The 69,818-nt window shown below is 31.0% G+C and overlaps 1 protein-coding gene across 1 annotated transcript; it reads right to left on the reverse strand.

Moving 5' to 3' along the window:
* Positions 1-44,215: 44,215 nt before the first annotated feature.
* Positions 44,216-59,149, reverse strand: laza (lazaro). The gene is made up of 2 exons (XM_065504944.1): positions 58,815-59,149; positions 44,216-46,039 (listed from the first exon to the last, which is right to left on the reverse strand). The coding sequence occupies exon 2, from the start codon at positions 45,574-45,576 to the stop codon at positions 44,575-44,577; it is 1,002 nt and encodes a 333-aa protein (XP_065361016.1). The 5' UTR covers positions 45,577-46,039; positions 58,815-59,149; the 3' UTR covers positions 44,216-44,574.
* Between the last annotated feature and the right edge of the window lie 10,669 nt (positions 59,150-69,818).

Consider the following 69,818-nt stretch of genomic DNA (forward strand, 5'->3'; position numbering starts at 1 on the left):
GGTTGTGGAAAAATCAGAGGGTTCATTGCATTTTAATTTAATTTGCTGTGTTTTAAATGCAGAATATTAATTAAATTAAGCTTAATTTATGTTTTCAGCTTAAAATGTCTATGGTGAAGTGTAGGAATAATGAAGTGGAAAATGTGGGGGAAAAGCGAAATGAATATTAAACAAATTTAAAGCTGAAAGATTATTTTGGGACTAAAATATTATTTTTGGAAATTCAATACATTAAAGGTGTCTGCTTGAGACAGTGACTGAGACAGTTTTCTATAGAAAAGTGTCTGCCTGAGACAGTTTTCTATAGAAAAGTGTCTGCCTGAGACAGTTTTCTATAGAAAAGTGTCTGCGTGAGACAGTTTTCTATAGAAAAGTGTCTGCCTGAGACAGTTTTCTATAGAAAAGTGTCTGCCTGAGACAGTTTTCTATAGAAAAGTGTCTGCCTGAGACAGTTTTCTATAGAAAAGTGTCTGCCTGAGACAGTTTTCTATAGAAAAGTGTCTGCGTGAGACAGTTTTCTATAGAAAAGCGTCTGCGTGAGACAGTTTTCTATAGAAAAGTGTCTGCCTGAGACAGTTTTCTATAGAAAAGTGTCTGCCTGAGACAGTTTTCTATAGAAAATTGTCTGCTTGAGACAGTTTTCTATAGAAAATTGTCTGCTTGAGACAGTTTTCTATAGAAAATTGTCTGCTTGAGACAGTTTTCTATAGAAAATTGTCTGCTTGAGACAGTTTTCTATAGAAAATTGTCAGCTTGAGACAGTTTTCTATAGAAAAGTGTCTGCCTGAGACAGTTTTCTATAGAAAATTGTCTGCTTGAGACAGTTTTCTATAGAAAATTGTCTGCTTGAGACAGTTTTCTATAGAAAATTGTCTGCTTGAGACAGTTTTCTATAGAAAATTGTCTGCTTGAGACAGTTTTCTATAGAAAATTGTCTGCTTGAGACAGTTTTCTATAGAAAATTGTCTGCTTGAGACAGTTTTCTATAGAAAATTGTCTGCTTGAGACAGTTTTCTATAGAAAATTGTCTGCTTGAGACAGTTTTCTATAGAAAATTGTCTGCTTGAGACAGTTTTCTATAGAAAATTGTCTGCTTGAGACAGTTTTCTATAGAAAATTGTCTGCTTGAGACAGTTTTCTATAGAAAAGTGTCTGCCTGAGACAGTTTTCTATAGAAAAGTGTCTGCCTGAGACAGTTTTCTATAGAAAAGTGTCTGCCTGAGACAGTTTTCTATAGAAAAGTGTCTGCCTGAGACAGTTTTCTATAGAAAAGTGTCTGCCTGAGACAGTTTTCTATAGAAAAGTGTCTGCCTGAGACAGTTTTCTATAGAAAAGTGTCTGCCTGAGACAGTTTTCTATAAAAAAGTGTCTGCCTGAGACAGTTTTCTATAGAAAAGTGTCTGCCTGAGACAGTTTTCTATAGAAAAGTGTCTGCTTGAGACAGTTTTCTATAAAAAAGTGTCAGCTTTGCTCCGATTTCTATGAAAAAAGTGTCTCTTTTTTAATTTTTTTGTATAGAAATTTGTTTCCTTAAGGCTGTTTTGTCTATCTGCTTAACACTTGTGTTTAATTATTAGTTTCTTGTCTAGAAAAATATCTACTTCTTATGTATTTCCATGGTATTAACATTGTCATCCCTGTCTATGATTCAATTTCTTATTTATTTGTTTTGTTGAGGCATTAGTCAGTCACATTCTTGCCTGGAGCATTGTAGCTAACTGATGTGACTGGTCACGTTTCTAGAAATCTTTTATACTCAGGCGAGTTTATAAAGAGCAGAGCATTTTTAACACTCCACTACTTTGGTCAAGCCATTAATATTCTGTTTACATCTGGTCAAACTGACAATTAGTTAATTTAAATGTAATGCATGACCAATGAAGTAAATTTATTTTTTTTATAATTTTATTGTATTTGTATGTTATTTATTATTGTTGTTGGTTTCATAGAAATCCTGTAACATCTTTTCAGTTTGCCAATGTTGTTTTTGTTATTATTTGCTGTTTGAAATTGAACAAAATACTGTATGTCTGGTGGACGGACATGCCGTATAGTATTATTATTGTCGTATTATTGTCATTATTATTGTCATGTCATAATTTAATTTATTTTTGTTTTATGGACCAATGAATTCACAATAAAGAATTTTAATATTATTAATTTTAACTGCAAAATTATTATTATTGTTTTTTGTTTTTGGTTTTGTATGATGAGTCTACCAAACAATGATTATGCCCCGTTGATGAAATTGTGGTCGTTTAAGACATATAATGTACGAAAATTAAAAAAAAGAATATTTAAAATAAAAAAATGAGTTTTGTGTTCGTAATTATACACAAAAGAAATTGATTAAAATGTCACGTATTTATCACATACACACATCATTCAAAAACAATGATATGCAAATTGTAAATGTCATATGTGTTTTCAAATATGTAGTCATATATTTGCTGTGTGTATGTCAGCATGAAATGTCTATAGTTCTACGAATTTGGTCAGTCATAACTGGCGCCCAGTATGGTGTAGAGATCATTAAAAACTATTAAAAATTAAGTTTATAGTTGCAACAAAATCCAATTGGTTTTTTTAGTAGCTGGGTACTTTCAGCATATAGTTTCAATAATTTACATGAAAGATAATTCCAAACATTTGGTAAATTTTGAAAATTGTTTCATACTAGTGGGTGACATGGGTGTCCCACTGTGTTTCTCTTAATATTTGAAATAAACGCAGACACTTTTCTATAGAAAACTGTCCAATGCGGACACTTTTCTATAGAAAACTGTCCAATGCAGACACTTTTCTATAGAAAACTGTCCAATGCGGACACCTTTCTATAGAAAACTGTCCAATGCAGACAATTTTCTATAGAAAACTGTCCAATGCAGACACTTTTCTATAGAAAACTGTCCAATGCAGACACTTTTCTATAGAAAACTGTCCAATGCAGACACTTTTCTACAGAAAACTGTCCAATGTAGACACTTTTCTATAGAAAACTGTTCAATGCAGACACTTTTCTATAGAAAACTGTCCAATGCAGACACTTTTCTATAGAAAACTGTCCAATGCAGACACTTTTCTGTAGAAAACTGTCCAATGCAGACACTTTTCTATACAAAACTGTCCAATACAGTCACTTTTCTATAGAAAACTGTCCAATGCAGACACTTTTCTATAGAAAACTGTCTAATGCAGACACTTTTCTATAGAAAACTATCCAATGCAGACACTTTTCTATAGAAAACTGTCCAATGCAGACACTTTTCTATAGAAAATTGTCCAACTCAGACACTTTCCTATAGAAAACTTTCCAATGCAGACACTTTCCTATAGAAAACTTTCCAATGCAGACACTTTTCTATAGAAAACTGTCTCAAGCAGACACTTTTCTATAGAAAACTGTCTCAAGCAGACACTTTTCTATAGAAAACTGTCTCAAGCAGACACTTTTCTATAGAAAACTGTCTCAAGCAGACACTTTTCTATAGAAAACTGTCTCAAGCAGACACTTTTCTATAGAAAACTGTCTCAAGCAGACACTTTTCTATAGAAAACTGTCTCAAGCAGACACTTTTCTATAGAAAACTGTCTCAAGCAGACACTTTTCTATAGAAAACTGTCTCAAGCAGACACTTTTCTATAGAAAACTGTCTCAAGCAGACACTTTTCTATAGAAAAATGTCTCAAGCAGACACTTTTCTATAGAAAACTGTCTCAAGCAGACACTTTTCTATAGAAAAATGTCTCAAGCAGACACTTTTCTATAGAAAACTGTCTCAAGCAGACACTTTTCTATAGAAAACTGTCTCAAGCAGACACTTTTCTATAGAAAACTGTCTCAAGCAGACACTTTTCTATAGAAAACTGTCTCAAGCAGACACTTTTCTATAGAAAACTGTCTCAAGCAGACACTTTTCTATAGAAAACTGTCTCAAGCAGACACTTTTCTATAGAAAACTGTCTCAAGCAGACACTTTTCTATAGAAAACTGTCTCAAGCAGACACTTTTCTATAGAAAACTGTCGCAAGCAGACACTTTTCTATAGAAAACTGTCTCAAGCAGACACTTTTCTATAGAAAACTGTCTCAAGCAGACACTTTTCTATAGAAAACTGTCTCAAGCAGACACTTTTCTATAGAAAACTGTCTCAAGCAGACACTTTTCTATAGAAAACTGTCTCAAGCAGACACTTTTCTATAGAAAACTGTCTCAAGCAGACACTTTTCTATAGAAAACTGTCTCAAGCAGACACTTTTCTATAGAAAACTGTCTCAAGCAGACACTTTTCTATAGAAAACTGTCTCAAGCAGACACTTTTCTATAGAAAACTGTCTCAAGCAGATAATTTTCTATAGAAAACTGTCTCAAGCAGATAATTTTCTATAGAAAACTGTCTCAAGCAGACACTTTTCTATAGAAAACTGTATCAATCAGGCACTTTGCTATAGAAAACTGTCTCAAGCAGACACTTTTCTATAGAAAACTGTCTCAAGCAGACACTTTTCTATAGAAAACTGTCTCAAGCAGACACTTTTCTATAGAAAACTGTCTCAAGCAGACACTTTTCTATAGAAAACTGTCTCAAGCTGACAATTTCCAATAGAAAACTGTCTCAAGCAGATAATTTTCTACAGAAAACTGGCTCAAGCAGACAATTTTCTATAGAAAACTGTCTCAAGCAGACACTTTTCTATAGAAAACTGTATCAAGCAGACACTTTTCTATTGAAAACTGTCTCAAGCAGACAATTTTCTATAGAAAACTGTCTCAAGCAGACACTTTTCTATAGAAAACTGTCTCAAGCAGACACTTTTCTATAGAAAACTGTCTCAAGCAGGCACTTTGCTATAGAAAACTGTCTCAAGCAGACACTTTTCAATAGAAAAGCAGCAGATTTGATGTACTAACATTTACGACTTTTATTTTATCTGCCCCATTCTCTAGTTAAAGTTAAATTTAGCATAACTATATAATATTTTTTGATGAGAATGTGTTTTTTTTACATTTTTGATTAATTATTCCTTCTAAGAATTATAAATTGAAATAATTGCTAAACTATTTTTGCATACAAAATTTATTTTATTGCTGAAAGTTGTTTATTTGTTTTGTTTGAATTTATTAATAAAGCAAATATGTATGTTTGAGTGTCTGAAATGACTCATTCTTCACTTTCATGAGGGCAAAAGAAATTTATCTTTTTTTCCTTGAAATCACCGCTTGTATTCGAAAGTGTGGCAGTTAAATTATTTTACAGTTTTAAAGTTTTATTTCTTTTTTAATTTATTGTTTATCAAATAAGCCTTATATTTTTAGCTAAATTTCTTACTGTTCATATTGTTGCTGTTAATTTTTGGCAGTTTAACACGTGCTTCCTGGTTTTTTACAACGGAAACCTTCCAAAATTCTTCAAAATGACCTGTTACCCGTTGTGTGCCAAAAATACTTAAAGTTAATAATCAAGTGTCTTATAGTTCCTGTTGCCAGAATGCCTATTTTTTGGCTTCTTTCTCTAAATATTAAGGAAACGCAAACTCATGCTGAAAAGCAATTTATTTTTTACCTTTACTGGCTTAAAAAACTGTCTAACATGTGTTTTTAATGTGTTTGCAAAAAGAAGTCATTAAAATTACATCATAAACTGTGTGTTTTATTAGGTTTTCTTTAAATATAAAGTTTATTATACAGCTTAAATCACTTTTATCGAACGAATACAATAACACTTGAGACAGTTTTCTATAGAAAATTGTCTGCTTGAGACAGTTTTCTATAGAAAATTGTCTGCTTGAGACAGTTTTCTATAGAAAATTGTCTGCTTGAGACAGTGTCTGCTTGACACAGTTTTCTATAGAAAAGTGTCTGCTTGACACAGTTTTCTATAGAAAAGTGTCTGCTTGACACAGTTTTCTATAGAAAAGTGTCTGCTTGACACAGTTTTCTATAGAAAAGTGTCTGCTTGACACAGTTTTCTATAGAAAAGTGTCTGCTTGACACAGTTTTCTATAGAAAAGTGTCTGCTTGACACAGTTTTCTATAGAAAAGTGTCTGCTTGACACAGTTTTCTATAGAAAAGTGTCTGCTTGACACAGTTTTCTATAGAAAAGTGTCTGCTTGACACAGTTTTCTATAGAAAATTGTCTGCTTGAGACAGTTTTCTATAGAAAATTGTCTGCTTGAGACAGTTTTCTATAGAAAATTGTCTGCTTGAGACAGGTTTCTATAGAATATTGTCTGCTTGATACAGTTTTCTATAGAAAATTGTCTGCTTGAGATAGTTTTCTATAGAAAATTGTCTGCTTGAGACAGTTTTCTATAGAAAATTGTCTGCTTGAGACAGTTTTCTATAGAAAATTGTCTGCTTGAGACAGTTTTCTATAGAAAATTGTCTGCTTGAGACAGTTTTCTATAGAAAATTGTCTGCTTGAGACAGTTTTCTATAGAAAATTGTCTGCTTGAGACAGTTTTCTATAGAAAATTGTCTGCTTGAGACAGTTTTCTATAGAAAATTGTCTGCTTGAGACAGTTTTCTATAGAAAATTGTCTGCTTGAGACAGTTTTCTATAGAAAATTGTCTGCTTGAGACAGTTTTCTATAGAAAATTGTCTGCTTGAGACAGTTTTCTATAGAAAATTGTCTGCTTGAGACAGTTTTCTATAGAAAATTGTCTGCTTGAGACAGTTTTCTATAGAAAATTGTCTGCTTGAGACAGTTTTCTATAGAAAATTGTCTGCTTGAGACAGTTTTCTATAGAAAATTGTCTGCTTGACACAGTTTTCTATAGAAAATTGTCTGCTTGAGACAGTTTTCTATAGAAAATTGTCTGCTTGACACAGTTTTCTATAGAAAATTGTCTGCTTGACACAGTTTTCTATAGAAAATTGTCTGCTTGACACAGTTTTCTATAGAAAATTGTCTGCTTGACACAGTTTTCTATAGAAAAGTGTCTGCTTGACACAGTTTTTTATAGAAAAGTGTCTGCTTGACACAGTTTTCTATAGAAAAGTGTCTGCTTGAGACAGTTTTCTATAGAAAATTGTCAGCTTGAGACAGTTTTCTATAGAAAATTGTCAGCTTGAGACAGTTTTCTATAGAAAATTGTCAGCTTGAGACAGTTTTCTATAGAAAATTGTCTGCTTGACACAGTTTTCTATAGAAAAGTGTCTGCTTGACACAGTTTTCTATAGAAAAGTGTCTGCTTGACACAGTTTTCTATAGAAAAGTGTCTGCTTGACACAGTTTTCTATAGAAAAGTGTCTGCTTGACACAGTTTTCTATAGAAAAGTGTCTGCTTGACACAGTTTTCTATAGAAAAGTGTCTGCTTGACACAGTTTTCTATAGAAAAGTGTCTGCTTGACACAGTTTTCTATAGAAAAGTGTCTGCTTGACACAGTTTTCTATAGAAAAGTGTCTGCTTGACACAGTTTTCTATAGAAAAGTGTCTGCTTGACACAGTTTTCTATAGAAAAGTGTCTGCTTGACACAGTTTTCTATAGAAAAGTGTCTGCTTGACACAGTTTTCTATAGAAAAGTGTCTGCTTGACACAGTTTTCTATAGAAAAGTGTCTGCTTGACACAGTTTTCTATAGAAAAGTGTCTGCTTGACACAGTTTTCTATAGAAAAGTGTCTGCTTGACACAGTTTTCTATAGAAAAGTGTCTGCTTGACACAGTTTTCTATAGAAAAGTGTCTGCTTGACACAGTTTTCTATAGAAAAGTGTCTGCTTGACAAAGTTTTCTATAGAAAAGTGTCTGCTTGACACAGTTTTCTATAGAAAAGTGTCTGCTTGAAACTGTTTTTTATAGAAAAGTGTCTGCTTGACACAGTTTTCTATAGAAAAGTGTCTGCTTGAGACAGTTTTCTATAGAAAATTGTCAGCTTGAGACAGTTTTCTATAGAAAATTGTCTGCTTGACACAGTTTTCTATAGAAAAGTGTCTGCTTGACACAGTTTTCTATAGAAAAGTGTCTGCTTGACACAGTTTTCTATAGAAAAGTGTCTGCTTGACACAGTTTTCTATAGAAAAGTGTCTGATTGACACAGTTTTCTATAGAAAAGTGTCTGCTTGACACAGTTTTCTATAGAAAAGTGTCTGCTTGACACAGTTTTCTATAGAAAAGTGTCTGCTTGACACAGTTTTCTATAGAAAAGTGTCTGCTTGACACAGTTTTCTATAGAAAAGTGTCTGCTTGACACAGTTTTCTATAGAAAAGTGTCTGCTTGACACAGTTTTCTATAGAAAAGTGTCTGCTTGACACAGTTTTCTATAGAAAAGTGTCTGCTTGACACAGTTTTCTATAGAAAAGTGTCTGCTTGACACAGTTTTCTATAGAAAAGTGTCTGCTTGACACAGTTTTCTATAGAAAAGTGTCTGCTTGACAAAGTTTTCTATAGAAAAGTGTCTGCTTGACACAGTTTTCTATAGAAAAGTGTCTGCTTGAAACAGTTTTTTATAGAAAAGTGTCTGCTTGACACAGTTTTCTATAGAAAAGTGTCTGCTTGAGACAGTTTTCTATAGAAAATTGTCAGCTTGAGACAGTTTTCTATAGAAAATTGTCAGCTTGAGACAGTTTTCTATAGAAAATTGTCAGCTTGAGACAGTTTTCTATAGAAAATTGTCAGCTTGAGACAGTTTTCTATAGAAAATTGTCTGCTTGACACAGTTTTCTATAGAAAATTGTCTGCTTGACACAGTTTTCTATAGAAAAGTGTCTGCTTGAGACAGTTTTCTTTAGAAAAGTGTATGCTTGAGGCAGTTTTCTTTAGAAAAGTGTATGCTTGAGGCAGTTTTCTTTAGAAAAGTGTCTGCTTGAGGCAGTTTTCTATAGAAAATTGTCTGCTTGAGACAGTTTTCTTTAGAAAAGTCAGTTTTCTACAGAAAATTGTCTGCTTGAGACAGTTTTCTATAATTTTAATAATTTATTTTTTTGGAATAAGTGTCTGTCCTACTGCCCAAATTCTTTAAGCATCAATTTAGTTGTGGCATATTTGGTGTATTTGTTTAAATGCAATTCTCAGGGTTTTTATTTCGTTTATTATAAATATGTTGATGTTTTTATTGTTGCTATTTATTATTCTTGTGGTCAAGCTTGTTATTTATGGTTATTGCAAATTAAATTTATTTTTTAGTGAATTATGACTTTTAACAAGGGGTGAGTGAGTAAAAAACAGATCATTCACAGTAACTTGTTTCTGCTTAAATGAAGAAAATAAAGATTAGAACTGGCTACTTTAAAAACACAAAGTGATAAAACCATCAAAACGACCCTATTTAACTACATATATGGTGGTTCTTAAACCAAAGAAAAAAACAAACATTTATTTTCAATAGCTTAACACTGTGAGAAGGTTTACACTGGCAGCGAAATGTTTGGAATATTTATAAACAAAAAACTGTCAAGAAAAAAATTCTCTCAAGTAATGTTTCTATTTATATTATTCAGATTAGCTTGAGTTCAGTTTTCTAAGGAATTCTAATTTTCTTTCTTATTTGACCTACAAATACTTTCTATACTCTATAAATACTACAGATATTTAAAGAACCTCACGATATCACCAGAATTCCAACTATTATTCTGTTTCTGTAAGCATGTTGCTCTCAAGTGATCCTAAAATATACAATTATTTGCTTTTACATTTTATTCAATGTTTATTTTCAGTGCCCTAGTGTGAACACTTGACAACATTTGAATAATTCCAAATCCTTTTATTATGAAATACGTATGTTTGACATCATTTATGTGAGCAAATGAATCTTATAATAATTTGTTCGTTTAAGATTTATAATCAAAACACAAAAACAACGTGAAGCAGAAAAAACAAACCAACAAGAAATTTAACCTCAAGTTTTTTGCACAATGGAGTGAATATAAATAATGTTTCTATAGAAAACTGTGACAAGCAGCAACTTTTCTATAGAAAACTGTGCCAAGCAGCAACTTTTCTATAGAAAATTGTGCCAAGCAGCAACTTTTCTGTAGAAAACTGTGCCAAGCAGCAACTTTTCTGTAGAAAACTGTGCCAAGCAGCAACTTTTCTATAGAAAACTGTGCCAAGCAGCAACTTTTCTATAGAAAACTGTGCCAAGCAGCAACTTTTCTATAGAAAACTGTGCCAAGCAGCAACTTTTCTATAGAAAACTGTGCCAAGCAGCAACTTTTCTATAGAAAACTGTGCCAAGCAGCATCTTTTCTATAGAAAATTGTGCCAAGCAGCAACTTTTCTGTAGAAAACTGTGCCAAGCAGCAACTTTTCTATAGAAAACTGTGCCAAGCAGCAACTTTTCTATAGAAAACTGTGCCAAGCAGCAACTTTTCTATAGAAAACTGTGCCAAGCAGCAACTTTTCTATAGAAAACTGTGCCAAGCAGCAACTTTTCTATAGAAAACTGTGCCAAGCAGCAACTTTTCTATAGAAAACTGTGCCAAGCAGCAACTTTTCTATAGAAAACTGTGCCAAGCAGCAACTTTTCTATAGAAAACTGTGCCAAGCAGCAACTTTTCTATAGAAAACTGTGCCAAGCAGCAACTTTTCTATAGAAAACTGTGCCAAGCAGCAACTTTTCTATAGAAAACTGTGCCAAGCAGCATCTTTTCTATAGAAAATTGTGCCAAGCAGCAACTTTTCTGTAGAAAACTGTGCCAAGCAGCAACTTTTCTGTAGAAAACTGTGCCAAGCAGCAACTTTTCTATAGAAAACTGTGCCAAGTAGCAACTTTTCTATAGAAAACTGTGCCAAGCAGCAACTTTTCTATAGAAAACTGTGCCAAGCAGCAACTTTTCTATAGAAAACTGTGCCAAGCAGCAACTTTTCTATAGAAAACTGTGCCAAGCAGCAACTTTTCTATAGAAAACTGTGCCAAGCAGCAACTTTTCTATAGAAAACTGTGCCAAGCAGCAACTTTTCTATAGAAAACTGTGCCAAGCAGCAACTTTTCTATAGAAAACTGTGCCAAGCAGCAACTTTTCTATAGAAAACTGTGCCAAGCAGCATCTTTTCTATAGAAAATTGTGCCAAGCAGCAACTTTTCTGTAGAAAACTGTGCCAAGCAGCAACTTTTCTATAGAAAACTGTGCCAAGCAGCAACTTTTCTATAGAAAACTGTGCCAAGCAGCAACTTTTCTATAGAAAACTGTGCCAAGCAGCAACTTTTCTATAGAAAACTGTGCCAAGCAGCAACTTTTCTATAGAAAACTGTGCCAAGCAGCAACTTTTCTATAGAAAACTGTGCCAAGCAGCAACTTTTCTATAGAAAACTGTGCCAAGCAGCAACTTTTCTATAGAAAACTGTGCCAAGCAGCAACTTTTCTATAGAAAACTGTGCCAAGCAGCAACTTTTCTATAGAAAACTGTGCCAAGCAGCAACTTTTCTATAGAAAACTGTGCCAAGCAGCATCTTTTCTATAGAAAATTGTGCCAAGCAGCAACTTTTCTGTAGAAAACTGTGCCAAGCAGCAACTTTTCTATAGAAAACTGTGCCAAGCAGCAACTTTTCTATAGAAAACTGTGCCAAGCAGCAACTTTTCTATAGAAAACTGTGCCAAGCAGCAACTTTTCTATAGAAAACTGTGCCAAGCAGCAACTTTTCTATAGAAAACTGTGCCAAGCAGCAACTTTTCTATAGAAAACTGTGCCAAGCAGCAACTTTTCTATAGAAAACTGTGCCAAGCAGCAACTTTTCTATAGAAAACTGTGCCAAGCAGCAACTTTTCTATAGAAAACTGTGCCAAGCAGCAACTTTTCTATAGAAAACTGTGCCAAGCAGCAACTTTTCTATAGAAAACTGTGCCAAGCAGCAACTTTTCTATAGAAAACTGTGCCAAGCAGCAACTTTTCTATAGAAAACTGTGCCAAGCAGCAACTTTTCTATAGAAAACTGTGCCAAGCAGCAACTTTTCTATAGAAAACTGTGCCAAGCAGCAACTTTTCTATAGAAAACTGTGCCAAGCAGCAACTTTTCTATAGAAAACTGTGCCAAGCAGCAACTTTTCTATAGAAAACTGTGCCAAGCAGCATCTTTTCTATAGAAAATTGTGCCAAGCAGCAACTTTTCTGTAGAAAACTGTGCCAAGCAGCAACTTTTCTATAGAAAACTGTGCCAAGCAGCAACTTTTCTATAGAAAACTGTGCCAAGCAGCAACTTTTCTATAGAAAACTGTGCCAAGCAGCAACTTTTCTATAGAAAACTGTGCCAAGCAGCAACTTTTCTATAGAAAACTGTGCCAAGCAGCAACTTTTCTATAGAAAACTGTGCCAAGCAGCAACTTTTCTATAGAAAACTGTGCCAAGCAGCAACTTTTCTATAGAAAACTGTGCCAAGCAGCAACTTTTCTATAGAAAACTGTGCCAAGCAGCAACTTTTCTATAGAAAACTGTGCCAAGCAGCAACTTTTCTATAGAAAACTGTGCCAAGCAGCAACTTTTCTATAGAAAACTGTGCCAAGCAGCAACTTTTCTATAGAAAACTGTGCCAAGCAGCAACTTTTCTATAGAAAACTGTGCCAAGCAGCAACTTTTCTATAGAAAACTGTGCCAAGCAGCAACTTTTCTATAGAAAACTGTGCCAAGCAGCAACTTTTCTATAGAAAACTGTGCCAAGCAGCAACTTTTCTATAGAAAACTGTGCCAAGCAGCAACTTTTCTATAGAAAACTGTGCCAAGCAGAAACTTTTTTATAGAAAACTGTGCCAAGCAGCAACTTTTCTATAGAAAACTGTGCCAGGCAGCAACTTTTCTATAGAAAACTGTGCCAGGCAGCAACTTTTCTATAGAAAACTGTGCCAAGCAGACACTTTTCTGAAAAGAAATTTGGAATGAAATTAAACACCAACCTCTTTTTGGTTTTGCTTTACCCATAGTGCTTGTATGGTTTTTTAAATTACCCCAAATACAAATATCGGTTACCCTGTTTTGTTTTTTTTTATGTTTTTGACATTTGATTAATCGTTAAAGGTTATTTCATCTTTATTTCTCTCTGCAGAAGTCTGGTTTATTTCTTTGTACATACATGTGTGTAAAAACAAATAAAAGCAACAACAAATAATTTTGTTAAAATTTATGTGTTTTAAAGAATTAAAGCATATTTTATGTACAAATGTGGTTTATGTTTTTTTATTTGAGACTTTAATAAATTAAACTGCAAAAAACAGGAATATGGGTCAAACGATAATATTTGGTTTTGAAATATAACAAGTAAACCAGCACAATTTTTAAATAAAATAAAAATTTCTTTGTTTTAAATAAAGCTTCATAAACTATTTAATGTGTTTGCTGGGTTCTAGCCAGCTAAAAAAGGTATTTTGTGGTTAGTGTTTTATTATCAAACACACATAAAACAACAATTTATAGTTTAAGCAAACACTTTTGTTGTATTTTAAAAAAAATACCATACTTTTCGTTTAATTTATACATTTTACTTGGAGCAAAAACCAAAAAACCCCTTTTTTTTGGGGCCGTTTTTAAAACCAAGTTTCATTTAATTTATTAGCTGCCTTAAAGTATGCAATGCTTTTTTCTTTTTGTAGTATTACTACAAAAACTTTAACTAAGGTTTCTATAGTGAACAAATGTGGGTGTCAATATGTATGTTACACAGTTTCGTTTACAGTTTAGTGTCTGGTTAGTTTAGCTGTTCATGTAGTTCAGTGCAAGTTGTTTAAATTCAGTTGCAGTGTTACGTCATCGTCGCCATTTAAGCCTGGTTTATAAATGAAGGAAGAGCTGGGGATAAAAAAAAGAAAATCCAGTGTAATGTTTTTACATGTCAACGTTTTGTCAACATTGTAATATGTATAGTTTCTTAATAGTTTTGTACAGAAAACAGGGGTCTTATTTCAAATAAATTGCAAACACTTTTCTATAGAAAACTGTTGAATACAGACATTTTTCTATATAAAACGGTAGAATGCAGACACTTTTCTATATAAATCCTTCCAATGACACTTTCTTATAGAAAGCTGGCAAATGCAGATCCTCATGTATAGAAAAATGTCCAATACAAGACTTTTCTATAGAAAACTCTCCAATGCAGACACTTTTCTATAGAAAAATGTCCAATACAAGACTTTTCTATAGAAAACTCTCCAATGCAGACACTTTTCTATAGAAAAATGTTGAATACACACAATTTTCTATAGAAAACTCTACAATTCAGACACTTTTCTATAGAAAACTCTACAATGCAGACACTTTTCTATAGAAAACTTTTCTAAAGAAAACTGTGCAATGCAGACTCGTTTCTATAGAAATCTGATCAATGCAGACACTTTTCTATAGAAAACTTACCAACGCAGACACTTTTCTACAGAAAACTGACCAATGCAGACACTTTTTTATAGCAAACTCTAAAACGCAGACACTTTTCTATAGAAAACTTTTCTAAAGAAAACTGTGCAATGCAGACACTTTTCTATAGAAAACTGACAAATGCAGACACTTTTCTATAGAAAACTCAACAATGCAGAAACTTTTCTATAGAAAACTCTACAATGCAGACACTTTTCTATAGAAAACTTTTCTAAAGAAAACTGTTCAATGCAGACTCGTTTCTATAGAAAACAGACCAATGCAGACACTTTTCTATAGAAAACTCTACAATGCAGACACTTTTCTATAGAAAACTTTTCTAAAGAAAACTGTTCAATGCAGACTCGTTTCTATAGAAAACTGACCAATGCAGACACTTTTCTATAGAAAACTTACCAACGCAGACACTTTTCTACAGAAAACTGACCAATGCAGACACTTTTCTATAGTAAACGGTCTAATGGGGACACTTTTCTGTAGAAAACGGTCCAATGCAGACACTTTTCTGTAGAAAACGGTCCAATGCAGACACTTTTCTATAGAAAAATGTCCAATGCAGACACTTTTCTATAGAAAAATGTCCAATGCAGACACTTTTCTATAGAAAACATACCAATGCAGACACTTTTCTACAGAAAACTGACCAATGCAGACACTTTTCTATAGTAAACGGTCTAATGGGACACTTTTCTATAGAAAAATGTCCAATGCAGACACTTTTCTATAGAAAAATGTCCAATGCAGACACTTTTCTATAGAAAACTTTACAATGCAGACACTTTTCTATAGAAAACTGTCCAATGCCGACACTTTTCTACAGAAAACTCACCAATGCAGACACTTTTCTATTAGAAACTGCCCAATGCAGACACTTTTCTATAGAAAACTTACCAACGCAGACACTTTTCTACAGAAAACTGACCAATGCAGACACTTTTTTATAGCAAACTCTAAAACGCAGACACTTTTCTATAGAAAACTTTTCTAAAGAAAACTGTTCAATGCAGACTTGTTTCTATAGAATACAGACCAATGCAGACACTTTTCTATAGAAAACTGTCCAATGCAGACACTTTTCTACAGAAAACTCACCAATGCAGACACTTTTCTATTAGAAACTGCCCAATGCAGACACTTTTATATACAAAAGTATTCAATGCAGACACTTTTCTATAGAAAGCTGTTCAATGCAGATGCTTTATATAGAAAACTGTCCAATGCAGACACTTTTCTATAGACAATTTTACAATGCAGACACATTTCTATAGGAAACTGTCCAATATAGATACTTTTCTATAGAAAACTGTCCAATGCAGATACTTCTCTATTGAAAACTATCCAATGCAGGCACTTTTCTGTAGAAAACTGTCCAATGCAGAAACTTTTCTATCGAAAATTTTCCAATTCAAACACTTTTCGATAGAAAATTTACTAAATAAGACACCTTTCTATAGAAAACAGTCCAATGCTGACACTTTTCTGTGTAAAACAGTCCAATGCAGACACTTTTCTAAATAAAACTGTTCAATGAAGACTCGTTTCTATAGAATACAGACCAATGCATTCACTTTTCTATAGAAAACTCACCAATGCGTTCACTTTTCTATAGAAAACTCACCAATGCGGACACTTTTCTAAAGAAACCTATCCAATGCAGACACTTTTCTATTAAAAACTGCCCAATGCAGACACTTTCCTATACAAAAGTATTCAATGCAGACACTTTTCTATAGAAAGCTGTTCAATGCAGATGCTTTTAATAGAAAACTGTCCAATGCAGACACTTTTCTATAGACAAATTTCCAATGCAGACAAATTTCTATAGAAAACTGTCCAATACAGATACTTTTCTGTAGAAAACTGTCCAATGCAGACACTTTTCTATAGAACTTTGTTCAATGCAGACACTTTTATACAGAAAAAATTCTAATGCAGACATTTTTCTATAGAACTTTGTTCAATGCAGACACTTTTATACAGAAAAAATTCTAATGCTGACATTTTTCTATAGAACTTTGTTCAATGCGGACACTTTTATACAGAAAAAAGTCAAATGCAGACACTTTTCTATAGACAACTATCCAATGCAGACAAATTTCTATAGAAAACTGTCCAATACAGATACTTTTCTATAGAAAACTGTCCAATACAGATACTTTTCTGTAGAAAACTGTCGAATGCAGACACTTTTCTATAGTAAACGTTCTAATGGGGACACTTTTCTATAGAAAAATGTCCAATGCAGACACTTTTCTATAGAAAAATGTCTAATGCAGACACCTTTCTATCGAAAACTCTCCAATTCAAACACTTTTCGATAGAAAATTGACTAAAGAAGAAACTTGTCTATAGAAAACAGTCCAATGCAGACACTTTTCTGTGGAGAACATTCCAATACAATATAAAATTTTCCAATGCAGACAATTTGCTATAGTAAACTGTTCACTGCAGACACTTTTTTTATAGAAAACTCTTCAATGCAGACACTGATCTGTAGATAGTTGTCCAAAAATCAGAAAATTGTCTAAAGAATACTTACAAATGCAGATACTAAATTCAAAACAATAGAAATGTTCAGAGTCCAGTTAATGATTGTGCAAAGCAGTGAAGCATAACCTTTGTTTTTCAACTTAATAAGAAATGTGGCATGTGAACGTATTTATTGTTTATATTGTTTTTTAATATTTTTTTATATTCATTACACTTTTTTTCCTCTCCTAAAACACTGTCTCACAAATCCACATGCATACATAAATTATACCAAATATCAATGTGGTGACATGTTGGTTATACACTGGTTTTTCTTCTTCTATTATATTATAAAAAAAATCTAACTAACCATGCATACAGTAAGGCTGATTTAGAAAATAAGAAACATTAGAAAAAAAAACTCACAAGAAATAAGCAGAACCATAAGAAACTAAAAAGATTACAAACATGTTTGAAGCGAACTGCTCAAGCCCCCCAAAACAACCACTAGTAAGCAAATGTTTGAGTGGCAAGTAGCTTCAAACATGCCTCCTCTGTATGACAGTTTAAACTTGAGATTTTTCTAAACTAAGTACAACTCGTTTATTCTTCATTCAATATTATTATTTGCTTTGCTTTAGACATTTTACATCAATATTGAGGCAAAATGACATAGTGAAAAGGCTTTACCACAACCCAAATGGATATATAGTTATATAGCAAACAGATCAGCCAGTGAAAGGTGTCAAGTACTAGTTCCATAACGAAAAGAGAAGCTATTTTTTTGACGCCATGTACATATATTTATATATTTTGTTTTGTAAATGGTTTATTTTTTGAGCTAACTTTACATTGGCATAACATATCCGTTTCCTGTTGGTGTTGAGGTTTTCTTTTTAGTCAAGTACTGGCGTTTTTAGTAATTTCTTTTTTTATTTCTCCTTGTTTAAGGAGGGTTTTGTTGCTGAGAAGCAAAAAATCGTGGCTTCCTTGCATTTAAAATGTAAAATGTGGGAAAATGAAAGAAGAGTTATGTTTGCTACAACAAAAAAAAAATATATTTTTATATAAATTTTCCAGCTTTTTATAGATTGAGCTACAAAAATCAACATGGTGTTTAGAACTACACATTGAAGATACGCCATATATAGTTAAAGATAAACCCAGTAAACCTTTTAAAGATTTTCATTTTTAAAAGAAGAAAAATATAACTTTTATGATCATCAGAGACTGATCAAGTTTTCTAAAGAAAAGACTGATCAGAGACTGATCAAGTTTTCTAAAGAAAAGACTGATCAGAGACTGATCAAGTTTTCTATAGAAAATACTTCTGATCAACTTTTCTATAGAGAAGATCATCAGAGACTGATCAACTTTTCTATAGAGAAGATCATCAGAGACTGATCAACTTTTCTCTAGAAAACTTTTCTATAGAAAAGATCATCAGAGACTGATCAACTTTTCTATAGAAAAGATCATCAGAGACTGATCAACTTTTCTATAGAAAAGATCATCAGAGACTGATCAACTTTTCTCTAGAAAACTTTTCTATAGAAAAGATCATCAGAGACTGATCAACTTTTCTATAGAAAAGATCATCAGAGACTGATCAACTTTTCTATAGAAAAGATCATCAGAGACTGATCAACTTTTCTATAGAGAAGATCATCAGAGACTGATCAACTTTTCTCTAGAAAACTTTTCTATAGAAAAGATCATCAGAGACTGATCAACTTTTCTATAGAAAAGATCATCAGAGACTGATCAACTTTTCTATAGAGAAGATCATCAGAGACTGATCAACTTTTCTATAGAGAAGATCATCAGAGACTGATCAACTTTTCTATAGAGAAGATCATCAGAGACTGATCAACTTTTCTCTAGAAAACTTTTCTATAGAAAAGATCATCAGAGACTGATCAACTTTTCTATAGAAAAGATTGATCAGAGACTGATCAACTTTTCTATAGAAAAGATTGATCAGAGACTGATCAACTTTTCTATAGAAAAGATTGATCAGAGACTGATCAACTTTTCTATAGAAAAGATTGATCAGAGACTGATCAACTTTTCTATAGAAAAGATTGATCAGAGACTGATCAACTTTTCTATAGAAAAGATTGATCAGAGACTGATCAACTTTTCTATAGAAAAGATTGATCAGAGACTGATCAACTTTTCTATAGAAAAGATTGATCAGAGACTGATCAACTTTTCTATAGAAAAGATTGATCAGAGACTGATCAACTTTTCTATAGAAAAGATTGATCAGAGACTGATCAACTTTTCTATAGAAAAGATTGATCAGAGACTGATCAACTTTTCTATAGAAAAGATTGATCAGAGACTGATCAACTTTTCTATAGAAAAGATTGATCAGAGACTGATCAACTTTTCTATAGAAAAGATTGATCAGAGACTGATCAACTTTTCTATAGAAAAGATTGATCAGAGACTGATCAACTTTTCTATAGAAAAGATTGATCAGAGACTGATCAACTTTTCTATAGAAAAGATTGATCAGAGACTGATCAACTTTTCTATAGAAAAGATTGATCAGAGACTGATCAACTTTTCTATAGAAAAGATTGATCAGAGACTGATCAACTTTTCTATAGAAAAGATTGATCAGAGACTGATCAACTTTTCTATAGAAAAGATTGATCAGAGACTGATCAACTTTTCTATAGAAAAGATTGATCAGAGACTGATCAACTTTTCTATAGAAAAGATTGATCAGAGACTGATCAACTTTTCTATAGAAAAGATTGATCAGAGACTGATCAACTTTTCTATAGAAAAGATTGATCAGAGACTGATCAACTTTTCTATAGAAAAGATTGATCAGAGACTGATCAACTTTTCTATAGAAAAGATTGATCAGAGACTGATCAACTTTTCTATAGAAAAGATTGATCAGAGACTGATCAACTTTTCTATAGAAAAGATTGATCAGAGACTGATCAACTTTTCTATAGAAAAGATTGATCAGAGACTGATCAACTTTTCTATAGAAAAGATTGATCAGAGACTGATCAACTTTTCTATAGAAAAGATTGATCAGAGACTGATCAACTTTTCTATAGAAAAGATTGATCAGAGACTGATCAACTTTTCTATAGAAAAGATTGATCAGAGACTGATCAACTTTTCTATAGAAAAGATTGATCAGAGACTGATCAACTTTTCTATAGAAAAGATTGATCAGAGACTGATCAACTTTTCTATAGAAAAGATTGATCAGAGACTGATCAACTTTTCTATAGAAAAGATTGATCAGAGACTGATCAACTTTTCTATAGAAAAGATTGATCAGAGACTGATCAACTTTTCTATAGAAAAGATTGATCAGAGACTGATCAACTTTTCTATAGAAAAGATTGATCAGAGACTGATCAACTTTTCTATAGAAAAGATTGATCAGAGACTGATCAACTTTTCTATAGAAAAGATTGATCAGAGACTGATCAACTTTTCTATAGAAAAGATTGATCAGAGACTGATCAACTTTTCTATAGAAAAGATTGATCAGAGACTGATCAACTTTTCTATAGAAAAGATTGATCAGAGACTGATCAACTTTTCTATAGAAAAGATTGATCAGAGACTGATCAACTTTTCTATAGAAAAGATTGATCAGAGACTGATCAACTTTTCTATAGAAAAGATTGATCAGAGACTGATCAACTTTTCTATAGAAAAGATTGATCAGAGACTGATCAACTTTTCTATAGAAAAGATTGATCAGAGACTGATCAACTTTTCTATAGAAAAGATTGATCAGAGACTGATCAACTTTTCTATAGAAAAGATTGATCAGAGACTGATCAACTTTTCTATAGAAAAGATTGATCAGAGACTGATGAACTTTTCTATAGAAAAGATTGATCAGAGACTGATCAACTTTTCTATAGAAAAGATTGATCAGAGACTGATCAACTTTTCTATAGAAAAGATTGATCAGAGACTGATCAACTTTTCTATAGAAAAGATTGATCAGAGACTGATCAACTTTTCTATAGAAAAGATTGATCAGAGACTGATCAACTTTTCTATAGAAAAGATTGATCAGAGACTGATCAATTTTTCTATAGAAAAGATTGATCAGAGACTGATCAACTTTTCTATAGAAAAGATTGATCAGAGACTGATCAACTTTTCTATAGAAAAGATTGATCAGAGACTGATCAACTTTTCTATAGAAAAGATTGATCAGAGACTGATCAACTTTTCTATAGAAAAGATTGATCAGAGACTGATCAACTTTTCTATAGAAAAGATTGATCAGAGACTGATCAACTTTTCTATAGAAAAGATCATCAGAGACTGATCAACTTTTCTATAGAAAAGATCATCAGAGACTGATCAACTTTTCTGTAGAAAATATCATCAGAGACTGATCAACTTTTCTATAGAAAAGATCATCAGAGACTGATCAACTTTTCTATAGAAAAGATCATCAGAGACTGATCAACTTTTCTATAGAAAAGATCATCAGAGACTGATCAACTTTTCTATAGAAAAGATCATCAGAGACTGATCAACTTTTCTATAGAAAAGATCATCAGAGACTGATCAACTTTTCTATAGAAAAGATCATCAGAGACTGATCAACTTTTCTATAGAAAAGATCATCAGAGACTGATCAACTTTTCTATAGAAAAGATCATCAGAGACTGATCAACTTTTCTATAGAAAAGATCATCAGAGACTGATCAACTTTTCTATAGAAAAGATCATCCTAGTCTTATGAACTTTTCTATAGAAAAGATCATCCAAGTCTGATCAACAATTCTGTAGAATAGATCATCATAATCTTGTGAACTTTTCTATAGAAAAGATCGAACAATCTGATCAAATTTTCAATAGGAAATATCACGTCTTTATAGAAGACACTTTTTTTTTCTTTATTGTTTCCAGAATATATTCCATGGGTTATATTTTCCCTATAACTTTTTTCTTTCTGTTTCATTTAATATATGACTGTCTTTACTTGGTTTACTACTTGGTCTGATTGTTGAGTAAGCACGGTGGTACGTGTGTAGACAGTCTTTTGTAAAATCGTCATCCTTCATCCATATTACTGCTTTAGAAAAATCTTTCAACAAAAAAAAGAAACTGCTGTTGAAACGCGACATGCACATGATTAGTTTGTAAAATAAAAGTTATTCAGCAGTAACACAAGTAAGCAGCCAGTATTTTCAGCTTATTTCCTTTTTAAAATGATTTTTTTTCACTGCTCTAGTTGTTTGTAAATGTTTTTAGTCTTTTATCCTTGTACACATAAATAAAATTTTTTGAAAAATAAACAAAATATTGATAAAAATCTAAATGTTTGTATGGTTTTTTAGAGATTGTAGTAGATTTGTTGTTTGTTTTTAAAGCATTCTCTTCAGTCTTTAAGCAAATCAAGTGAAACAATTTGAGCATGTAAAATTTAAATACTTACAAAATGTAAGGGGGATATAAAAGAGTTGTACATACCTGGAAGAAAAAAAATGAAAAGACAATTAGTGAGTTTTTGAATAATTTAAAGATAAAAATATCCTCAATGTAAATGTTACTTATAAAAGTTCAACTATCTAATTTCTAGATTACCAAGTGACAGTAAAGTAACATAACTATTAAAACTATTTTGTGTAAAGTTAAATATTCCTTTTTATTTACTTTAAAGCAATGTGGAAGCTTATTTAGTTATAATATATAGTTTCATATTAAGTTTAAAACATGTGATCGTCCATTGGATTTTGTTCCCAAAATGCCATCATTCCTCCATGCTGTTATCTTTTTTGTCTATTTTTAACACATTTTCAATTCTAAACTTAACAAAACCTTAACAAATTATAACTTCCACAGCATAAATTAAAACAAGTCAAACAAAAAACCCTCAAAAAAATTAAGTTAACCAAGTTAAACTAACGTTTATATACTAGCGATAAAAAAACTCAACTAAAATCAACCAATTGACCCTTATTTTTTCAACATACGAATTAAATGCATTGAAGCATTCAATAGAAAACAGCAAAAGCTGTAACACGTACAAAATTTGTTAAGGTTTTTTTCTTGCCACATGCATCCAATTATGATTTTCTTACGCACTACTTAACATTATAAAGGACTTCTTAAATTTTAGACTTATATTTTTAGATTGTGTGTTTTTTTTTTTCATAAATACACACATCAACATTTTTTGTGGTCAATTGACAACAAAATTCAACCCAAATCGGTGAAAAAAAAATACAACCAATTGAGAAAAATTAAAACATGGTGGGTGGTTTTGTGGAACATACATAAGTAGAAACAAATTGTTGGCAGTAAATCCCTCAAACTTACATTCAATGTGTAGATGATGTGTTTGAAATACGAATAAAATAAAATCGAATAGAATATATATAAAAAAAGAAGTACCGAAACATGTAGACAACAATGATGTTGAAGAAAATGACAAGAACAAGGCAAATGACTTTGAGACTTAAGACTTGAAGTTTGAATGTGTGTATGTAACTGCACAGTGGTCCAATAAAGTAACAATTCCAAAGAAAATTTAAAAAATTTCATTACAGAATGATGAACTTTTCTATAGAAAAGATCATCCTAGTCTGATGAACTTTTCTATAGAAAAGCTCATCCTAGTCTGATGAACTTTTCTATAGAAAAGCTCATCCTAGTCTGATGAACTTTTCTATAGAAAAGCTCATCCTAGTCTGTTGAACTTTTCTATAGAAAAGCTCATCCTAGTCTGATGAACTTTTCTATAGAAAAGCTCATCCTAGTCTGATGAAATTTTCTATTGAAAAGCTCATCCTAGTCTGATGAAATTTTCTATAGAAAAGCTCATCCTAGTCTGATGAACTTTTCTATAGAAAAGCTCATCCTAGTCTGATGAACTTTTCTATAGAAAAGCTCATCCTTGTCTGATGAACTTTTCTATAGAAAAGCTCATCCTAGTCTGATGAACTTTTCTATAGAAAAGCTCATCCTAGTCTGATGAACTTTTCTATAGAAAAGCTCATCCTAGTCTGATGAACTTTTCTATAGAAAAGCTCATCCTAGTCTGATGAACTTTTCTATAGAAAAGCTCATCCTAGTCTGATGAACTTTTCTATAGAAAAGCTCATCCTAGTCTGATGAAAGCTCATCCTAGTCTGATGAACTTTTCTATAGAAAAGCTCATCCTAGTCTGATGAACTTTTCTATAGAAAAGCTCATCCTAGTCTGATGAACTTTTCTATAGAAAAGCTCATCCTAGTCTGATGAACTTTTCTATAGAAAAGCTCATCCTAGTCTGATGAACTTTTCTATAGAAAAGCTCATCCTAGTCTGATGAACTTTTCTATAGAAAAGCTCATCCTAGTCTGATGAACTTTTCTATAGAAAAGCTCATCCTAGTCTGATGAACTTTTCTATAGAAAAGCTCATCCTAGTCTGATGAACTTTTCTATAGAAAAGCTCATCCTAGTCTGATGAACTTTTCTATAGAAAAGCTCATCCTAGTCTGATGAACTTTTCTATAGAAAAGCTCATCCTAGTCTGATGAACTTTTCTATAGAAAAGCTCATCCTAGTCTGATGAACTTTTCTATTGAAAAGCTCATCCTAGTCTGATGAACTTTTCTATTGAAAAGCTCATCCTAGTCTGATGAACTTTTCTATTGAAAAGCTCATCCTAGTCTGATGAACTTTTCTATTGAAAAGCTCATCCTAGTCTGATGAACTTTTCTATTGAAAAACTCATCCTAGTCTGATGAACTTTTCTATTGAAAAGCTCATCCTAGTCTGATGAACTTTTCTATTGAAAAGCTCATCCTAGTCTGATGAACTTTTCTATTGAAAAGCTCATCCTAGTCTGATGAACTTTTCTATAGAAAAGCTCATCCTAGTCTGATGAACTTTTCTCTAGAAAAGCTCATCCTAGTCTGATGAACTTTTCTCTAGAAAAGCTCATCCTAGTCTGATGAACTTTTCTATAGAAAAGCTCATCCTAGTCTGATGAACTTTTCTATAGAAAAGCTCATCCTAGTCTGATGAACTTTTCTATAGAAAAGCTCATCCTAGTCTGATGAACTTTTCTATAGAAAAGCTCATCCTAGTCTGATGAACTTTTCTATAGAAAAGCTCATCCTAGTCTGATGAACTTTTCTATAGAAAAGCACATCCTAGTCTGATGAACTTTTCTATAGAAAAGCACATCCTAGTCTGATGAACTTTTCTATAGAAAAGCACATCCTAGTCTGATGAACTTTTCTATAGAAAAGCACATCCTAGTCTGATGAACTTTTCTATAGAAAAGCACATCCTAGTCTGATGAACTTTTCTATAGAAAAGCACATCCTAGTCTGATGAACTTTTCTATAGAAAAGATCATCCTAGTCTGATGAACTTTTCTATAGAAACGATCATCCTAGTCTGATGAACTTTTCTATAGAAACGATCATCCTAGTCTGATGAACTTTTCTATAGAAACGATCATCCTAGTCTGATGAACTTTTCTATAGAAACGATCATCCTAGTCTGATGAACTTTTCTATAGAAAAGATCATCCTAGTCTGATCAACTTTTCTATAGAAAAGATCATCCTAGTCTGATCAACTTTTCTATAAAAAAGATCATCCTAGTCTGATCAACTTTTCTATAGAAAAGATCATCAGACTAGATCAACTTTTCTATAGAAAAGATCATCAGACTAGATCAACTTTTCTATAGAAAAGATCATCAGACTAGATCAACTTTTCTATAGAAAAGATCATCAGACTAGATCAACTTTTCTATAGAAAAGATCATCAGACTAGATCAACTTTTCTATAGAAAAGATCATCAGACTAGATCAACTTTTCTATAGAAAAGATCATCACATAGTGTTCTTAGTAAAATTTTTTGCATTTCATTTACATTTAAAGCCTCTTCTGACCCACTGTCCAGCTCGCTGCTGGACAAGAAATATAAATTATAATTCTGTCTGATGATGATGTCTACAGACACACCTACATTGTCAACCACACATGGTCAGTGTGGCACTGACTGAAAAGATACAGACCCAGAGCATGTGTGAAATTTTGCCAAACAACTGCTGGAGATTTTCCCAACAGTTTCTAATTTCCAACAGCAAAAAATATGTCTGATCTATTTTATTTTATGTTTTTGAAAGAAGATACATTTTTTGGCATAATTTTTTGTTTGTTGTAGGTATTTTTATTAGTTTGGAAGAGGAAGGAGTAGGAAAAACAAATTAAAATAAGTTTTGTAGCTTAAAGCTAAATAATAATATTTTTATAGTTTAATGAATTGAAGCATTAAAGCTGAATTAAGATGATGATGTGTTTCTCTTTGGGACTTTGACAGAAACTTAAAAATATTCGTAAATATGCATTTAATCGGGCTTGAATACCTTTTTGGGTCTTTGTGCAAAAAGGCGAGTAGTAAATGACAACCCTTTAGTGTTCAAGTATTTGGAAAAAAGGCTGCCAACATGTGGGTTGATTCCCATGAGTGAGAGATGTAAGTGTTTTGGCAGGATTTAAATAATAGTTGAAGCAATGTTTCCAGTGAATTCTTTTGCTGTTTGGTCAATTGCCATGGAGTGCTTGTTTTCCGTTTGCTGCTTTTAGTTGTAATTATACTTAAAATCCAGTGTCTTTAATTATGTTTAACAATAAATATGGATCATGGTTGAAAGAATAAATTAATTATTGATATTACGAGGAGGGTAAAACATACTAGATTTTATCTGCAAAGACTTTACCAAATGTTTACAACAACCGTCGTTACTCATTTTAACATTGTTCAATACATCTCCTTGTAAATGCCATTTTAAGTCAATTCAATTAGTTTTTCGCCATTTTATTTTTCTTCTTTATAAAATTCTTTGCTTTTTTCCTTCCCAAACTTAACTTTATTACAACAACTTTTAAACGTTTTTGCTGCACATACGTTCTTCCCTGCTGATGAGATTTTTTGTGTAATTTCCATATAAATACGCTTTATTTTATATCGAATTAATTATTAAGTTTAATTAAAATGCCACATGAGCAGAAGGTACACTTTTTTTTGCGTATTTGCACAGCCAAACTATAATGAGCTGACAAACAAAAAGGAATGCGTCCGTCAATAGCAAAAAGACAACAAGAATTCGAGCGTAATATTCAAGCTGAACGAAGGTATAAATTGAGCTTTTAAATGAAGTTGAAAGAAAAATTTGATTAAGTGCCAATTTAAGGGAAAATTGAAAAAAAAGCTTTTAGCGATAAGGCAAATTAAATTGCAATTTAATGGTTAATAATTAAAGGATTTTAAACTTTAAAATAATAGTTTAGTTGCATTAAATTCTTCAATAGAAAAGTTCATCAGAGACTGTTCAGATTTCTATAGAAAATTTCACTACAGAATGATGAACTTTTCTATAGAGAAGACCATGGCAAAACGATCATGTTTTCTACCGAAAAGATCATCACACAACGATCATATTTTCTAATGAAGAGACCATGGCAAAGCGATCATGTTTTCTACCGAAAAGATCATCACACAACAATCATGTTTTCTACAGAAAAGATCATCACACAACGATCATGTTTTCTACCGAAAAGATCATCACACAACGCTCAAGTTTTTAATAGAAAAGATCATCACACAACGATCAACTTTTCTATAGAAAAGATCATCACACAACGATCAACTTTTCTATACAAAAGATCATCACACAACGATCAACTTTTCTATAGAAAAGATCATCACACAACGATCAACTTTTCTATAGAAAAGATCATCACACAACGATCAACTTTTCTATAGAAAAGATCATCACACAACGATCAACTTTTCTATAGAAAAGATCATCACACAACGATCAACTTTTCTATAGAAAAGATCATCACACAACGATCAACTTTTCTATAGAAAAGATCATCACACAACGATCAACTTCTCGGAATGATGAACTTTTCTATAGAAAAGATCATCTCGGAATGATGAACTTTTCTATAGAAAAGATCATCTCGGAATGATGAACTTTTCTATAGAAAAGATCATCTCGGAATGATGAACTTTTCTATAGAAAAGATCATCTCGGAATGATGAACTTTTCTATAGAAAAGATCATCTCGGAATGATGAACTTTTCTATAGAAAAGATCATCTCGGAATGATGAACTTTTCTATAGAAAAGATCATCTCGGAATGATGAACTTTTCTATAGAAAAGATCATCTCGGAATGATGAACTTTTCTATAGAAAAGATCATCTCGGAATGATGAACTTTTCTATAGAAAAGATCATCTCGGAATGATGAACTTTTCTATAGAAAAGATCATCTCGGAATGATGAACTTTTCTATAGAAAAGATCATCTCGGAATGATGAACTTTTCTATAGAAAAGATCATCTCGGAATGATGAACTTTTCTATAGAAAAGATCATCTCGGAATGATGAACTTTTCTATAGAAAAGATCATCTCGGAATGATGAACTTTTCTATAGAAAAGATCATCTCGGAATGATGAACTTTTCTATAGAAAAGATCATCTCGGAATGATGAACTTTTCTATAGAAAAGATCATGTCGGAATGATGAACTTTTCTATAGAAAAGATCATCTCGGAATGATGAACTTTTCTATAGAAAAGATCATCACGGAATGATGAACTTTTCTATAGAAAAGTTCATCTCGGAATGATGAACTTTTCTATAGAAAAGATCATCTCGGAATGATGAACTTTTCTATAGAAAAGATCATCTCGGAATGATGAACTTTTCTATAGAAAAGATCATCTCGGAATGATGAACTTTTCTATAGAAAAGATCATCTCGGAATGATGAACTTTTCTATAGAAAAGATCATCTCGGAATGATGAACTTTTCTATAGAAAAGATCATCTCGGAATGATGAACTTTTCTATAGAAAAGATCATCTCGGAATGATGAACTTTTCTATAGAAAAGATCATCTCGGAATGATGAACTTTTCTATAGAAAAGATCATCTCGGAATGATGAACTTTTCTATAGAAAAGATCATCTCGGAATGATGAACTTTTCTATAGAAAAGATCATCTCGGAATGATGAACTTTTCTATAGAAAAGATCATCTCGGAATGATGAACTTTTCTATAGAAAAGATCATCTCGGAATGATGAACTTTTCTATAGAAAAGATCATCTCGGAATGATGAACTTTTCTATAGAAAAGATCATCTCGGAATGATGAACTTTTCTATAGAAAAGATCATCTCGGAATGATGAACTTTTCTATAGAAAAGATCATCTCGGAATGATGAACTTTTCTATAGAAAAGATCATCTCGGAATGATGAACTTTTCTATAGAAAAGATCATCTCGGAATGATGAACTTTTCTATAGAAAAGATCATCTCGGAATGATGAACTTTTCTATAGAAAAGATCATCTCGGAATGATGAACTTTTCTATAGAAAAGATCATCTCGGAATGATGAACTTTTCTATAGAAAAGATCATCTCGGAATGATGAACTATTCTATAGAAAAGATCATCTCGGAATGATGAACTTTTCTATAGAAAAGATCATCTCGGAATGATGAACTTTTCTATAGAAAAGATCATCTCGGAATGATGAACTTTTCTATAGAAAAGATCATCTCGGAATGATGAACTTTTCTATAGAAAAGATCATCTCGGAATGATGAACTTTTCTATAGAAAAGATCATCTCGGAATGATGAACTTTTCTATAGAAAAGATCATCTCGGAATGATGAACTTTTCTATAGAAAAGATTAGTGTTTATAAACCGGTTAACCGGTTAACCGAAAAACCGGTTTTTCTTCCAAATCTCGGTTTTTTGCGAACCGGTTAATTTAAAATGTTGATTTTCGGTTAACCGGTTTATCCGGTTTTACTAAAATTGATAAATCTCACGTTTTTGTGCATTTTTAATATCCATTGTATACACATTATTGGTCTGATTTGAAACCTAAACTGCTGATTTACAATACAAAACTCTTTAGATTAATATTTTTAAGAATTACAATGATTCTAAATAATAGAGGACGATGAGTTTACTTAAAAACTTTTTTGCTCATAATGAAACAATTAAAAATTAAAATTAAATTCCGCATAATTCTATAAGTTTAGGCTAAATCTTACTAATGATTCATTGAACTTTTCTATAGAAAAGATCATCTCGGAATGATGAACTTTTCTATAGAAAAGATCATCTCGGAATGATGAACTTTTCTATAGAAAAGATCATCTCGGAATGATGAACTTTTCTATAGAAAAGATCATCTCGGAATGATGAACTTTTCTATAGAAAAGATCATCTCGGAATGATGAACTTTTCTATAGAAAAGATCATCTCGGAATGATGAACTTTTCTATAGAAAAGATCATCTCGGAATGATGAACTTTTCTATAGAAAAGATCATCTCGGAATGATGAACTTTTCTATAGAAAAGATCATCTCGGAATGATGAACTTTTCTATAGAAAAGATCATCTCGGAATGATGAACTTTTCTATAGAAAAGATCATCTCGGAATGATGAACTTTTCTATAGAAAAGATCATCTCGGAATGATGAACTATTCTATAGAAAAGATCATCTCGGAATGATGAACTATTCTATAGAAAAGATCATCTCGGAATGATGAACTTTTCTATAGAAAAGATCATCTCGGAATGATGAACTTTTCTATAGAAAAGATCATCTCGGAATGATGAACTTTTCTATAGAAAAGATCATCTCGGAATGATGAACTTTTCTATAGAAAAGATCATCTCGGAATGATGAACTTTTCTATAGAAAAGATCATCTCGGAATGATGAACTTTTCTATAGAAAAGATCATCTCGGAATGATGAACTTTTCTATAGAAAAGATCATCTCGGAATGATGAGCTTTTCTATAGAAAAGATCATCTCGGAATGATGAACTTTTCTATAGAAAAGATCATCTCGGAATGATGAACTTTTCTATAGAAAAGATCATCTCGGAATGATGAACTTTTCTATAGAAAAGATCATCTCGGAATGATGAACTTTTCTATAGAAAAGATCATCTCGGAATGATGAACTTTTCTATAGAAAAGATCATCTCGGAATGATGAACTTTTCTATAGAAAAGATCATCTCGGAATGATGAACTTTTCTATAGAAAAGATAATCATCTCGGAATGATGAACTTTTCTATAGAAAAGATAATCATCTCGGAATGATGAACTTTTCTATAGAAATGATAATCATCTCGGAATGATGAACTTTTCTATAGAAAAGATAATCATCTCGGAATGATGAACTTTTCTATAGAAAAATAATCATCTCGGAATGATGAACTTTTCTATAGAAAAGATAATCATCTCGGAATTATGAACTTTTCTATAGAAAAGATAATCATCTCGGAATGATGAACTTTTCTATAGAAAAGATCATCTCAGATTGATGAACTTTTCTATAGAAAAGATCATCTCAGATTGATGAACTTTTCTATAGCAAAGATCATCTCAGAATGATGAACTTTTCTATAGAAAAGATCATCACAGACTGATCAACTTTTCTATAGAAAAGATCATCACAGACTGATCAACTTTTCTATAGAAAAGATCATCACAGACTGATCAACTTTTCTATAGAAAGGATCATCACAGACTGATCATCTTTTCTACAGAAAAGATCGTCACAGACTGCTCAACTTTTCTATAGACAGGATCATCACAGACTGATCAAATTTTCTATAGAAAAGGTCATCCCATAATGATGAACTTTTCTATAGAAAAGGTCATCCCATAATGATGAACTTTTCTATAGAAAAGGTCATCCCATAATGATGAACTTTTCTATAGAAAAGGTCATCCCATAATGATGAACTTTTCTATAGAAAAGGTCATCCCATAATGATGAACTTTTCTATAGAAAAGGTCATCCCATAATGATGAACTTTTCTATAGAAAAGGTCATCCCATAATGATGAACTTTTCTATAGAAAAGGTCATCCCATAATGATGAACTTTTCTATAGAAAAGGTCATCCCATAATGATGAACTTTTCTATAGAAAAGGTCATCCCATAATGATGAACTTTTCTATAGAAAAGGTCATCCCATAATGATGAACTTTTCTATAGAAAAGGTCATCCCATAATGATGAACTTTTCTATAGAAATGTTCATTATAGTTTAGTCTAGAAAACTTTGTCAAACTTAGATAACGTTTTCTACAGGAATTTTCATCACAATCTTAGCTCACCTTAGTTTGATCAACATTTCTTTAGAAGAGTCAGGCTGAGTTTTCAAATATATTTTTCTTTACGTTTAAAAATAAATTTTAATAAACTTAATTGTTTTACTTAACTCCCTTAGTTTCCTTAAAAGAAGAATCCCATTTTATTGAAATTTATTAAATCTTTTCTTTATCGACAATTTTAATTGGTTTTTTGCGAGCTTTCAGAAATATGAAAAAGATTTTCTTTAAGAATTTAACACACAAAAATGTAAAGAAATATAAATAAAGAAAAAAATGGAAAATGGAAAATTGTATAAATGAATTAAAATAAATTTTTCATTTTCTCTCTTTCACTCTTTTTATTACACTTCTCCTATAGCTGGCTGTAGTTGTTGTTGTTGGTATTATTATTATTATTATTGTTGCTTTTGTTGTTGTAATGCACAATATAATCCTTTAAACACTTAACAATTCAATATTATTTTCAATTTACTTGAATGACATGCAATCGTATCGTATGAATCGTCTATACACACTCACACACATCTGCAGCATAAAATAAATATATTTATTTTTATGTGTGAGTTTTTTTTCAAATAAATTTATTTAGTATGGGTGAGTTTGTGTATGTGTAAGTTATTCTTTATACAACATTTTGTCCATGTAATCATACATATATTGGATGTATGATTTAAAAGGTAAATTCATGCACTTAAAGAAAAGTAAAAGAAGAAATTTATTTAAAATATCAATAAAGTATTTCCTAGAACCACAGCCTTTTCTAGAAGCCCCTATATTTCTTTACAAAATTTAGATTATAGAGAATACGGTAACATTTTCATTTTAAAATTTACATATTTTTCTCCGTGTTTTTCAATTTGTTTAATATTATTCCTGTTAACTCTTAGTATGTGTTTCTGGCTGTTTGTATGTGTTTGTGCTGAGTAAACTTTATTTTGATTTAAATGCCTGTAAAATAAAAAAAAAATATATAAAAAACGCAGAGAATAATACAATGAATAACTTTTCAATCATATGAGTAGAGCATAAAAACACTTACAAATAACAAAAAATATGCATATATGTATGATTTTATGTTATTACTCATATATCGGCTAAATGAAACCCATCAAACATAAAAATCTGCAACAGGGGATTATCGCAAACTGATATATTTTTCGATTTATAAGATCATTCTCTAAAAAGTCTCTTCATTAGCGGATGAACTTTTCTATAGAAAAGATCACCACTGGCTGATGAACTTTTCTATAGAAAAGATCACCACTGGCTGATGAACTTTTCTATAGAAAACATCACCACTGGACTGATGAACTTTTCTATAGAAAAGATCACCACTGGACTGATGAACTTTTCTATAGAAAAGATCACCACTGGACTGATGAACTTTTCTATAGAAAAGATCACCACTGGACTGATGAACTTTTCTATAGAAAAGATCACCACTGGACTGATGAACTTTTCTATAGAAAAGATCACCACTGGACTGATGAACTTTTCTATAGAAAAGATCACCACTGACTGATGAACTTTTCTATAGAAAAGATCACCACTGACTGATGAACTTTTCTATAGAAAAGATCACCACTGACTGATGAACTTTTCTATAGAAAAGATCACCACTGACTGGTGAACTTTTCTATAGAAAAGATCACCACTGACTGATGAACTTTTCTATAGAAAAGATCACCACTGACTGATGAACTTTTCTATAGAAAAGATCACCACTGACTGATGAACTTTTCTATAGAAAAGATCACCACTGACTGATGAACTTTTCTATAGAAAAGATCACCACTGACTGATGAACTTTTCTATAGAAAAGATCACCACTGACTGATGAACTTTTCTATAGAAAAGATCACCACTGACTGATGAACTTTTCTATAGAAAAGATCACCACTGACTGATGAACTTTTCTATAGAAAAGATCACCACTGACTGATGAACTTTTCTATAGAAAAGATCACCACTGACTGATGAACTTTTCTATAGAAAAGATCACCACTGACTGATGAACTTTTCTATAGAAAAGATCACCACTGACTGATGAACTTTTCTATAGAAAAGATCACCACTGGACTGATGAACTTTTCTATAGAAAAGATCACCACTGGACTGATGAACTTTTCTATAGAAAAGATCACCACTGGACTGATGAACTTTTCTATAGAAAATATCACCACTGGACTGATGAACTTTTCAATAGAAAAGATCACCACTGGACTGATGAACTTTTCTATAGAAAAGATCACCACTGGACTGATGAACTTTTCTATAGAAAAGATCACCACTGGACTGATGAACTTTTCTATAGAAAAGATCACCACTGGACTGATGAACTTTTCTATAGAAAAGATCACCACTGGACTGATGAACTTTTCTATAGAAAAGATCACCACTGGACTGATGAACTTTTCTATAGAAAAGATCACCACTGGACTGATGAACTTTTCTATAGAAAAGATCACCACTGGACTGATGAACTTTTCTATAGAAAAGATCACCACTGGACTGATGAACTTTTCTATAGAAAAGATCACCACTGGACTGATGAACTTTTCTATAGAAAAGATCACCACTGGACTGATGAACTTTTCTATAGAAAAGATCACCACTGACTGATGAACTTTTCTATAGAAAAGATCACCACTGACTGATGAACTTTTCTATAGAAAAGATCACCACTGACTGATGAACTTTTCTATAGAAAAGATCACCACTGACTGATGAACTTTTCTATAGAAAAGATCACCACTGACTGATGAACTTTTCTATAGAAAAGATCACCACTGACTGATGAACTTTTCTATAGAAAAGATCACCACTGACTGATGAACTTTTCTATAGAAAAGATCACCACTGACTGATGAACTTTTCTATAGAAAAGATCACCACTGACTGATGAACTTTTCTATAGAAAAGATCACCACTGACTGATGAACTTTTCTATAGAAAAGATCACCACTGACTGATGAACTTTTCTATAGAAAAGATCACCACTGACTGATGAACTTTTCTATAGAAAAGATCACCACTGACTGATGAACTTTTCTATAGAAAAGATCACCACTGACTGATGAACTTTTCTATAGAAAAGATCACCACTGACTGATGAACTTTTCTATAGAAAAGATCACCACTGACTGATGAACTTTTCTATAGAAAAGATCACCACTGACTGATGAACTTTTCTATAGAAAAGATCACCACTGACTGATGAACATTTCTATAGAAAAGATCACCACTGACTGATGAACTTTTCTATAGAAAAGATCACCACTGACTGATGAACTTTTCTATAGAAAAGATCACCACTGACTGATGAACTTTTCTATAGAAAAGATCACCACTGACTGATGAACTTTTCTATAGAAAAGATCACCACTGACTGATGAACTTTTCTATAGAAAAGATCACCACTGACTGATGAACTTTTCTATAGAAAAGATCACCACTGACTGATGAACTTTTCTATAGAAAAGATCACCACTGACTGATGAACTTTTCTATAGAAAAGATCACCACTGACTGATGAACTTTTCTATAGAAAAGATCACCACTGACTGATGAACTTTTCTATAGAAAAGATCACCACTGACTGATGAACTTTTCTATAGAAAAGATCACCACTGACTGATGAACTTTTCTATAGAAAAGATCACCACTGACTGATGAACTTTTCTATAGAAAAGATCACCACTGACTGATGAACTTTTCTATAGAAAAGATCACGACTGACTGATGAACTTTTCTATAGAAAAGATCACCACTGAGTGATGAACTTTTCTATAGAAAGAGAGCACCACTGACTGATGAACTTTTTTATAGAAAAGATCATCACTGACTGATGAACTTTTCTATAGAAAAGATTATCCTTGCCTGGTGTCATCATAGTCTGATCAAGCATTTTACATTTCTGTTTTTTGATGAAAATTTTCGCTGGTCTCTCTTTCACCTCCACACAAGCAAATATATGTTTGTGTGTGTGTTCTGCGTGTATGTTAAAAAAACACAAGCAAGAAAGATACAAAAAGAAAGCAGTGGGGAAAGAGGAGAGCTCAATATATTCAATAATAAAAATTGCACCTGAACAGAATTATACAAACCTATCAACATATGCAGGGATTTGTATGTTAAGTTACAACAAATAATCATAGATTTCCGGAGAATCAGAACAAAGACACAGGCACACACACTCACGTAAACTTCCAGATCCTTATAGACAATATTTACCAGAGAAGGTAAACAATAAATTAAAAAAAAGAAAAATAAAAAGAAATATATCTGCACACTTTTGCATACAAATGTTGAAGGCTGGGTAACAATTTGTTCAATAAATTGTTACGTTGTGTATAAGAAGTATTGGATGGAGCTCATCAGCAATTGGCAAAAAACAACACTTCTATATTTCATTATTACAACAGACTAAGAAATATATATACACTAGTTCTGGAGACGAGGGTAAACTAAAGATGACTTTTAAGGTTCCAGTCATATACCGAGAGGTTAAAATGTTACTTAGTTTTAAATTAAATAAAAGAAACTAATAAGATTCCAAGAAGGGAGCTAAAAATACCTAGCCAGATCATCATATTCACCATAATTACGCTCCTGTTTTTTCACTTCCTGTTTTTAAACCACTAACATTTTGTTGCAAACATATTTGACTTTATCTATGAATAGCAAAAACTTTCTGGCCAATCCTCGTATATATATTTTATCTTTATTCGTGTGCTTATGATTATCTTTATTTGTTAAATTTATATGACAATGTTTTTCTCTGTGTAATTGTTACATTTTGTGTTCAGGCGTGCGTAAGTTTTGAGTATGTATAAAATGTCATTTTATTGTCCCTCTACGTCTTGCTGTAGTCATCGGGTATCCTTTTTTATTATTGCTAAAGTTGTTGCCGTATTTAGTTTAGTTTTCTTTTCTTCTCATATCATTTCATTTCTTTGGTTACATTGTAGCCTGAATGAATGGTATGGTTGGCATTGAAAATATTATTACTTGTCTTATTTCATTTTTTTTTTTGTACACATACAATCAAATAATCTACAGCCATACATATGCATCAATATCCTTGTATAGATATATACAAAACATACCTTTATATTCAATTTTAAGTTAAAAAGTTTCTTTTGTTGTAGCAGTATGTGCTTGTGTTCTTATCATGGGTGCACCGTTTCCAATAATAGTCACAACCTATCATAGTCAGATGAAGTTTTCTATAGAACAGATCATCATAGTCAGATGAAGTTTTCTATAGAACAGATCATCATAGTCAGATGAAGTTTTCTATAGAAAAGATCATCATGGTCTGATGAATTTTTCTATAGAAAAGATCATCATAGTCTGATGAATTTTTCTATAGAAAAGATCATCATAGTCTGATGAATTTTTCTATAGAAAAGATCATCATAGTCCGATGAAGTTTTCTATAGAAAAGATCATCATAGTCCGATGAAGTTTTCTATAGAAAAGATCATCATAGTCCGATGAAGTTTTCTATAGAAAAGATCATCATAGTCCGATGAAGTTTTCTATAGAAAAGATCATCATAGTCCGATGAAGTTTTCTATAGAAAAGATCATCATAGTCTGATGAAGTTTTCTATAGAAAAGATCGCCATAGTCAGATGAACTTTTCTATAGAAAAGATCATCATAGTCAGATGAAGTTTTCTATAGAAAAGATCGCCATAGTCAGATGAACTTTTCTATAGAAAAGATCATCATAGTCAGATGAACTTTTCTATAGAAAAGATCATCATAGTCAGATGAACTTTTCTATAGAAAAGATCATCATAGTCAGATGAACTTTTCTATAGAAAAGATCATCATAGTCTGATGAACTTTTCTATAGAAAAGATCATCATAGTCTGATGAACTTTTCTATAGAAAAGATCATCATAGTCTGATGAAGTTTTCTATAGAAAAGATCATCATAGTCAGATGAACTTTTCTATAGAAAAGATCATCATAGTCTGATGAACTTTTCTATAGAAAAGATCATCATAGTCTGATGAACTTTTCTATAGAAAAGATCATCATAGTCTGATGAAGTTTTCTATAGAAAAGATCATCATAGTCTGATGAAGTTTTCTATAGAAAAGATCATCATAGTCTGATGAAGTTTTCTATAGAAAAGATCATCATAGTCCGATGAAGTTTTCTATAGAAAAGATCATCATAGTCCGATGAAGTTTTCTAAAGAAAAGATCATCATAGTCCGATGAAGTTTTCTATAGAAAAGATCATCATAGTCCGATGAAGTTTTCTATAGAAAAGATCATCATAGTCCGATGAAGTTTTCTATAGAAAAGATCATCATAGTCCGATGAAGTTTTCTATAGAAAAGATCATCATAGTCCGATGAAGTTTTCTATAGAAAAGATCATCATAGTCCGATGAAGTTTTCTATAGAAAAGATCATCATAGTCCGATGAACTTTACTATAGAAAAGATCATCATAGTCCGATGAAGTTTTCTATAGAAAAGATCATCATAGTCCGATGAAGTTTTCTATAGAAAAGATCATCATAGTCTGATGAATTTTTCTATAGAAAAGATCATCATAGTCCGATGAAGTTTTCTATAGAAAAGATCATCATAGTCTGATGAATTTTTCTATAGAAAAGATCATCATAGTCTGATGAATTTTTCTATAGAAAAGATCATCATAGTCTGATGAATTTTTCTATAGAAAAGATCATCATAGTCTGATGAATTTTTCTATAGAAAAGATCATCATAGCCCGATGAAGTTTTCTATAGAAAAGATCATCATAGTCCGATGAACTTTTCTATAGAAAAGATCATCATAGTCTGATGAAGTTTTCTATAGAAAAGATCATCATAGTCCGATGAAGTTTTCTATAGAAAAGATCATCATAGTCTGATGAATTTTTCTATAGAAAAGATCATCATAGTCTGATGAATTTTTCTATAGAAAAGATCATCATAGTCAGATGAACTTTTCTATAGAAAAGATCGCCACAGTCTGATGAACTTTTCTATAGAAAAGATCACCATAGTCTGACGAACTTTTCGATGAAGTCTATGATCGATGAAGACTATGATGTTCTTTTCTATAGAAAAGTTCATCAGACTATGATGAAAAGATCATCATAGTCCGATGAAGTTTTCTATAGAAAAGATCATCATAGTCCAATGAAGTTTTCTATAGAAAAGAACATCATAGTCTGATGAACTTTTCTATAAAAAATTTCAGCACTGTATGATCAACTTATGTTACTGCGTTTTCTTAGCATTTTTAAATTCTCCAGGATATGGTTAAGTTTATTTATATCTTATGATTTAGTTCTAAGAAAATTGTTGTTTTGTGAAACACATCTAAGGAATTGTGCTTCTCAAACCTACAGATAGATGAAATAATAGCACAAAATAGATGATAAAGAAGAAAGAAAGGAAGCAAACAAAAAAAAAACAAACACATGCTTAGATCTGAATTTAACGAATCATGAAATACGATAATTGAACCATGCAGAGCTTCTATTGTCGAGAGGAATAATAAAATTCTTATATTAAATTTTTTTCTCTAGCTATCTCATTTCTGCTAGTAGTTTGCAGCTTCAACCAGTCTAAAACAGTTTTATATTTCAAAAATACTTACCCACCCCCTTTATACAATAACGAAAACAAAACAACAAAAAAAAAACACAACAGCCAGAGATGAAAAAGAAACGAACTATTTTCAAAAGTTGTCATTGAAGACATACAAGTTTTCTATAAGTTTCCAATGAAAGGTTTTCCTAGCACGTTCATTCTCTAACCCACTTACCAAACAGATGCCCATTGTTCATCTATTGCAGGCGGATGATGACTGCGTTGATGATGCTGATGATTTCTTTGCATTTCTATATTTTCTATAACATAAAGTTTGTATTTATATATTTTCGTTTTAAACTCGCATGTGTAAGTATCAGAAGATTCCGAATAATAAGAATAACTACAAATGTTCACTTAAAATAGAAAAGTAAAACCTTTAGTTTAAAAGTATTTTCAATATTTTCTTTTCTTGACTTTAAAAGATTTCTACTTGAATATTATAGCAAATGTTTTATGCTTCAAATATGAATTACCCTAATTTCTTTATATACATTTCATATGTAAAACTATGTTGTGTGCATGTGAACGAATATTCGTCTAAATCACTTTTTGAAATGAAAATGAAATTATTTCATATGTGCTTGTATTCACTTAAACTTTTACTGATATAGTAATTGAATATTTTATATATTTATGAAGAACAAAAAGTCATCTCTTATTTATGCATAAAATACCTGAAAAGTATTTCAATTGAATTTCAACAATGAATTTAATAGCAAAAAATTCATGAAGCTTGTTATGGTAGAATTTTTGGAAGAATGAAAAAAATTAGAACATTAAAAGCATGTTATAGTATCTTTTGTTTAATAAAGACTTTCATTTGTTTAAATTTAACGGATTTTTTACTGAATAATCTTATACAAAATAGAGCTTTTCTTATCAGAAAGCTTTCCTTATCATTACTAGAAAATTATTTTGCTACATATTCATAGATACACTGAAAGTTAAATCAGCAAAAGTGGAGAGAATCTGAAAACAAAAAATTCATCAGACTGTGATGAACGTTTTCTATTGAAAACTTCATCAGACTGTGATGAACGTTTTCTATAGAAAAATTCATCAGACTGTGATGAAGTTTTCTATAGAAAAATTCATCAGACTGTAATGAAGTTTTCTATAGAAAAATTCATCAGACTGTGATGAAGTTTTCTATAGAAAAATTCATCAGACTGTGATGAAGTTTTCTATAGAAAAATTCATCAGACTGTGATGAACGTTTTCTATAGAAAACTTCATCAGACTGTGATGAACGTTTTCTATAGAAAACTTCATCAGACTGTGATGAACGTTTTCTATAGAAAACTTCATCAGACTGTGATGAACGTTTTCTATAGAAAACTTCATCAGACTGTGATGAACGTTTTCTATAGAAAACTTCATCAGACTGTGATGAACGTTTTCTATAGAAAACTTCATCAGACTGTGATGAACGTTTTCTATAGAAAACTTCATCAGACTGTGATGAACGTTTTCTATAGAAAACTTCATCAGACTGTGATGAACGTTTTCTATAGAAAACTTCATCAGACTGTGATGAACGTTTTCTATAGAAAACTTCATCAGACTGTGATGAACGTTTTCTATAGAAAACTTCATCAGACTGTGATGAACGTTTTCTATAGAAAACTTCATCAGACTGTGATGAACGTTTTCTATAGAAAACTTCATCAGACTGTGATGAACGTTTTCTATAGAAAACTTCATCGGACTGTGATGAACGTTTTCTATAGAAAACTTCATCGGACTGTGATGAACGTTTTCTATAGAAAACTTCATCGGACTGTGATGAACGTTTTCTATAGAAAACTTCATCGGACTGTGATGAACGTTTTCTATAGAAAACTTCATCGGACTGTGATGAACGTTTTCTATAGAAAAATTCATCGGACTGTGATGAACGTTTTCTATAGAAAAATTCATCAGACTGTGATGAAGTTTTCTATAGAAAAATTCATCAGACTGTGATGAAGTTTTCTATAGAAAAATTCATCAGACTGTGATGAAGTTTTCTATAGAAAAATTCATCAGACTGTGATGAAGTTTTCTATAGAAAAATTCATCGGACTGTGATGAAGTTTTCTATAGAAAAACTCATCGGACTGTGATGAAGTTTTCTATAGAAAAACTCATCGGACTGTGATGAAGTTTTCTATAGAAAAATTCATCGGACTGTGATGAAGTTTTCTATAGAAAAATTCTTCAGCCTGTGATGAACGTTTTCTATAGAAAAATTCTTCAGCCTGTGATGAACGTTTTCTATAGAAAAATTCACCAGACTGTGATGAAGTTTTCTATAGAAAAATTCATTAGACTGTGATGAACATTTCTATAGAAAAATTCATCAGACTGTGATGAAGTTTTCTATAGAAAAATTCATTAGACTGTGATGAAGTTTTCTATAGAAAAATTCATTCGACTGTGATGAACATTTCTACAGAAAAATGCACCTGACTGTGATGAACATTTCAGATTGTATTATTATTATAATTTTATTATTTCTAAAATATTTCTATATTTGTTATAAAGTTTAATTAACTTAAAATCTTCTTATCATTAACTATTTACTTTACCTTGTCTTTACATATTGTCTGTCATTGAAAAATCCCGTCCTATAAAAGATTTTCAAAAGACACTGCGTAATAAAAACAACTCATTAGGTTTATTTATTTTATTTTTGTTTAAATAATTTTATTTGGCAAATAAAGCACTAAAAACTACAAAGTATTTGTTAGTAGTTGCACATGAACAAATAAATAAATAAAGGAAATTTACTTTCGATTTAACTCAAACAAAAGACAACTAAGAAAAGCTACAAATTAAAACTAAATGCAATTGTAAATTTATTTAAATAATTTATTTACACACTAGACGTTTACTATTTAAACTAATGAAATGCAATAAATGTACTTTAGGGTGTAAAGCAATGGAGTGAGGGTGTTAAAAATATAATTAAATAAATAGAAACTTAATATTATTAAGTTAAACTTAAAAATGTGGGGCAAGTTAAGAGAAATATATTTTAGAAGATTTTCGTAAAACTAAAATTAAACTAACAAGGACTTGGTCCTTAAAATTAAAGCAATATTAAGATTTAATTTAAATATTTCCAATAAATTATACCAATCGACTTTATGAGCTAAAAATTAAAACGTTTCCCATTTTTTATTTTAGCAAACAGGATGTTCGTTACATTTTTCCAGCAAAAAAAAACATTCTTAATGTGTTACAATCACTATTCGTTGTCAATAAATGTCTCTATATATTTAACACATATAGAAAAAAGCATCATATTTACATTGTTTCTTATTGAAATTTATATCTTTATATAGAATAAATAACAACAAAATATAAATAAAAATACAAATTATCATAAAAAATTATATGCATCATAAATTGGCATAAATATAAAAAAATACAATAGCATATATAATATTACACATAGGTACAAGACAGTAGAGTATACAAATATAGCAATATTCACATAGAAAATTTCATCAAACAATGTGTCAAAAAAATGTCTAAATTGTGATGATCTTTTTTTTAGAAAAGTTGATCATTCTGTGATGATAGTTTCTATAGAAAAGTTAATCATTCTATGATGATCTTTTCTAAAAAAAAAAAAGTTGATCGAAAAAGAAAAGTTGATCGCACTGTGATGATCTTTTCTATAGAAAAGTTGATCGCACTGTGATGATCTTTTCTATAGAAAAGTTGATCGCACTGTGATGATCTTTTCTATAGAAAAGTTGATCGCACTGTGATGATCTTTTCTATAGAAAAGTTGATCGCACTGTGATGATCTTTTCTATAGAAAAGTTGATCGCACTGTGATGATCTTTTCTATAGAAAAGTTGATCGCACTGTGATGATCTTTTCTATAGAAAAGTTGATCGCACTGTGATGATCTTTTCTATAGAAAAGTTGATCGCACTGTGATGATCTTTTCTATAGAAAAGTTGATCGCACTGTGATGATCTTTTCTATAGAAAAGTTGATCGCACTGTGATGATCTTTTCTATAGAAAAGTTGATCGCACTGTGATGATCTTTTCCATAGAAAAGTTGATCGCACTGTGATGATCTTTTCTATAGAAAAGTTGATCGCACTGTGATGATCTTTTCTATAGAAAAGTTGATCGCACTGTGATGATCTTTTCTATAGAAAAGTTGATCGCACTGTGATGATCTTTTCTATAGAAAAGTTGATCGCACTGTGATGATCTTTTCTATAGAAAAGTTGATCGCACTGTGATGATGTTTTCTATAGAAAAGTTGATCATTCTATGATGATCTTTTCTACAGAAAAGTTGATCATTCTATGATGATCTTTTCTACAGAAAAGTTGATCATTCTATGATGATCTTTTTTTGATCATTCTATGATGATCTTTTCTATAGAAAAGTTGATCATTCTATGATGATCTTTTTTATAGAAAAGTTGATCATTCTATGATGATCTTTTCTATAGAAAAGTTGATCATTCTATGATAATCTTTTCTATAGAAAAGTTGATCATTCTATGATGATCTTTTCTATAGAAAAGTTGATCATTCTATGATGATCTTTTCTATAGAAAAGTTGATCATACAGAAATTTTGATCAATAAAAACATATTTGATTCAAATATCTCAATAATCTATGCCCTATTTATACTCCCTACTGCTGTTGCGAAAACAGATACTTATAAATAAATATAAAGATAGAAAATACAAAATAAAAAAGGTTATCACATTTCAATACACATAATAATAATTTCTCAATTACAATAATTGTTGGCATAAAAAACAAACTACATGGAAAAAATAAAGAACTAAATCCACAAGAACTTTTTTTCTACAGCAGCAGCAGCAGCGCTATAAGTAACAACAATAAATAAATAATGGACTTAAAAAATACTAAAAAAAAAATAAAAGAGTTGAATGCAATAACAGACAAAGTAACTCTATACGTTTTTTTTTATTATACGCTTTTGCTGACTCCACACTATGTTCCCGATTTCCATACACATTCATTAGATGATATAAGATGCTCTTTGGCGGCTGCCAGCGATGCCTGTAATGATGATGATGATAACGCTGTAGTCGAGGCGGAGGTTTGATCTTCGTGCTGCAACTGCAATTGTTGCAGAGTTTGGCTGAAACTAACGCTCGAGGGTACATGTTGTAATGTTGACTTTTTCAAATTCGATTTCAACTTGTTGGACACAACCACCGTTGCGCCACCGCCTGCAGCCGTACAATGTTGCAAGTTAAAGTTGCAGTTGCCATGCGGCAGAGAGCTGGCGATTTTATTTGTGTGAGAATTTAGTTGCAAAAATCTACCCACATACAAGACGGTTAGTGTGGCATAAATGACACCCATCACCGCACCGGCCAACACGTCCGACCAGTGATGCCAATAGTCGGCCACACGACTGAGCGAAATAAACCAGGCCATCGAGAGAAACAGAAACTGCAACAAATGACGTAAGACACGCTGTATGCCGCGTCCACCGCGCCATATGGCATGCAAATAAAAGGCCAAAAATAACATGGCATAAAACGACAGCGACGAATGGGCACTGGGAAATGACACATACAATTCCCTCAACTGCATCGCCGACAGATTACGATTCGAACAGTAGTAGTGCTCCACAAAAATATTACGATTTTTGGCATCTTCACAGGTGGTGCCGTCATTAAGCTGGGGCCTACAGGCCGTATAAAAGTGAGGCCTCAAGCGTCGGACTACATTTTTCGCCAGCTCGGTGGACAGATAGGTGGCTATAAAACCAAAACTAAAGCAGCCCAAGCTAAAGGTGGCATTGCGTAGATACTGCCTCAAGCGGAAATTGTTGCACAGGCGTATTATCTCCACCACACTCAGGAATAGCATGGGCAGCAGCAGCATGCAGAACAACAGCATGGACACGGTTATTGTGCATTCGTGATATGGATAGCGTATGCTGAGGTCGGCACAAAAGAAACCGCGCTGATATGAACTCATATTTGGCTAGTTGATCGGTTACAATCTTTCAACAGCAGCCACTACAACATCAACAATTACCGCTCACGTTTATATTTAAATGTTTATGGTCACACATTTACGATCACTATTAAATGTAGTATTTTCTTTAAACGTTTTTGTATTATTTGTTTTTTTGAAGTTGTTTATGGTTTGGAATGTTTTTGTTTAGTGATTGGTTGTTAAGTTTTGACTGTTTAATTTTTGTGGTATTTTGTCACTTTGTTTCTTTCTCAAAGATGTTTAAAATATTTCTTTGTTGAGGATGTTTTTTAAAGCAGTTTTTCTTCAAGTTATTTGAAAGTTTTTAGTTTAAATTTTTACATTTGATTTCAAAGTTTTTAAATTTTTTTTTTAAATTTTTCGAACGAAACTGTTTAGTTTTTTGTTATTGCAGCAGTTGGTTCCCAAATTGATCAAGTAGTGTTTCTATTTTTCAATAAAACTATTTCCAGAAATTAAAAGGTTTTACTCCATTACTCCAGACAAACCCTAACAAATAATAATTTTAGTATTCTTCTCTTTAGAAAAGTTCATCAGACATTGAAGATCTATTCCTTAGAAAAGTTGATCAGCAAGTGATGATCTTTTCTATAGAAAAGTTGATCAGCATGTGATGATCTTTTCTATAGAAAAGTTGATCAGCATGTGACGATCTTTTCTATAGAAAAGTTGATCAGCATGTGACGATCTTTTCTATAGAAAAGTTGATCAGCATGTGATGATCTTTTCTATAGAAAAGTTGATCAGCATGTGATGATCTTTTCTATAGAAAAGTTGATCAGCATGTGATGATCTTTTCTATAGAAAAGTTGATCAGCATGTGATGATCTTTTCTATAGAAAAGTTGATCAGCATGTGATGATCTTTTCTATAGAAAAGTTGATCAGCATGTGATGATCTTTTCTATAGAAAAGTTGATCAGCATGTGATGATCTTTTCTATAGAAAAGTTGATCAGCATGTGATGATCTTTTCTATAGAAAAGTTGATCAGCATGTGATGATCTTTTCTATAGAAAAGTTGATCAGCATGTGATGATCTTTTCTATAGAAAAGTTGATCAGCATGTGATGATCTTTTCTATAGAAAAGTTGATCAGCATGTGATGATCTTTTCTATAGAAGAGTTGATCATTTCATGATGATCTTTTCTATAGAAAAGTTGATCAGCATGTGATGATCTTTTCTATAGAAAAGTTGATCAGCATGTGATGATCTTTTCTATAGAAAAGTTGATCAGCATGTGATGATCTTTTCTATAGAAAAGTTGATCAGCATGTGATGATCTTTTCTATAGAAAAGTTGATCAGCATGTGATGATCTTTTCTATAGAAAAGTTGATCAGCATGTGATGATCTTTTCTATAGAAAAGTTGATCAGCATGTGATGATCTTTTCTATAGAAAAGTTGATCAGCATGTGATGATCTTTTCTATAGAAAAGTTGATCAGCATGTGATGATCTTTTCTATAGAAAAGTTGATCAGCATGTGATGATCTTTTCTATAGAAAAGTTGATCAGCATGTGATGATGTTTTCTATAGAAAAGTTGATCAGCATGTGATGATCTTTTCTATAGAAAAGTTCATCAGCATGTGATGATCTTTTCTATAGAAAAGTTCATCAGCATGTGATGATCTTTTCTATAGAAAAGTTGATCAGCATGTGATGATCTTTTCTATAGAAAAGTTGATCAGCATGTGATGATCTTTTCTATAGAAAAGTTGATCAGCATGTGATGATCTTTTCTATAGAAAAGTTGATCAGCATGTGATGATCTTTTCTATAGAAAAGTTCATCAGCATGTGATGATCTTTTCTATAGAAAAGTTCATCAGCATGTGATGATCTTTTCTATAGAAAAGTTCATCAGCATGTGATGATCTTTTCTATAGAAAAGTTCATCAGCATGTGATGATCTTTTCTATAGAAAAGTTCATCAGCATGTGATGATCTTTTCTATAGAAAAGTTCATCAGCATGTGATGATCTTTTCTATAGAAAAGTTCATCAGCATGTGATGATCTTTTCTATAGAAAAGTTGATCAGCATGTGATGATCTTTTCTATAGAAAAGTTCATCAGCATGTGATGATCTTTTCTATAGAAAAGTTGATCAGCATGTGATGATCTTTTCTATAGAAAAGTTGATCAGCATGTGATGATCTTTTCTATAGAAAAGTTCATCAGCATGTGATGATCTTTTCTATAGAAAAGTTCATCAGCATGTGATGATCTTTTCTATAGAAAAGTTCATCAGCATGTGATGATCTTTTCTATAGAAAAGTTCATCAGCATGTGATGATCTTTTCTATAGAAAAGTTCATCAGCATGTGATGATCTTTTCTATAGAAAAGTTCATCAGCATGTGATGATCTTTTCTATAGAAAAGTTCATCAGCATGTGATGATCTTTTCTATAGAAAAGTTCATCAGCATGTGATGATCTTTTCTATAGAAAAGTTCATCAGCATGTGATGATCTTTTCTATAGATGTGATGTGCAACTCTTGGTCAGCCACTGATCAAGTTTTCAGACACTCTTCATTTTTCTTTTCTGACATAATCAAGCGTTTTTAGTATTAGAGTATATTATGTATTAAAACCCCAAAAGTATGCTTATCAATTTAGTCGCTTCATTAATGCCATCGTTTAATTAACGGCAATAAATTTAACGTTAAATTGAAATTTAACTGCAAATTTATTGTTAAATTTTATGGCGAATATTGCATTATAAACATTTTTATGTGATTTATTATGGCCTGAAGATTTGTCTAGCAATTCAAGATTTTACTAGTATTTTATATAGAAAAAATTTGCGAAATATTTTGCAAGGAAAAGAAAATTAAAAAAAAAAAAACATTAAATTAAAAGTTCATTTGTAATTTATTTAGTTTTTGTTCAAACAATTCATCACTTTTGTTTGCCATTGTCTAGAGGCTATACGTTTTTAGTTTTCCAATAGTTGGTTGTCACAAATTGATTGGTTGAAGTGTTAGAGATCAGTTGGTTAAAAAAGAAACTTTTTCTTTAATTTTTCTTAAAAATATGTTTTTAATTTTTATAGGTTTTTTATGTATCAACACAAACTATAAATTTAGAAATGATTTTCAATAATTTATTTTATTAATTTTTAATGTTTTCTTATGTTGTTTGTAGCAGCAGGTTTTTTATGCAGTTGTGACTGCAGGTTGCACAACAAATATTTAGTTTGTTTTATTATTTGAATATTTTTTAATTTGTAATTAAGTAAACAAATATTCGACAATTTTCTTGCTGTTTAAAAGTTATGTTTTTTTGTGAAAAAAAACAAAACAATAGCACCTCATTATTTAAAAGTCTTATCAATAGATGACATTCTTTTGGGTAGATATTATCAGCTGCATAATTATCAATATTTTAGGTTTGTTGTTTTATAAATTATGTTTTTTTCTTTCTTATAAATTATTAGTTGTTGTACATTTTTGTGGAAAGAAAAATGTCTTTGAAATAAATAATAGGAAGGTCATATTTAATTACCCGACCCTTTGACTACTTAGAGATAATGACTAATATATTTAATTCAAGTAGACATTTCAAGTAGAGATAATTTAGCAAATTAAAAAAAAAATAAAAAAAAAAATTTGGACAAAAATTAGATTTTACTAAAATAATTGTGAAATAAAACAATTCTAAAACGATATTTTCGAATATTTTGGAGGGATCATTTATTTATCATTGATCGTGCATTGCCAATATGGCGCATTTATGCCGATCTGTGCCTTATTTTGTTTAATAGTTTAAAGTTGGTTACTTTCCAAGCCCAACCATATGATAACCTTCACTGAGTAAATGTGCAGAACCCTTAACAAATCTCTTAAAATATCAATAATTAATTTTCGGACCGATCGCCATGATCGACAACATTTTTATAAGATTTGTGCTCGTTAAAGTTTTTGTTGGACCTTGTATGCGACCCTTATTTTGGGCACAAGTTTACATGAACAATTAAACGGACGAAAGGACGGACGAACGGACAGTGTTAAATCAACATGGAAAGTGATCCTAGGCTCATCGCTATACTTTTAGGTGGGTCTTAACAAACAAAAGCACAAATCCATAATACCTTTCCGCTTTATGGTGATGTAGGGTACACAAATTATATTCTACAATAACTTAAGTCACAACATATAACCACTAAGTACGTTAGATAGTTTACAATACAATAATAAATCGTTAAATGCATTAAAATCAATTAAAAATTTTAATTACTGCAATAGTTTCGTAACAAGTAGTGAGTTAGTTGGAAACAACAACACAACAACTTATTAGATATTATTATATTTACATAAAACTAATGATGGCAAAGTACCAATATGATGTGTAACTACTATTAAAAAAATTATGCAGAAAAATATGCAAAAAATTTAACAACGAACTACTAATATCGTTCGCTACTAACACAAAATTGAAAAAATAAAACAAAAAGACTTAATTACCTATCAATTGATATATAAAATTAATTTATTTCAACTTAATTTTGTAGCATAAATATGATAATAAAATTTCTTTATAAATATACTTTTTAATAGGCTATATGCCATAATAAAACTAAAAATATTAAAAAACTTCTTTCATTTCTAAAAACTAGACGTAATTACCTATCCATTGGTATATAACACTTTATAATCCGCTTTATATTACTTTAAAATATTCACTGTTAAAAGTAAGCCTACGAAAAATGCATATTCGCAGTGCTTACTATGCACTTCTCATTTTATCAAGGGATAGATGTAATTGTGTTATTGAAGCTTTGTTGTTGTTTTTAGCCATTGGTTTTGATTGGTTAAAACACGATTGCTATTTTTAGCTTAAGTACAATTTTGTTGACGCAATTTTATCTATTGTTTCAACCAATGCATGGTTAGTTAATTAGAAAACTGTAACGTTCATAGAATTTGTATATTATCAGAAATGAAAAAAATCGCAAATTTTTTAAAAAAAAAAAATTTTTATCAAAAATTAAATTTTTACGAAAATTCTACAATTATAATAAAAAAACGCTTAATTGAAAAAAAAATCGCCAATTTCATCTAAAATCCCTATTTTCATCAAAATTTAAAATTTTATTATAAATTCATTAACAAAAAAATGATTATTTCAAAAAAATAATAAACGCCAAAATAGAAAAAAATCGCCAATTTTATAAAAAATCGCTACTTTCATCAAAATTAAATTTTCAGCAGAAAATTTAATTTTTTTTAATTAAATGTTCAAAAACAAAAAAATTGTTTATTTAAAAAAAAACGCCAAAATTTAAAAAAAATCTTAATTTTTTACCAAAAATCGCTACTTACATCAAAATTTAATTTTTCCAAAAAAATTTCAAAGTTTATTGAACTTCCAAAAACAAAAAATCTTTTATTTTTTTTTTAAAAAAACGCCAAAATTATTTGAAAAAAAATCACAAATTTTATCAAAAAAAAAAATAAACGCCAAAATTGATTAAAATCACCAATATCACCAAAAATCGCTACTTTCACCAAAATTAAATTTTCAGCAGAAAATTTAATATTTTATTAAAAATCCAAAAACATATAATAAACGCCAAAATTAAATTTTCAAAGTTCAAAATACTTTAAAAAAAAATTATACTTATTTAAAATAAAGCGTTTATTTCAGATAATTTCAGAAAAATACACCAAAAATTATTTCATTTTAAAAAAATCACCAAATCTCTAAAGTCGCAAATAATTTAAATTTCAACTGAAAATTTATTTTTACAAAATTTGAGAATTTCATTAAAAATTTCAACATTTTATTAATAAACTCGCTTATTAAAAAAACGCAACTTTGATAAAAATAACCAATTTTCCAAAAAATCATTATAAAAAAAACACCAATTTTATTAAATGATTAGGGATATCTAATGGACCCTTGCAACGACGCATGTATATAACATGATAGCAAGTCGGATCTGGTTCAAAATCGGGACAAATAATTTTTTTTTGTCATATAATGTTTTAAAAAAATTTTTTTTTGATTTAAATTAAAAAATAAATTTTTTCAACTTTTTTTTACTTTGTGAGAAAACATTTTTTTTTTTTGAATTTTGGCGTTTAATATTTTTTTCATATAAACAATTTTTTTGTTTTTGATTTTCTAATAAAATTTGAATTTTTTTTCTGAAAATTTTATTTTGGTGAAAGTGGTGATTTTTTGTGAAATTAGCGATTTGTTTAATTTTGGCTTTTATTTTTTTCAAATAAACGATTCTTTTATTTTTGAATTTTAAATAAAATTTGAAATTTTTTGCTGAAAATTTAATTTTAAGTAGCGATTTTTGGTAATAAAAAAAAAATTGGGGATTTTTTTCAATTCTGGCATTTATTTTTTTTTTAATAATTTTAGCGTTTTTTATTTCTTTTTTGGATTTTAATAAACTTTGAAATTTTTTGCTAAAAATTTTATTTTGTGAAAGTAGCGATTTTTTTCAAATTGGTTTTTATTATTTTTTTGAAATAAACGATTTTTTTGTTGTTGAATTTTTAATAAAATTTGAAATTTTTTGCTGAAAATTTAATTTTGGTGAAAGTAGCGATTTTTGGTAAAAGTGGCGATTTTTTTAAATTTGGTTTTTATTATTTTTGTGAAATGAACGATTTTGTTGTTGAATTTTTAATAAAATTTGAAATTTTTTGCTGAAAATTTAATTTTGGTGAAAGTAGCGATTTTTGGTAAAAGTGGCGATTTTTTTAAATTTTACCGTTTATTATTATTTTTTTGAAATGAACGATTTTTTTTGTGTTGATTTTTTAATAAAATTTGAAATTGGCGATTTTTTTTTCAAATAAGCGTGTATTTATTACAATTATAAGGTTTTCAATTAAATTTTGTTATTGAATTTTTAATAAAATTTTTATTTTTTTGCTAAAAATTTAATTTTGATGAAAATAGCGATTTTAGGTGAAATTGGCGATTTTTTTCAAATAAGCGTTTTTTTTTATTATAATTGTAGAATTTTATATTTTCGTAAAAATTTAATTTTTGATAATTTTTTTTTTTTTTTTTAAAATTTGCGATTTTTTCCATTTTTAATAATATACAAATTCCATGAACGATACAGTTTTCTATTCAACCAACCTTGCATTGTTTAAAAAAATGATAAAAGTGCGTCAACAAATAGTACTTAAGCTAACAATCGTATTTTGACCAGTCAAAACGAAGTATCTCAAATCATGGCTAAAAACAACAACAACAACGCTTCAATAAAACATTTCCATGTATCCCTTGATAAAATGAGAAGTGCATAGTAAGCACTGTGAACATGCATTTTTAGTAGGCTTACATTTAACAGTGAATATTTTAAAGTAATATAAAGCGGAATATAAAGTGTTATATACCAATGGATAGGTAATTACGTCTAGTTTTATGAAATATAAGAAGCTTTTTAATATTTCTAGTTTTATAACGCCATATAGCCTATTAAACAAATTGTTTATATAGAAATTTTATTATCATATTTATGCTACAAAATTAAGTTGAAATAAAGCTTAATAAATAAGTTTTATACATCAATTGATAGGTAATTATGTCTACTTTTTATATATTTGTTTCTATTTACTGGTACATCAGTGGTGTTTAACAAACTTTTTATCTCTCCAATTGTTGTTGATAGAAACATTTGTACTTTTCCTACATCTATCATTCAAACAATATAACCAACATGTCATTTAGACTTGTAATCACCTGAAAATATATATAAATATAAAAAAACGAAACATCTGATAGGAACGGTAGAAATTTTAAGCCACATTCTACGACTGCCTGGTTTATTTGTAAAAAATTTTCAATTTTCAAGTCAAAACATGGACCAGTTTTGTTCAATGCCTTCATACACAGCTTCGTAAGTCCAATTTGGTGTTTAATGGCCGCAAAATGATCTTATCTCTGGAAACCAAACACGGGTTTATAACATTTTATTTTTCAACTGTCTTGTTTTCTCCCAGATACCAGTCTTTCTTGATCCAATGGTAATGTTTTACTGTATTGTCTCATAAATATGTGAAGCATAGGAATTTAGTGTTCACACACACGAAATTAACCATTTTTAAATCGACCTTTGGGGATCAGAGTATTTTAAACAAGATCTTAGTTTTGATATTCCTCCTCTAATTTCATAGAAGGAGGAATAGTAGACACAGCTGCATGCTTATTGCCAATATCTAATAAAACACATTTTGTACTTCACTTTGAGCTGTGCATAAATAATTTCCAGTCATCAGCTTTGTAGCTTGATTATCCCATTTTCATTAAATTGCCACCAATGTCATTACAAAAAAGACTGCACCATTTTCTAAGCTACAAAATGGAAGGAGTAGGCGATAAAATCAGATTTGAGTTAAAAGATTTATGTCTTTTAGTCTAGCTAGATGCTAGCAGCTCATTTCCCTATTTTGAAAGTTAAAGGTCTCTCTCTCTTATTAAGACACTTGTGAAAATCTTTAAGGCGTCGCATAGTGGCGCCTGTAGAACAAGTGAGGTTGCATAAATAAAAAATTGCATGTGACCTGCTTTATAGGAAATTGTCCAAGGATTTCAAATATGCTAATCTTATTACAATCAGATGTTTGGCTCAGAAGATATAGCCCTTCAAATTGATTGATTTTCAGTGTTTAAAAAAACAGACCGTTTAGGTTATTTGATCCGCTTTCAGTTACAGGTATTTCGAAAAGTAAGAAACGGATCGTGGAAACCTATTAGATATAACTTCTTTTACGGATTGTGAGCAATATTTTACAAAAAAAATTAAAATAAACTAAAATTTTTTGTTTTTTCAAAAAATTTAAAAATTAATTTTTTTCAAAAAATTGAAAAGCTAATTTTTTCAAAAATTTTTTAAAAATTAATTTTTAAAAAAAAATTTAAAAATTAATTTTTAAAAAAAAATTTAATCGTTTCTGGAATAATTTTAAATCATAAAAGCCTTTTAAAATTATCATAATATCAAAAATTTTCAAAAATATTTTATTTAAAAAATTTAAAATAAACTAAAATTTTTTTTTTATTTTTTTAAAAAAAATTTGAAAATTAATTTTTTTCAAAAAATTAATTTTTTTCAAAAAATTTAAAAATTAATTTTTAAAAAAAATATTGTATCGTTTCTGGAATAACTTTAAATCATAAAAGCCTTTTAAAATTAACATAAATATCAAAAATTTTCAAAAATATTTTATTTTTATTTAAAAAATTTAAAATAAACTAAATTTTTTTTTTTAGTTTTTTAAAAATTTTTTGAATTTTTTGAAAATTTAAAAATTAATTTTTTTCAAAAAATTTAAAAATTAATTTTTTTCAACAAATTTAAGAATTAATTTTTTTCAAAAAATTTAAAAATTAATTTTTTAAAAAAAAATTGAATCGTTTCTGGAATAATTTTAAATCATAAAAGCCTTTTAAAATTAACATAAATATCAAAAATTTTAAAAAATATTTTATTTTATTTTCCATAAAATTGAATTTTCCAATTTCAAATTTGCTAACCCATAAGTAGGCATGTAAAAGGCATAGAACCCTTTTGAAACACTCATTTCATAGGCTGATCTATTATTTATCATTTGCCTCATTACCTCATTTGGTTCACAAGTTATAATTTTTGCAACGAAAAAACCGAAAATGGCGCCATTGCACAGTGCAGCAGAATCGAAATTTTTTGAAAATAAATCAGGCATTTCTAAACTGGATGTCTGCTTGGGACAAAATTTAATGTGATCGTATCCAAGGATACGATTGAGCGCTATGAGCGCTCAAAGTAGGGTACCATCGACATTTAAAATTTTTGAACACGTGGCATTTTTTTGTTTTGAAAATGGCGCCATTGCACAGTTGGGAAGAATCGAAATTTTTTTTAAATGAATCTGGCATTTCTAAACGACTGGTCCGATTGGAATAAAATTTGATGTGATCGTATCCAAGGAGTATTCAATTTTAAGTTATTAAAATGGGTCTTACAAATACTCCAGGAGTGGCGCTATTGGCTCTCAAAGTAGGGTACCTTCGACATCTAAATTTATTAAACACGTTCCATTTTTTTGTTTCCCATCCGATTTCAAAGACTTTTATATTTTTGGAAAGCGCTCGGCTAGGTGTGCTATTTATATAATTTCCGAGTTATAGGCATTTCAAATTTAAAATTATAAAATTTTGCCATACCTTGGTCTGCTTTTTTAAAAATATGGGGCGTACTTTTTGACCGAATGGACTCGAATTTTTTTGTTAGTTAGAAAACTAAATTAGCAATAATATACAAAAGATTTCAGAGCAATATCAATTATGGATACAAAAATAAACGATTTTCATTTTAAATATTCAAAAAATAGTTGATTTTTGTGGTTTCTTGGGCGAAATGGTGACTTAACTCTTTTTTAATTAAAAGAAAACTTTCTTTATGAACATATAACAGTTTTATGTTTTTCTACAAGGTATCTTTATGGAGAATATTTTGCTATAAAAAACATGTCTTATTTTTCGAATATGTAGCCCTTACTCCCTTTGGAATTTGACCTATTATTTAGAAAAATTTCAAACTTGGGCCACATGTTATAAAATTCCAAAGCTGAGATCAGAAAAAGGAAAGCAGCATTGGAAATCCGATTATGTTGCCTATTTATCCCCAAAGTATTTTTCTAGCCGCAAAGAAAATGTGGATCCTATGGGTAAAACTGTAAAAAATACCATTTTTGGGATTTTCGCTACAATTTTTAGGAATTGCGGGATTTCCTTTGACTTTTTGTAAACTTTTTTTACACTTTATTATTTAGAAAGACAAATTTAAAAAATGTTGAAAATTTCATTGAGTTTTATTAATAAATAAAGATTTTATTGCATATTACATATTTACTGAGTTTCAAAAACTACAATTTATATTAAAATTTTAATAGGATTTCAAGTATAAGGAACAATTTGATTCACATTTATTCCGAAATATTTTTTGGTTTTAACTAAGTTAATTTTTGGTTTTAACAAAAAAAATTTCAAGTCAATAACGCAATTAGATTCAAAAATATGCCGCTTTAAAACTCCGTCCTTCAAAAATATTGCACTTTTTCATTTTATGCCGATCGCACTAGTATGGTATGAGAATAAAGTGTATGAAGTGTAGTCGAGTTTAAGTTTTGAATATGGACCTCAGGAGCCTACCAGAAGCGGGACCAGGGGTTCCAAAAGTAGGACACCACCCTACTCCAGTTTTTTTGGTGACCGCGGTTCCAATTTATTCCCCGATTTTATTTTATAAAATTCTCAGCGAGTTGTTAAGTTTTCCCTAATTTATTTGACACGTAAAAAACATAGAGAATTTTGTCTACTTTTCAAAAATGTATATAGCTTTTGACAATCAAAAAAAACATGGAATACTTTTTTGAAAAATATGACAAAAAATGCTTATTATTGAGTTTTTGCATAGATAAAAATTTTTCAAATTGAAATAAAATTTTTATTTATGAATATTTTTTAATGAAATTTCACAGTTATGTAGATTTTTCTATTTAAAATGGAAAACTAAAAACAAATTTTGAAATTTGTTATCAAGTATCCCGCAATTCCCAAAAAAATCTTGAAAAATCCCAAAAATGGGATTTTTTCGTTTTTTGGCTATAATATCCATAATAGGGGCGGGGTTATCGGAGCACTTTACAAAATAATTAAGACCTTATTGAGCCATCTAAAATAGGTCACTACATTTTGATATCGAGTATGCGATTTGAGAATTTTTGCCCTAAAATTGAATTTTACATAAAAAATAGGCATTATTTGAATGGACCTGATCCCGTCGCTATCAAAAATTATAAATGTTTTTTCAATTTAAAATATTTGGCGTAAAGTTAGCCTTTCAAAAAGTACAAATTCATTATATATGCTCTTAGAATTTTTTTAGATAACTTAAAAAAAATAAAAGTACTTTTTTCCCAACAATTTTTTTTAATTTTTTTATATTCAAATGCAGGTAACTTTGGACTCAGTCATGATTAAAGACTTCTTTCTTTATTTGATATATAGATCTATTGTTAATCCTATAAAAGAAAAATGGATAAAATCGGGGAATATTTGCAACCGCGGTCACCAAAAAACTGGAGTAGGGTGGGTAAAAATGTTGAAAATTAAATTTTCAAATGCGAATATCTCCTAAGCTATAAGAGATAATTGATAGTTTTATGTAGTGCTCGACGAGGAGATTCTGTATGTGTAATTTAAATCGGAACACAAACGAAGAAATAGGATCATTTTAAAAATTTAACATTCCCGAGGTGTCCTACTTTGGGAACCCCTGGTCCCACTCCTGGTGGGGTCATGAGGTCCAAACTCAAAACTTAAACTCGACTACACTTCCTTTTTTGCGCATGTGAAATTTCATTCAAATCGGCGTAAGAGTTTAGAAGTTACAGATTTATTTCCCTCTTTTTTTATTCTCATACCACTGTGCAGCCCCTTAGAAATGTCAGATTTATTTCCAACAAATTTTGATTCAGCCCAATATATATTTTAATTTCTTTCCAATGTTAGATGTTTTGCCCAATAAATTGGAAATATTTTAAGGGTATTTTGTAAAAACTTCTATAAGCCTTTAAAGAATCTAGAATCATTTCAAAACTTTTCTTTTTCCTAAGTTTCATTTAGTATTGAACCTTGTCTGGAGTAAATTGAGTAGATGTATATTTTTTAATTCTTATGCTGGCGCTTTGTTTGCCTTTTAAGGTAATTTAATTATTCATTTATAAATCATTTATTTGTGGGCACTTTTTGTTTTATTAAATTTTTATTTAGAAAAGTATTTTTTATTTCATTCATAGATAATTTACAACTTCCCACTTTTATTTATTTGTTATTACTATTTTTTTAGTATTTGTTGTCGTATTTGTTAAGACTTGATTAAGTTTTTTTTGATTGAGTAATTTGTTTTGTTTCTATTATTATTCTTCTATTTATTTATTAAGTTTTGTTGATAAGAGCTTGTTTTAAATATTCAATATTTTACTATTTAATGATTTTTTTTCATTATTTTCTTGTCACTTCAAATTAATTTCGTTTCATTAATTAATTTATTTTTATTTTTATTTGCTGTTTTTTAATTAATTTGTTTTTAAATATTTTGCTTGCTTATTTTATTATTTTCAAATTAAGATTTTCCAATAAAGATCTGTTTGGTTTTTTGAACTGTTTTTTGGTGTTTACAAACAATGTTTCATTTACCATTTAACTACTTGTTCAATTGCAAGAAAAAAAAAACCAAAAATAACGGCCACACTTTTTTCTGCGTTTGAAATATTTTGAATATCGCGCTTGTTGTTTAATTGTCTGTCCGTTTAGTACTAGCGTCTTGTATTCAAACAAATTTGTAATTTTCGCGTCTTTTAGTCCGTCTGTTAAAGGGGTTCTCTGCTGGTCTCAATGAGTTGTTGTTGTCGATTGAAAACAGCAACAGTGTTGTGATCAGTTGGAATCGTTTGTCGTAGTAGTTTGTCTATTTGAGTTAAAGTTGGGCGATAGCAGCAGCTCCTTTATTTTTGTTTTGTTTTTTTAAATAATTATTTTGACGGCGACAGCGACTTTTACTACTAAATACTTGTACGTACGAACGTACTTCTTTTAGTGGTTGGTTGTTCGGTCGGTCGTATGTTTGATTGGGATTTCTGAAAGCCCAAGCCCGACTATGCACATTTCAAAATATGTACTGCAGAGCGACGACAACGTTTATACGACCACGTCGCGACGTCTAAAAACTTCGTTTAGTTGGTCGTCGTTGTCGTTTGTTGTGGTTTTGTTTTTTCTTTTTTTTATATTTTTGTTCTTGCTAGCTGTATTTGTTTGTTTTGTTTTATTTTCCCGACTCTTTGAGTGAGTGATCGTTTTTCATTTGACTAGAACAACAAAAAACACTAGCAGCCAACAAATTGAACTGTGTTTGATTTGTAGCCTTTATATTTTCATACAGCTCTTACAATAAAACAGCAACAACTACAATCACATATTGATATTTGTACTTGTTGTACTTTTTTTATTACTGATATAATCGTAAAGTCTTAAATTACTCTACAACAGCAACAACTTCTCTCTTTTACTCTAAATCATTTACTCGTATTTACAAATTTCCATGTGCTTTATTTACAACTAGCTGACCCGGTGCGCTTCGCCACCCCAATTAGAAGAAAGAAATAGTACTATCAAGTCTCACTTTGTGAATCTAATTGTAAATGTCTAATTTCATATTTCTGGGTCCATTATTATAGAAAATGCAAAATGTGTTCCTAATTTTAAATTTTTAGGTTTATTATTATAAAATATTCAAAAAGTACCATTGCAATAAGGAAATAGTACCATTGATTATCAAGTTTGAATTTTAGATTTGTATATCATTTCCTATATTATCAACTAATTTTGTTTCTATAATACTTAAGATTTAATAAATTATCACAAAACCGAAACCGATCGGTTTTTAATTTTTTAAAACCGAAACCGCGGCTTTGGAAACTCTAGGTCCATTATTATAGGAAATCCAAAAAAGTACCCTTAGAATATATAAAAAGTACCAAAAATCCCCCACTCACTCGGGTCCATATAAGCTTAATTTCATGGCTTTAGGTTCATTGGTGTAGAAATTACAAAAAGTACCATTCGAATAAAGAAAAAGTACCAAAAAGTCTCCCCTAGAATTCTAACTCACTTAGGACCATGTATGTTTAATTTCATGTTTTTAAGTCCATTGCTATAGAAAATTAAAAAAAAAGTACCATTAGAACAAATAAGAGGTACCATGAGGTATCCGCTTGAATTTTCAGTCACTTAGGACCATATACGCTTAATTTCATATTTCTAGGTCCATTATGTTATAGAAAATTCAAAAAGTACCATTAGAATATAGAAAAAGTACCAAAAAGCACCCACTTGTAGTTGCTCACCCACTCGGGTCCCTATAACCTTTATTTAATGTTTCTAGGTTCATTGGTGAAGAAATTACAAAAAGTACCATTTGAATAAAGAATAAGTACCAAAAAGTCTCCCCCTAGACTTCTTACTCACTTAGGACCATATATGTTTAATTTCGTATTTCTAAGTTCATTGTTATAGAAAATTCAAAAAATTCAAAAATTCAAAGTACTAAAAAGTATACACTTGTGGTTTTCCAGTCACTCGGGTTCATATAAGCTTTATTTCATGATTCTAGGTTCATTGGTGAAGAAATTACAAAAAGTACCATTCGAATAAAGAAAAAGTACCAAAAAGTCTCCCCTTAGAATTCTCACTCACTTAGGACCATATATGTTTAATTTCATGTTTATAAGTCCATTGCTATAGAAAATTAAAAAAAAGTACCATTAGAATAAACAAAAGGTACCATGAGGTATCCGCTTGAATTTTCAATCACTTAGGACCATATACGCTTAATTTCATATTTCTAGGTCCATTATATTATAGAAAATTCAAAAAGTACCATTAGAATATAGAAAAAGTACCAAAAAGCACCCACTTGTAGTTTCCCACTCACTCGGTTCCATATAAGCTTTATTTCATGTTTCTAGGTTAATTGGTGAAGAAATTACAAAAAGTACCAATCGAATAAAGAAAAAGTACCACAAAGTCTCCCCATAGAATTCTCACTTACTTAGGACCATATATGCTTAATTTCATGTTTCTTAGTCCATAGTTATAGAAAATTCAAAAAAGTACTATTAGAATAAACAAAAAGTACCAAAAAGTCTCCCCCTAGAATTCTCACTCACTTAGGACCATATATGCTTAACTTCATATTTCTATGTTCATTATTACAGAAAATTCAAAAAGTACCATTCGAATATAGAAAAAGTACCAAAAAGCAGTCACTTGTAGATTCCCACTCACTCCGGTCTTAATTTCATGTTTTTAGGTTCATTGGTGAAGAAATTACAAAAAGTACCATTCGAATAAAGAAAAAGTAAAAAAAGTCTCCCCCTAGAATTCTTACTCACTTAGGACCATATATGCTTAATTTCATGTCTCTAAGTCCATTGTTAAAGAAAATTCAAAAAAGTACCATTAGAATATAGAAAAAGGACCAAAAAGCCCACACTTGTGGTTTCCCACTCACTCGATTCCATATAAGCTTTATTTCATGTTTCTAGGTTCATTGGTGAAGAAATTACAAAAAGTACCAATCGAATAAAGAAAAAGTACCAAAAAGTCTCCCCCTAGAATTATCACTTACCTAGGACCATATATGCTTAATTTCATGTTTCTAAGTCCATAGTTATAGAAAATTCAAAAAGTACCATTAGAATAAAGAAAAAGTACCAAAAAGTCTCCCCCTAGAATTCTCACTCACTTATGACCATATATGCTTAATTTCATGTTTCTAAGTCCATAGTTATAGAAAATTCAAAAAAGTACCATTAGAATATAGAAAAAGTACCAAAAAACCCACACTTGTGGTTTCCCACTCACTCGGTTTATATATAAGCTTTATTTCATGTTTCTAGGTTCATTGGTGAAGAAATTACAAAAAGTACCATTCCAATAAAGAAAAAGTACCAAAAAGTCTCCCCCTAGAATTCTCACTCACTTAGGACCATATATGTTTAATTTCATGTTTCTAAGTCCATTATTATAGAAATTTCAAAAAAGTACCATTAGATGAACAAAAAAGTACCTATAGTTCAGTTGACACATTTTGGTACCTAAATATTATCCCATATTCCTAACACTAACTTCACTCAAATACATATCAGCTAACTTTAATGTCGATAACTGAAATAATTTAAAATTTTAAAAAAGTACCATTAGGAGAAAAGTACCAATTTCCCTTTTCTTACTTGAACACCCCTCAAGTTTGAAATTTAAAAATATTCCATTTTGCCAAAATTGTTTATGCTACAGGCATGTATCAAAATATTAAAATCTGTGTTAATGTGCCCAAGAATAAATATGTTTTAAAAAAAGTACCAAACTGTTTACCCGGATTTGGCCCAATATACACCTTGGTACTCGAGTTCCAAATAACACCCTGTTAGTTAATTTTTGTATGAATCCAGGAACCAACGTTAAAAAAATTATCAAAATTGGCTTAATAATTTCAAATATAATGTATTTTCCCGATTTTATCCCCTTTTTGGTACCTTTTTTATCGCCATTGAGGTGGTACAATTTCATTCAAATAAATTTCTGTAACGTGGTGGGAGCTCATAATAAAATATTTGTATGTCTATGTCAAATTATAGAAAAACATATTTTATGAAAAAGTACCAAAAATTATCACAATTTTTATCCCTTAAAGGTTCGAATTTCCAAAAAGTACCAAACTTATATTTTTTATTTTTTGTTAATTAAAGAATACGATTTAAAATTTGTTTCTATGTTTATTGGTTTAAAAGATACATAGGGTGCAAAAAAAGTACCAAAATACAGTTTTTACCCGTTTTCTCCCCTAAAAGTTTCGAATTTCCAAAAAGTACGAAACACCTGTCAGCTTATTTTTTAAATGGAGTAACATGCTATTTTAAGTTTTTTTGTATCTTTATTAGTTTTGAAGATATAAGGTTACCGAATTTACCCGTTTTTACCCTTTTTTACCCCCTAAACGTTCGAATTTCCAAAAATCCCTTCTTATCGGATCGTTTTGGGGAGGGAGGAACCCACAGTTAAAATTTCGTGATTCTAGCTTCAGCCGTTTGGGCTGTGCGATGATGAATCAGTCAGTCAGTCAGTCATTCAGTCAGTCAGTCAGTCAGTCAGTCAGTAACGTTACTCTTTTATATATATAGATAATATGTTGTTGTTGTTATTCTTATTTTTTTTTGGAGGTTTCGTAGCAGGGTTCGTATTGTTTTGTTCTAAAAATCGTGAAATCAACAACAACAACAATGGGAGCAAAAGAGTATGTTTGTATATAAATTTGTAAGTTGGAGTAAAAACAAAAGTAAATTGATTTTACTTTTGTTTTTGTCTTATTTTGGTGTTGTTGTTACAATTATACAATTTTTATTTGTTTTGCTTTTTGGATGTTTTGTTTTAAAGTTTTGCATTGATATTGAATTCATTGTGGTTATTTATTTATTCCTCTTCTTATTATTCTGGCCCGTGGTGTTGTTGTTAGTAGTGCGTTATCTTTGGCGCTACATTGTCGCCGTTTTTCATTCTACTAATAGCGTATCTGTACAGTGGACTCAAGAAGTTTGTAAGCAAGGAATACAAGAGTTTTGGATCGTAATTGTAACAATACATAACATAGAAGTGAAGTCAAATAAAGTAGAACTTGAACTACAACCTGAACCACAAGTGAACTAGAGTCGGAATTACAACCTGAACTGAACTAGAACTGAACTAGAACTGAACTAGAACTGAACTAGAACTGAACTAGAACTGAACAAGAACTGAACTAGAACTGAACTAGAACTGAACTAGAACTAGAACTGAACTAGAACTGAACTAGAACTGAACTAGAACTGAACTAGAACTGAACTAGAACTGAACTAGAACTGAACTAGAACTGAACTAGAACTGAACTAGAACTGAACTAGAACTGAACTAGAACTGAACTAGAACTGAACTAGAACTGAACTAGAACTGAACTAGAACTGAACTAGAACTGAACTAGAACTGAACTAGAACTGAACTAGAACTGAACTAGAACTGAACTAGAACTGAACTAGAACTGAACTAGAACTGAACTAGAACTGAACTAGAACTGAACTAGAACTGAACTAGAACTGAACTAGAACTGAACTAGAACTGAACTAGAACTGAACTAGAACTGAACTAGAACTGAACTAGAACTGAACTAGAACTGAACTAGAACTGAACTAGAACTGAACTAGAACTGAACTAGAACTGAACTAGAACTGAACTAGAACTGAACTAGAACTGAACTAGAACTGAACTAGAACTGAACTAGAACTGAACTAGAACTGAACTAGAACTGAACTAGAACTGAACTAGAACTGAACTAGAACTGAACTAGAACTGAACTAGAACTGAACTAGAACTGAACTAGAACTGAACTAGAACTGAACTAGAACTGAACTAGAACTGAACTAGAACTGAACTAGAACTGAACTAGAACTGAACTAGAACTGAACTAGAACTGAACTAGAACTGAACTAGAACTGAACTAGAACTGAACTAGAACTGAACTAGAACTGAACTAGAACTGAACTAGAACTGAACTAGAACTGAACTAGAACTGAACTAGAACTGAACTAGAACTGAACTAGAACTGAACTAGAACTGAACTAGAACTGAACTAGAACTGAACTAGAACAGAACTAGAACTGAACTAGAACTGAACTAGAACTGAACTAGAACTGAACTAGAACTGAACTAGAACTGAACTAGAACTGAACTAGAACTGAACTAGAACTGAACTAGAACTGAACTAGAACTGAACTAGAACTGAACTAGAACTGAACTAGAACTGAACTAGAACTGAACTAGAACTGAACTAGAACTGAACTAGAACTGAACTAGAACCTGAACAAGAACCTGAACTAGAACTGAACTAGAACTGAACTAGAACTGAACTAGAACTGAACTAGAACCTGAACAAGAACCTGAACTAGAACGTGAACTAGAACGTGAACTGGAATCTCAACAAGAACCAGAACTAGAACCTGAACTACAACTGAACTGGATCCTGAACTAGAAAATCGAAACGAATTTAAATATTTTTGCATTACAGTGGTCATAAAAAGTATGTTTACCTTCTAAAAATTATTCTTTTGCATACCTTCAAGTACGTGTGTCATTGTGATTGTGTGTTTAAATCAAAACCAGATAACGCGTGGAACGCTCACTCTTTGTGCCTTTAATGTCCATAAATGTGTGAATACAATGTACGTTGGTTGTTTAAACAGTTAGTGTGTGTCTTTAATACGTGATTTAGTGCAGTGGCGATTAATGTGATTAGGAAAGGGTGCTAAAGAAAGATATGTTAATGAAAATATTTTGAAAATTAACTGAGAATATCGCCAGAATTTCTCAAAAGATATGAATGTACAAATTTGTAGCAATAGCAACTTAAATATTCTTAATTGTTGGCTTGAAAACACCTCTTTTGAATACACTTTGTATGAAGAAAAAATTTTGCCCAGCTAAATAAATCTAAACTCTAAATTGGTCAAGCAAATCCACAGCAACACAGTTGGAAATAAAGCTGTGATTGTGGGCTTGTTTGTTTATTGTGGTGGCTTTTGGCTACTTAATAAATACTTAGTACTAGAGGATTATTTAAATTCGTGGAAATAATTAATTGCTAATGATTATAAAATGCATGAGAAAACTGAAAAGAATTAAGTGACTAATACTAATTAAACTAGGAGAATGTGACTTAAGGAGAGCATGAAATTTTAGAGATTACAAAATCTAGGAAGAGAATTTGAGGCTCTATAGTTAAAGGGAATTTAAAGCAGAATTTGATCTTCAGGCTATTTTTAAACCACAATCGTCCAATGTACTCAAAATCAATATAATCCAGGCAATCGCTCAAATTCAGTCAGATCTGTGCGGCGGACTCATTGACCTCTCGGATCCATACCACTGAGCGAAGCACGATTACATGGGTACCAGGACACTATAGTCATTGTGAAATTGTATCGTATCGATAAATTAACGCACAACTTAGGAGCAGTATTTATGTCTCCTTGAGTATCTTCAAAAGGATTTTAAAAATTCTTGGAAATCCTTCTTTTAACAATACCTTGCTAATTTACCTAGAATTTTAAAAGATTTCTATAGATTCTTCAAACCTTGCTAATTTATTCCTTCAACACAAACAGCAACTGTTTAAAATTACTGCCTTAAACAACTTAAACAAACTCTGTTACAAGATTTACAAGATCTGTTTAGAAGTAGACAAGATTTCCAACCACCTCCCAGCATTAATTTATGTTAAAGACATCATTACAAACACGAAAATTTACACAAAAACTCGCTGTGGCATCAGCAGACAACAAAATTTTTATTGTATGACTGACTGTCTCTACAGCTAACTGTCTTATTGCTAGATTTATTTGTTTGTGATCTCGTCTAAAATAGCAAAAAACAATACATCAAACATACAAGGCAACGACGTGCAACTGCATAAATTATATCTACCAGCACAAAGAAGTAGTAGACAGACAAATCTTGCCACAAAACACAATCTGTAGAAACTGATGTGGACAAGAAAGACAAAAAAAAAAAACTGCATTAACAACTGATTCACACCTTAGATAGCGGCAAGAAACAGTGTTTAAATATTTAACATTGCTTAAGATTACATTCAAAAAGACATTCAAAAAGTCTCTTGACTTCTTGGCCCAAATTTCGGAGCAACAAAGGCCCTTGAACACACTCAGAAAACAGGGAGTGGCATTAACATATTGCTCAAACATACATATGTACTTGCCACACATAGTTCCCTGCAAAATCTATAATTGCAATATAGTTAAGCTGTTAAAGCAATTTCGAAAAAATATGTTACTTAAGATGCTTAAAATTGAAAATCTACTTTAGAAATCAATTTCAAAGTCTTAATCCGCTAAATTGCTTTTTCAATTGCGGCAAACTAAACAATGACAAACTGTTTTATTGTGTTTATTATGGTATTGTTTTCATCCAAATCCAAATCTATTTGAAAAAAAATTCCTATGATTAAAATCAAAAAAACACAAAAAAAAAAAATCATACGAATTGTTTAACTAAACATTATAACTGTCGCTTAACTACTGCAATGCGATCGCTTTTCAAGTAGCTTGCAATGTGTCAACCATAATGAAAACGTGCCTCAATTCCTTGCAACGTTGACAAATGCAATACAGCTAAATATGAAAAAAAAACTAAACAAACAAAGAAAACCATAACATAGCCATAGACAATCAGTTATGTTTGTTTTGTTTTTTGTGGTCTGTGTGCAGTCACCTTTTCCATTCCATTATTCACACCTCTTACAATGATTTCGATTTGCCAAAGACAAATTTAATTTGTAAGATAATCGCTTAAAAGCTATGCTCTAGTATGGAAAAGGCTGTCGGAAAAATTAGCAGAAACGTTTAAGTGTTCAGGGAACCACAGCTCAAACAGCAGAACCTAAGAGACTACAATGATCAGCAAAGTAAAAGCAATAAAAACAGCATATCAAGACATGTTTGTTCATGATCCCCAAGGATTTTTGTAGAGGCTTTTTGAAATGCCGCAGCAAATAAATTTGGTTGTAGAAATGTTTTTAAAATAGACAATCTGGAAACAACTTTCTAGTCAGACAACCATTTTCTAGTCGTGCAGACGTCCTATAGTCAGATAACAATTTCCTAGACATATAACCGTCTTATAACCAACCAGCCCTCTTCTAGTTAGATGACAGTATTCTACTTCCATAATCGTCTTCCAATCAGACAACTTAACTTAACAACCATCTACGAGATTGATAATCCTCTTCTATTCAGATAACCGTCTTCTAATCAGCCAACCGTTTTCATGTCAGGCCACTGTCTTCTAGTAAGAGAACTGTCCTCCAATCAGACAACCCTCTTCTAGTGACATAACCATTTTGGAGCCAGACAATCGATTTCATAATAGACAACCGTCTTCTAGTCGGCCAACCGTCTTCTATTCAGATAATCGTAGTCTAATCCAAACGTCTTCTACTCAGGAAATTGTCTTCTCTTCAATCAATTGTCCTCTAGATAGAGAACTTCTTTTAGTAAAACAACCGTCTTATAATCAGACAACGTTTTTCCAGTCAGACAACTGTCATCTAACTAGACAACCATCTTCGAGATTGATAATCCTCTTGTATTCAGACAACCGTCTTCTAATCCGCCAGCCGTTTTCAAGTCAGGCAGCTGTCCTCTAGTCAGACAATCATCTTCTATTAAGAGAACCATCCTCCAATCGGACAACCCTCTTCTAGTGAGATAACCATTTTGGAGCCAGACAATCGATTTCGAGATAGACAACTGTCTTCTAGTCGGCCAACCGTCTTCTATGCAGATAATCGTAGTCTAATCCAACCGTCTTCTACTCAGGAAGTAGTCTTCTCTTCAATCAAGTGTCGTCTAGATAGAGAACTTCTTCTAGTAAGACAACCGTCTTCTAATCAGACAACGTTTTTCCAGTCAAACAACTGTCATCTAACTAGACAACGATCTTCGAGATTGATAATCCTCTTGTATTCAGATAATCGTCTTTTACACAGCCAACAGTTTTCAAGTCAGGCAACTGTCTTTAAGTCAAACAACCATCTTCTAGCCAGACAACCGTCCTCCAATCAGACAACCCTCTTCTAGTGAGATAACCATTTTGGAGCCAGACAATCGATTTCGAAATAGACAACCGTAATTTAGTCGGCCAACCGTCTTCTATTCAGATAATCGTAGTCTAATCCAACCGTCTTCTACTCAGGAAGTAGTCTTCTCTTCAATCAAGTGTCCTCTAGATAGAGAACTTCTTCTAGTAAGACAACCGTCTTCCAAACAGACAACGGTTTTCTAGTCAGACAACTGTCGTCTAACTAGACAACCATCTTCGAGATTGATAATCCTTTTGTATTCAGACAACCGTCTTCTAATCAGCCAGCCGTTTTCAAGTCAGTCAACTGTCGTTTAGTCAGACAACCATCTTCTAGTCAGACAACCGTCCTCCAATCAGACAACCCTCTTCTAGTGAGATAACCGTTTTGGAGCCAGACAATCGATTTCGAAATAGACAACCTTCATCTAGTCGGCCAACCGTCTTCTATTCAGATAATCGTATTCTAATCCAACCGTCTTCTACTCAGGAAGTAGTCTTCTCATCAATCAAGTGTCCTCTAGATAGAGAACTTCTTCTAGTAAGACAATCGTCTTCTAATCACACAACTGTCATCTAACTAGACAACCAATATTCGAGATTGATACTCCTCTTGTATTCAGACAACCGACATCTACACAGCCAACCGTTTTCAAGTCAGTCAACTGTCTTCTAGTCAGACAACCATCTTCTAGTAAGAGAACCGTCCTCTAATTAGATAACCCTCTTCAAGTGAGATAACCGTTTTGGAGTCAGACAACTGATTTCGACATAGACAACTGTATTCTAGTCGGCCAATCGTCTACTATTCAGATAACCTTACTCTAATCATTCAACTGTCTTCTCGTCGGACAATTGTCTTCGAGATAGGCAACTGTTCTATATTCAGACGACCATTATCCAGTCATACAACTGTCTTCTATTCAGATAATTGTCTTCTAGTCAATCATTTTCTAGGCATTC

The sequence above is a fragment of the Calliphora vicina genome, chromosome 3, assembly GCF_958450345.1.
Source record: "Calliphora vicina chromosome 3, idCalVici1.1, whole genome shotgun sequence".
Classification (NCBI taxonomy): Eukaryota; Metazoa; Arthropoda; class Insecta; order Diptera; family Calliphoridae; genus Calliphora; species Calliphora vicina.

Bases quoted from the DNA above. Each gene is read 5' to 3' on its own strand.
- laza (XM_065504944.1), bottom strand. From the start codon at position 45,576: ATGAGTTCATATCAGCGCGGTTTCTTTTGTGCCGACCTCAGCATACGC.